Source organism: Parus major, chromosome 3, assembly GCF_001522545.3.
Source record: "Parus major isolate Abel chromosome 3, Parus_major1.1, whole genome shotgun sequence".
NCBI lineage: Eukaryota > Metazoa > Chordata > Aves > Passeriformes > Paridae > Parus > Parus major.
Genome location: NC_031770.1, coordinates 28526616 through 28598704, shown reverse-complemented (window position 1 = coordinate 28598704; position 72089 = coordinate 28526616). Strand labels below are relative to the sequence as shown.

Here is a 72089-nt window from a genome sequence, read left to right as displayed (position 1 = left end):
TGTTCAGTAATGTAGTAATTCTTATAGGCTGTATGTAAATTCTTTAGTGGGTGTATCTCGTAGTGATTGGTTACTGGGACTTAGAATATTCACTATAGAAAGACATATATTGTATTTTAACAGGATCTTCGCTTTCTTGTTTTTCCCTCTCTCCCTCTCTTACTCTTTTGCTCTTACCCTCTTAGTTTTTCCCCCTCTTACCCCTCTCTTGTCCTCCCCCTCTCTTCTAAGCCTCCCTGGTTCTCCCCACTCTCTCTCATGCTCTCTTGTTTCTTCCTCCCTTACGCTCTTGGTTTTTCCCTGCTCTTACCCTCTGTTCTCTTGTTTCTTCCCTCCCCCTCCTTAACCTCTCCTCTCCTGCTCTCCGCGTCCCACTCTCTCTCTCCCCTCCGACCACGTGGACACCGAGGCTGGCGGCAGACACAGGTCTCTCCCTCTCTTTACCCATGTAATAAACTGCTTATACCTGAACAGCTTGACACTGGAGAAGTCTCTCACCACGAGCAAGTGTTTTGTACTTCAATACATGAGGTTACTTTATACTGAGCAAGTCAGCTTGTAATCTTTCTGATGAAGCTTCTTTCCAGCTATCCATTGAGGCTCTCTACTAAAGATTCCAGGCCTCAAATCTGTTTGTGGCTTTCTGTGAAATCTTTAATCAATACCTAGGCAACTAGAATATCTGTCACAAAATAAAGGATGTTGAGGCAGAAAAAGGGGCATAAAAGGAGAAGGAGTGTGCACTTTAAACAGCAAATCTACAAATTACAAAATACAATGTAATTGTTCAGTTCTAGACTTCATCTGTATTACTCTGTTTGGTAATTTCCAACCTTATCTTTAAATCTCCTAGACATACAAAAACAAAAAATTAGGGAAATAAATCATTGTGTCATGAATAAAATCTCTCAAGAAATCCACCCGGGTTAAAACACTGTGTTTAGTTATGTACAGTTAATGTTCTTATCTGTGAAAAACGAGATTCACTTAATAAATTATAAAAAGTTTAATATAAACAAAAAGACAATTAGGAGACAAAAGAAATAAAGCAAAGGGTTAAAACAGCTGGGTGCCCTGGAGTGTTGCCAGGAACACACCTGGTATTTTGGGAACACTCTTTTTATCCCCTCCTGCTGTGAGGGTTTAATGCACATTCAAACTTTTTCAAGAAGTATTTAGCATGTCCCCTCCCTGGTTCTGCCTATTAAGAACATGCTCTGTATGGTTTTTATTTTTGCTGATTATCATTATTTTTTTTGCTGATCATCATTATTTTTGAGTTCGGTTTCCTTTCTTCTGCAAATGGTCAGTGTTGATAACAGTCTGGGCCTCTCATCCTTCTTTTGAAGGCAGCTGGGCTTCATATCTTTCCCCTGCTGTCAACGGCCTGGTCCTGGCTGCTGATAACAGCTTGGTCTCTATTTCGTGCTGCTGATAACAGCCTGGTTTCCACTGTCCTTCTGCTGAAAACAGCTTGGTCCTCCCATTGTCTTGCCTGTCGGAGTTTCCTTGCTTTGTACTAGAAATTCCTTTAAGCTTAAAACTTGTTAGCAAGAGGAAAAGTACATACATAGCCAAAAAGTATTTAACATATAATATTTATCCTAATACTTGCAAAAGCCAATATCATAATACAGATTTATAACATTATCCCATTTGTAAGCCTTGTTTGTTGTACCCCTTGCTTACTCCGAGGGTTATTAGTAATGTTAATTACTTACCAGTTTCTGAAGTGTTTTAAAGATTCTTATGAGACATTCCTATACCCTTTCCCTTACTTCCCTGCTACTATGTAACAAAGCTGCTCCCATGGGGGCTGGGCCACACTAACAAAAGCAACCCATTAGAAAGGTATGCCACAGAAGGAAGCAACTCCCATGGACTAGAACAAAGCAACTCCCAAGAAGCTGTGTGCCCAAGTAATATGCAAACTAAGGCATGCAAGACACCAAAACAATGAGCTAACAGAGGAATAAAAAGAAAAGGAAACATATTTTAGCAAGCTGTGATGAAAGATCATCTTCCTGCATCACCTAAGGCTGCTTAGAAACCATCTTCATGGATCACCATGACCTAAAGAGGACTGGAAAGGACTGACTCCCCGCTAGACAAGAAGCAAGAACAACAGGTCTCCTGGTTACTCTCATGAGCATGGAAACCCTAGCTCTGCCGGGTGTGCTGCAAAGCTGAATTGTGCCTCCTTTTTGGAGCTGCCAGGCTGTGGTGCAAGCAGCTTCTCAGGCCCTCCACCCCAAGAGCTGAATGTTAATAAAGGCAGCAAACAGAAATCTGTCTCCTGGCAAATTTTAAATTTTAGACCTTCCCTGCATTACAGATATAACTGTTTAGGCACTGTGCAGGGCAATGTTCAGCCAGGGACTGGGATTGAGGCGTGCAGAGTGTGTCCAGGACTGCTGGAGCTGCCTGGTGCTGGCTGGAGGGGTGCTCAAACTCCTGCTGCCAAGGGCCAGCCAGGACTGCTTCCATCCTGCCCTGCTGTGGGTCAGCTGCTTGGACCCAAACAGGGCACTGATATTTGGGCTGCAGGCCATGGCTATTCAAGGACTCAGTTCATATTTGCTAAGCTGTTAATTACAGTGTAGGACTTAGTTTCTGATACTAGTGACACAGCAGGAAGCTCCCAAAGTCCCTACTTCACTTCACTGTTCTCCCCCAGTACGAAGGGGACTCCATACTACTACTTCTTTTATAATTATATATTATATATACATAATTATGCTTTTAAAAATTAATAGATCACAGTTTCAAGAAAAGCCATTCTTGGAATGGCATATATTTAAGAGAAGGGCAATTTCCAATTACTACAGTCTGTAAAAGGCAGAGATCTGATTCAGTTACACTGCACTTTGCAATTTACAATCTGTTGGTGTTCATTTCAGCAGAGGCTCATAAAATGCTCTCTTGCTGCAGACCTTCAAAATGTTCTTGCCAGCTGAAAGAGCAGTGATTCTTTGTCCACAGCCTCACCATAGCTTAAAGCGTTACAATCCGGGTCAGACTCCAGCCTCTGCTCAGAAACCCCACTTAGGCAAGGATGGCACATGGGTGTGTTTCAGCCCAATGAAAGAACTGGTGGGCTACTGAACAAAGCTGGTGTGAGCCCACATTTAAAATGTGAAGTCACCAGATTACACAAATATGCAATATGTCAGATTCCAACAGGATCACTGACCTATTACGTAATTCTAAATCCAGAATTTGAATATCCTTGGATTTTCCCTTTCTGAGAGTGAGGCTCTCTGACTTCACAGTTTGGTTGCTATTGCTGTGGCACATAAGACCTCAGAGATAACAGGCATGTGGTAAAGCTGCTTGTTCTGATGTTTCCTGATGCATATTCAGCAGATCCATAACACAAAGCAGGTGGCAAAATCCAAGGGAAGAGCCACAAAGGCAGTAGATTCCCAGGCAGGTGATCTTTGCAAGCCTCTTCTCGTAAGTACAATGTAAAATAACCCTTAGGTGTGCTACTATAAAAATTAAGCAGCAGTGGTAAAGTCAATAGAACTGTATCAGTTCATACCAGATCAAAATATGGCACTCTCTATAAAACTATATATCAGCAGTATATAATCAACTAATTGCAGACACAGGTTTCCAAAGAATCCCTGTCTCAGGAAAAATGCAAAGTGTCTTTTAATGTGTTACAACTAAGTAGATTCAATATATACCATTAAAGTTGATAGCATAAATACTTGCAAAAATGCAAAATCATTACATTTCTCAACTCATCCCAGGGCTAACTCAGTCACTCCTTCCCCCATCTCTGCACATCTACTGGTATGGATCTTGTCAAATACCTGAAATCATGAAACTAAAGCAGGAGGAGAACAACAGAAACAACAGCCAGCATCCCTCTTAGTATTTAAAGATGAGATGAATTTTTCAACAAGAAAAGTGCCAGAAACATTGAACTGATCCTCTAACAAGGCAAAAGGAGATGAGAGAGACAACAAAAGTCACTTCCATTAAATCCTGCCTGTTAACAATGGCTTAGTATAAAATTAGCATACTCCTGAATGGGCCATTGACCTGAGGTTGTGGTTATTTACCTATTTACTATTGTAGTAGTGCAGTGCACCATGAAAGTTCAAAGTGGGCAGCTGCCATTGTGGATCATGGGATGAATTAACTTGTGTATTCAGTTTGCATTTGTTTTAAATATTGTGGCCTCTCTGCTCCCCTTTCTACATTTCATTTTTTAAAGTTTGCCTTAGTGGGTGTTAGCAATTTTTCATTTTTGTATTGTTTTTGGGTGTGGTGGAAGCCAAACATACTTATCTGCTATTGTTCCACTAGTACTGAACTACATTACCAGTGATATGGGCTACAGGGGTATTGCATAATCAGGATAAATCAGAGTGATTTCAGAGAAATGCATGGAGTCAAGCTCAGATTGCACAAATCATTCCAAAGTCAGGGAGGCAACCAGGTCATATAGCAGACAGCAATCTAAAACCTAGATTTGAACAGGTGTTAGTTGACCCTTCTGCCATGAAGAACGATCAGAAAAAGCACCAGGGGAGAATGAACAGGAATGAATCCTGAAGGAGCTGCAGGCATGAGAGCCCTGGTTCTCTGAGAAGTCCAAGGACTGCAAAAGCATACAGCAGCCTGCAGGGTTGCTGGCTCTTCCCATGCCAGCCCTTGGGGGAGTACAACCAGGGCTGGCCTTGGGCAGCATCCAACAAGAGGTTTAGGTGTTCCCTAAACAGTGGGGCTAAGAAGGTTCCAAGGAGGAGGTAAAGTTGACTTTGACAGCTTTGAGGAAAATATCAAGGCAGTTTTTGAGGTGAAATGAGGGGAAAGCTAGGAGACAGGGAAACTTGAAAAGCAGCAGCTGCAATATTCATCAAAATTTAAGTCACATATGGTTTAAAAATGAAGGCATAACTTCAGAGCTATGAGTATCACTAGGAAAGAAGACAGGCAATTCAGTACACAGGGAGTTTCAAAGCCCTGTGTTTTAGGCTAAACAAACTAAATATTAACAGGAGACACTGACATGAAGTTGGCTTTTATAAGGAAGAACTTTCCCTTCCTCCTCCCAGCATGGCAGCAAGCCAAGCTGAAAGCCCGTGATCAAAGGTCAGTCAGCGCTCCTGAATCTCACTAGTTATCAGGATCTCTGCTGGAAACAAATGCTTTCACACTGCAGTTGAGCACGTTTATAAGGGCTGATGAAAGCTACATTTAAATTAATGCAGAGGTAATGCATTCTTTGGGTTCTGGGCAACATCAGCATGGAGATATTTTGAGTGGCAGTGAGTCAATGCTCTATTGCTAGTAGTTCTGCAGGCAATGTGCCCACTGGGAATAGGGAAGCAGCTATGGTCTCCCCTACCAGAAGGGGTCCAGGGTGGAGAAGCATCTACTTTTGCTGTTTGCCCTGTGCTAAGTTTTTTTGATAAGCTGAGTTCTTTGGTTTCTGTGATTATCAGCTCAGCACCACTGTTAGAGCCCTACATTTACTGTAACATTTCAAAACTTACCTTGGACAAAGACCAAGCTTCTGCAGATAAAAAAGCCGATAACATGAATTTTGAGAGTCAGCTTTTGTCTGCACTACTCAAGTAGGTCTTAGAGGCTTGCCTGCCTACATTCCCCCAAAAGTTCACATTTCATCACTTCTGTTGGAAAGTAGTATGTGTGTGTGTGTGTGTATAGATATAAATATTTAACATTTACAAGGGATCACACAACTGGGGTTGCAGGGATAATTAGTCAGGGAAGGAACCACACAGCATTTCACATTTCCTGCACAAAAGACCCATTGGTTTCTCTCAGTTTTGGCCTTGGCTATAAACTTCATTCCACTTTTTGACCTTGAGCTATTGGGAAATATTTTCTGGACTAGACAATTTGGAAGAAAGTGGAACAGCATATGAAAATTGGTGTGGGATTGTGCACTTTTGAGTGGGATGGCCTTGGCCCATTGATGGCCGATAGGCCACACCTACCTGGAATTTTCTGTCCCTGTCAGAATGGATCCTGGTATGAACAAGTTACTGTAGGAGAAATTTAGAAAAAAATACTTAGGGATCTGTCTGAAAAAAACATCATACTGGTTAAGAAAAAGGCAGGAAATTGGATTTTTTTCCCCATGAGGCTGTGCCTGGCAACTCCATCCTGCTCTGTCACACACATACTATTGCTGTGTAAAAACGCTCACTCGCGGTGAGAGACTTCTCCTGGGTCAAGCTGTTCAAGTATATGCAATTTATTATAAGGGTAAAAAGAGGTGAGACCCGTGTCCACCACCAGCCTCAGCGTCCATGTGGTCCTGGGGAGAGAACAGGCAGAGCAGGGGAGGAGAGGCTGGGAAAGGGGAGGGAGGGAGTAAGAGAGCAACAGAGGGAAAGAGGGAAAAACCAGAGGGAGAGAGCAGGGAAGACGAGAGGGGTAGAAGCAGGGAGAGGGGGCTGAGAGTTAAGAGTGGGGGTAAAGGGGTAAGAGGTAAGGGAGAGGGGTTCAGAGGTAGGAGAGAAAAGTTAAGAGAGCGAAGTTCTTGTTACAATCCAATATATCCTTTTCTATCGTGAATATTCTAATTCTTAGTAACCAATCACCATGAGACACACCCACTAAAGAATTTACATCCAGCCTATGCGCTTCCCTATATTAACATACAGTGTTGCATTTTAGGCTCTACAAGTTTACAAGTTCTTTCCTTGCTTCTTTACCTTTGGACTTTTCTATCAGCAGAAGGACATTGTTCTATCAACAGGGATTCTCCTCTAGCTGGCTAGGCTATTGTTCTTTGGTTAACCAGTACTCAGTATCCTATAACTCAAAGCAGGCTTTCATTTCTACTTTGATTCTAGCCTTCATATTTCCAGAATCTAGTACCAAACAATCACATTCATAAGGTTTCCCTGTTTCACCCTCCCCAACACATACACCACAGTGCCTGGTGGAAAAACAAGAATTTAAGAAGGAAAATGGCAAAATCATCCAAATAATATGGACTGGATAAAATAGAGCTAAAGAGGAAATAAAAGATGATATATCCACAAACACTAATTAAGTTGTGAGTGTTAATGAAGAACAAAATGTTGTGAATTCATGTTGTAAATATTGGCTTTTCACAATTATTCTGATAAATATATATTATATGCTTTCACTATATTCTTTTCTCTCTTAGCAAGTTTTAGGCTTAGATAGGAATTCTGAATGGTAAGGATATGTTTCCTCTGGACAAGGCAAGATAAACAATGGGAGGATCAAGGTGTGGAAAACGGACTGTTATCAGCAGCAGAAAATGGAGAACAAACTGTTATCGACAAGCCGATACCAGGACACTGGAAGGGAGGGAAGCCACCCTCACAGGAAGGATAAGGGGGCCCAAGCCCTTGTCGGCCAATAACCATCTGCAGAAAGAAAACTAAACTCTAAAATAATGCCAAATAATGATGACCAGCAAAATTATATTGACCAGCAAAAAAATAAAAATTGATCCAAGAAGGCGTAACCAGGGAGGGGACATATATGAATATGCATTAGCCACTCGCAGCATGGATGGGATAAAAAGGGGCATCCCTGAGATACCCGGTGTGCTCTTGGCAGCGCGCCAAGGCACCCGGCCGTGATTCTTTACTTTACTTTATGTCTCTCATTGTCTTTATTAAACTGTTTTAAAATTTTACAGGAGTGAACTTCGTTTTTCACAAAAACTTTCCTAAAAGTTTTTTTTTCAAGCTAAACAATAGTTGGGACTGAACATTATATAATATGCATAAAACAGAGAAATAAACCCGTATTTTTTTTAATGAATGAAATTCTCTTGGGAGATGGTTGGCACAAACTCTAAGCACAAATGAAGATACACTTCGATCCACAGAATAGGATTTAAAGCCATAGACTTCTCTTTTTACCAGGGCTCATTTCATCCTCCAGCAGGCAGAGAAAGGAACGACAGAGGAAACCAATCCAACATCTTCAGGCAAAAAACCCCAAACAACTAACCTATAATTTGGAAAAGAGCAGCTCAGCATGCCTTGTGGGTTTTCCTCCCCCTTTTAAATTGTTGCAGCACTTACTCTGCTGCACTCTGCTGTAAGTTACTTCTATATACATCATTTCAGAATGGAATTTGACTGGAGTGGGAATGCTGAGCCAAGCAGATGATTTGGATTTACTTATGGCTTTCTCTAAAAATTCAGATTTATCTTTATATCAGCAGATTTTGGAGACGTGCCAACTAAGAAGGTAACACACAAGGAAAGCAGTAATTCAATTGTTTTCTTCTTAGCAATTACCGCTTACTTTGCAATTAAAGTTGGGGGAAATTTTTTTCAAGTCTTTGTCATATTGTTGAAACATGTTGAAACACAAAACTGCTTGTTGCTCAGCAAATATGTTATGCAGTATTTAAAACCCTATAGTGACAGATCTCTGCATAGGATACTTCCACATTAGTATAGAGCTTCCTGACTTCACTGTGGCTTAGCAAAGATGTGGAGCTCACTGCACATGGAGTCCACATCAGCAAACCACCAATAAAATTTTACACGTTACAAAAAACCTAAATCACCAAATTTCTATGTACCTGTATCTTTCTTGCTAAAACAGTGCCACTGTGGACAAACTGAGATGAAGAGGGCAAAGTTTCCTTTCTTACTCTGTATCAGGGCAAAGAGAAACTGGCTTTCATTTGCTGCTTTTCTCCTAGGTCTGCTGTTCCAGCTGACCTTTGAGCATGGCACAGAACATGGTACAGAAAGCAGCATTGTAGTTCAGTTCCTCTGAATCACCCATTTTCCATGTGGAATTTAACCTCATTATCACCTCAGTCACACTCAAAAATACTCTTGACATCCAGAGACTATGATTTAATCTATGCTCCACCTCCCACAGAGCAATTAGTACTGAAACAAAGACGACTGTTTCTTTAAAAGTTTGTCACATTTTATTTTGCAGATCAAAAAATTAAGACATCCTATGTATCAAATTCACTCACGTCAGTTGCTTTGCATGTAAGTTTGATTTCATTAGTTGTTCTGTATGCTGCATTCCTTTTTGAGCACAAAGATGAAAACCCCAGCCAGAGACAGGTCCTGCTGAAAGCTCTGACTCATTCTCATATTTGTCTTTGCTCCAGGGCCTCATTCTTCTTAACCTTTATATTCTTTCACTGTAAAAAAGACATAAAAAAAACCCCAACTCCCAAGAACCTCTTCCCCCATTTACTGGTGCTAGCAAGAGTAAATGGCTTTTGTTCACAGTCTTAAAATAGCATCATCATCATTGTCCTCCAAGTTTTCAATGGAGCTGCCTACTTCTCATCAGTAGTCACCAAAATCAGTTGAAACATTTCTATGGATTCCAATGGGCACTGAAATAGGCCATTACAAAACCTCACTTGTGCAGTTTTACTAAAACCTACTTCATTCTAGGTGATATTTTTTTCAGAAAGGATTTTAATACTTAAGTCCATTACATAAATTACAGAACAACCTATATATAGGCCCATGGTTGCCAAAGTGAAAATAAAAGGAAACACTCATTGAAATCATGCTTGCAACACACACAAGGGCTCTGCCTCTTCCAATCTTCTACAACTAGGATGGGAAAGGACTTCTTGGGTTCAACAAATTAGTGAATGTCACCAAAAACCTTCAAGCATTTCAGTTGAATTGGTGGGCAGTCATAAGGCAAAGGAGAAGACGGCCCTCTTACCAGTCTTCTCTCTGTGGCATTTGCTGTCAGAGTATAATCTTTGCTAACCTCTGACAGATGAACTAACAGTCTTCCCCCAAGGTACAAGGCGGCTCACCTTTGTTCTTCACACATTAATCTGTGTAATCTGCTAAGGACAATTGCTGCACTTGAGCTACCACAGGTGAGAAGTACTAGGCTCACATGATGAAGTTTGTGGCAGGCAAAAACTCATCAAAAAGGTGGCTTTGTTTTCCCTTTTTCCTTTGTTAACACCTATTGAATCTCAACCTGTAATCTCAGGCAACACTTCTCACTCGTGGTGTGCCCATGAATGAGAACACATTCAGTATCTGGCACAGCTCTTCTTGCAAGTGTTCTTCTGGTGCTGGTCTCCCAGTTTTGAAAATCTAATTGTGATTTGTAATACACAAAATACCTCAGCAGAGGATCAGAATTTCAACGTGGCTCAAATTTTTTAATGCTGTTTCCTCACCACATCACACAAATACTTTTGTTCCCTTATCATAACTTTGGATATGTTAGGTGGTGTGATTGCTTCACACAGCAGTGAGTGTAGAGCATGATGGCTACATCTACTGTAACTGCATTGAACAGAGAAAAGTTTTCCTCAAAGAAGGGATTATTTACTTTAGTCATAGGTTCATTTATATCAGATTCTGTCATTACAGGGTCATGACCCAGCTGAGGTGACTTTCAGAAACAAAGTCCAAGAAAAGAGAAAAAAATAGCCCATCAGTCTTCAGCCAGGCTGAAGACTTCCTCCTTCCTGGAAAGAAAACCAGCATCAGCAGCATTATGTAACTCCAACTCATTGTGGGCCCCAGGAGCCACTGTTTCGAAAGCATCATGCTCCACACGTCACATTTTCATGCTGCTCCCTGATGTCTCTTCCCAAAATTGGTCTTACAAGCCCAGCCCAAGGCTTTCAGACCCTTTTACAAGGGCCTTGCTTCCTTACAGGCCTCACTATTAGATATTCAGTTTCAATTCCTGCAGATGTCCTGTATTTCCTGGCCGGACTATCTCCCTTCTCATGAGAGGTTATGTCTGCTCCCTTCACCTGGGGTGAATATAGCAGAATTCAAGTTGAACTCTGAGGGGTCCAGCTCACCATATGACAGGATGATCTCCACAAGGGGTGTCTTGGCCCATTGGCATCCAAGTACTCATTTTCCCAAGCTTCTGGGACACTGGCTACAGCTCAGCAGGATAGATAGACATATCTAACTCTAAACATGGGAGCAGCCCCCAGGAATCAGGGTAGTGACATTGCCTACTCACCTACTTAAGTGCTTAACTGTACCAGAGCTGATGTGACCTAGCTATGGCTCTGGATTTAAATGCTGGAGGATGAGTTTTTGCTTGCTGCTTTAAAGGAACATAGCAAGCCTCCTTTTTCAGATACTGAACTCCAGCTGGTTTAGTGATAATTGAGTCCTCTGGAAATCTCTGAAATTTTGGCACATAACATGTAAAGGAAGATTGTACAAACGATGCAGCCAAATAAGTAAATCTTGGTGCTAGAACAGCCATTTACTGAGGAAACAGCATACAGAGAAGAGGAATTAGCTGGGAAATACCGTTTTGTAAAATTGTTTGTCCAATTTCCATGTAAGCTATCAGCAAATCTTGGAAATTACCTTGGAGATTTCCAGCCACTGGAACACTGCTGCCAGCTCTCTATTTCTATGCCACAGGGATAAAAAAGATCTACTGAGCAGTCCTCCCTTGCTTCTATGCTGCTCTTACACAACTTTTCGACTTTTTTCTACATGGTGATATTTTTAAACAATAAAAACTTCCACCTGGCACAGGACACTGTTGCTCTCCCTCTCTTCATTTCTGAAGCACAGTAGGATCAGTGATTCACCATGGCTAACAAAGAATGAAGGGGCTGCAGACTGACTCTAGAAAAAAAAAATCAGAGCTACAAATCCCCTGTTGTGAGAAATGAAGCCAACTCTGCCTGCCCTGCACTGCCACTGCAGCACAGAGTGCTTGGTGCAGGAAGTCATGAAAGCTTGGAAAGAGATCCTAGGAAGCTGCATTTCTACCAGTCCTCCTGAAATTTACTGGAGCAGGATCATAAAGTTAGGTTGCTATTTATTTCCACATTAACTCCACTGAATAAGAGTGGATCAGGTACAAACACTAAAACAAGAACAAACCAGGCCTTTATCTAAACTCTGAGACTTGGCACAAGCATAAAAATCTAATATAGTAAGTATATATTTTTTAAAGGTTCCATTTACTTCAAATGGACTTATATCTATGGTTGCAGCTGCCAGCCAAAATCTCTCTATCTCCAGAGATAAACAGTGAGATTATGAGATCACATCCTCTGAAATCAATTCCCTCGTATTCAGTTTCTCCAGCTTTGATCCATGAATTCTGCACAAAATGTTTCAGGGAACACAGTGCATCTCAGCTAAAGATTACTTGTTAATAAACAACATTACTTTATGAACACAGAAATTAGAGAAGGTCAATAAACAAACCCTATTTTAATAACATCTTTTGCATTGTTTCCCCAAGAGAACAAGAGCAGAAAGTGAATTGATGTTTCTATGAAAACTCCAGCTCCACATACTCTGCTGCTGTTAATCAGTCCTCTTAATTGCTCTTAATGCAAGACTGTGCATGAGCTGAGGGTGAGGACTCTCCTCGATCATGGGGTCAAAGACTACTATGCTAAAATGAGCCATAGTAATATGATAAAAACCAGAAATAAGGTGCAGGAGAACATGGGCTTCTCCAAGAAGTGCAGAATGCATCTTAGGCAGATGGGTTATGTGCTTTTAGAAGTAGGTTGCAATTGAATCATCCACCAGTAAGTGGGTGAATTGTCATTTTTAGGGAGAGCAATAAGCAGGTGAGCTTAACAGTCAGCTAAAACATTTTATCCTCTGCATGACCATTTTCAGCCTATGGCCTGCCTTTTGGGGTATCACTGTATTAAAAATGTTATTCTCTGAAGGTATTTCCACACTGCAGCAGATGTCACTGACTTGGCACTGTTTGAAGGGTCTATTAAAAGCAATGTAATTAATTACTTGGGTTGTCATCACAGCACTGCTTTTGAGGTATTTAAAATGGTTTATTATTGATAGCCTTATGCTGCAATGTGCAAAGCATCTTCACACTCACCCTTGGACACTGAGATAAGGGCCAGTACAGGGTCCCCAGACACTGAGCATCCTCTCTCCTCCTGCTGCTCTCTGGAGGCTGCTGCTCCATGTGGCACTCAGCACAGGGCCCAGTGCCACCACTCCTGGGAGATCTGACCCAGCAGCAGGCACTGTGGCCAGCCCTGGGTGTTTGGAATACTGAATCCTATGCCAGTTGATGATTTAGGGAAGTGATATTTCCTGCAGCTGGGTAAGACTCACACCAGAGTGGAGGAACATGACAAAAAGGGAGCAGCAGGGCTGACCTGCTCCACGTAAACCCAGTCCCTTTTGCCTTGCTCAAGGGACCGATTGCACATCACCTGTGGTGATAACAAGGATGAAGAGAGGAGTCAGGATGAAGGAGAAAAAAAGAGCCTTGGAAAGGGGGAAGGAAAGATGCTTTCTCTGAGTGTTTTAGTGTTAATCTTTTTGCCTTCCAATACCCAAATAATTAATTAAATACATAAATAATTGGCAATATATTAATTCAATTTTCCTCAAGTCTAGCCTGTTTTGCCCATGATGGTGTAACTGAAAGTGATTTCCCTGTCCTCATTTCAACACATAAGCTTTCTCATTCCTGATCTTCCTATTCTCTCTCCTCTTCCTGTTAAGGAGGAGAGTGAGTGAGCAACTGGTGCAAGTTTGGCTGCCAGCCATGGCCATCCCACCACACTTGGATACCAAACATCTCACATGGACAAATACTGAATCATGTACAGGGAACTGGGAACTACAGCACCTATGGAAACATCAATGAAAGGGATAGGTCCTGGTGCCCACTGATCAACAGAGTCAGAGCTATGCCACCACCTTTGCTAAACTGTCTGGCTGCATCTAATTCCTTCATGAGGAAGAGTCTCTTGGGTTCTGCTAAATTTCTGCCAATACATTTGACTTCCATCTTGGGACAGAAAATGCAGTATAGCAAAGCATCCTTGAAAATTGCTGAGCTCTTCTCTGTAGCAGTTATGACAGCATCTATTGCCAATAAAATGAAAAGGAACAAATTCTGAGAGGCGAAAAAATATCTATAGGCATACAGAGGATAAAAGAAGTAAGAGTAATCCTCTGCCTAGGTGTCTAAAGCACAAATCTGTGGTTAATTCCAGTTTCTGATATTGCTGTTGTTTAATTTTAGACATAGCACCAGGAACCAAAAAAGAAGCATCACATACAGGGTTAGGTTATAGAAGATCATTTACTCATAGCTTCCTCTCAAAATCGATTCAAAATGTGTCAGATATGAGCCAGGTCATACAAATTAAGAGATCCCTAAACACTGTAAACAGAGTACAAATAAATATGAATTTGGAATATGGAAAGAGGGGGATGACTCCAGGCATCTTTCTCAGCATCTTCCCTTGGTGACACAGAAGAGTCATCAGCATGCTAATGAACACAGTCATGTTCAATATTGAAGGGAACTTTTCTCAAGTGCTACCAAGGGCCAAGAAATATTACATAAGAAGTAATATAAGAGTGGTTAAAGTAGAAAGAAAGTAGAACACAAAGCAGATCTAGGTTCTCACCTGAAGTCTATTGAATAAAAAAACCCCTTGACTCAGCGATGCTTTATATCTTTCCTGAGAGAAAAGCATTCAAACTAGCATTTTTTCTGTAAGAAACAAAGCTACAGATACTTCTCCAAGCCCAGAGACAAATCTGAAAAGCAACAATAATGAAAATTAACTAGAAGTGAAAGCAGGAAGCTCGCTAGATATGACTGTGCTGTGCAGTTTGGCAGCTATGCAAGCTAATATATTTTGGTCTGCAAATATATATACATGATGTGGTGCTGTGCCAAGTGATTCAGGCTGGCTCTAAAAGAGACAACTGTGTAACCAAAAACTCTATGGTGGTCTTTGCTTGGCACACCATTTGATCTCAGAGGAGTAGAATGTTTTACCTCAGTAGCAGGTGGCATCAGAGCAACACCTGAACTTGCCAAAATAATTAATTTTCAGCCTAAAATGCAGGTCCTCCATCCAGGAAGGTTTTCCCATGAAAGAAAGAAAGGCTTTAGGAAAAAAACAAACCCAACACCCAGGAATCATCTATACAGACCATGATGGCTGATCATACTTACTTGACAAGATGAAGTGTTCTTTGTAGCTGCTACGAGATCTGCTAGATGCTGTCTGCTGGCCACAGTGGTGTCCCAAATAAGACAAACTATCCTTTGGAATAGGAAAAGGCTGTACTTGATCCCAAAGTAGGGAATGTGGATGAACAGGCTATTTTCCTCTGTTTGAACTCTGAATTTACATGAGAAGTTTACCATTTGAGTATCATCCTATTCTGCACTGATTTCTCTTTTTCTCCCCTGCTTTCTGCAAACTGAAATAAATGGATTAACTAGAATTCAGTTGACCTGTTTTTTAAAACTGAGTCTTACTTGTTATGCTCATACAAGGTGGCACAGAATTAAGCAGACATCCAACCTAGACAGGAAGGCTTTTATGTTATGTAAAGCATAAGCAGATTTCAAAACAAAGCTACTATTAACCTCTGCCTAATTTTTTCTAAAAGGGTTTTTTAAAAAAAAATTGAAAGCAGGGCAAAGCAAAAACTGTAGTTCAGAAAAAGGCTTGTTAAGCAAATGCCAGTGAGATAATACATGACTCAAGCATACTGCAATGCTTCCCTTCATCTATCTTCCTATTCACAGAATCAAAATCACAGAAAGGGTAAGCTTGGAAGGGACCACAGTGGTTCAAGCTCCCTGCTCAAGCATGGTCATCCTAGAGCACATTGCAAGAACTCTTGAATATCTCCAACAAGTGAGACTCCAAAACCTCTCTCCAGGCAATCTGTTCCTGTGCTCAGTACAGGACAGTATTACTACACAGTAAAGAAGTTCTTCCTCATGTTCAGGTGAAAGGCTGTGTTCCAGTTTCTTCCCATTGCCTGCAGTAGCTCAGATGGAGCAGAGCCTGGTTCCAACCTCTTGGCACCCCCTCTTCACATACTGGTAGACATTGATGAGATTACCTCTCAGTTGCCTCTTTTTGAGACTGACCAGGCCCAGTTCCCTCAGCCTTTTTTGGTAAGAGATGTTCCAGTCCCTTAATCATCTTTGTAACCCTCCACTGGACCCACTCAGGAGCTCCATGTCTCTCTTGTACTGAGGAGCCCAGAACTGGACACAGCGCTCCAAGTGTACCTTACCAGGGCTGAGTAGAGGGGCAGGATCACCTCCTTCAACCTGCTGGCAAAATGCTCTTCCTAATGCACCCCAGGATACCATTGGCCTCCTTGGCCACAGGGCACACTGCTGGCTCATGGATGGCTTGTTGTCCACCAGGAACCCCAGGTCCTTCTCCACATAGCTTCTTTCCAGCACCTGAGCCTGTGCTGGTCCATGGGGTTATTCTTTCCCAGGTGCAGGACCCTGCACTTCCCTTTGAATCTCAGATGGTTCTTCTGTGCCCATTTCTCTACCCTGTCGAGGTCCCTCTGAAGAACTGCACAGCACTCTGGGGAACCAGCCACTCTGCTCCAGGTTGACTCTCTTACCATCAGGTGGCCTCTCTGAGGCTGCGTGTCCTGCACACGTTGATCCTTAGCACATCTATATATTCATGTAATAGTAATGATCATAACTATTCTGAGGTAGCAGAGGGTGCTAATCCAGGGAATATTAGCTCATGGTCTTATGAATATACACTTAATTTGGGAAACATCAGTTGAATATAAAGAAGCAATTGTATTGATACTTTCTTCTCTCTTAATCATGTGCTAGAAGCTCCTTACTAAAGGATATTTAAGTGACCTGTGTGACAAATTACTGCCTCAATTTTTCCTTATGGGCACTGCCACAATTGTGCTGTCACAAATCCAGCCAGTAACAGTTCAGCATTCTGCCAGGAGCAGACCAGAAAATTAAAAAGGACACACAGTTTACTTCTTAGCAGTTTAGTCCCTGAAGAGTGAATTCATGCACCCAAGATTCCTCAATTCATGCACACCAAGAAGAACCAGGCAATCATTCCTGCTTTTACTTTTTCATCACTTAACACTTTGAAGAAGGCTAACTATGGATCTCAGACACTAAAAAACAGACCTATGAGGTAATGTAGCACTTCTGTCTTTTTACAGCAACAGGATTATTTCCTCTTGGCTAATATTCTAAGCATATAGAATGAAACAAATTAAGCAACCAATTGAGCAACCTCAATAGTTGGGTGCTCTAATCTGCTTTTCCCTGTGTTTGGATCAATCCAATTTCAATTTCTTGAAACCTCTTTGAATCTTTCCTCAAATGTCTGTATCAGTAATAGCTGATCAAAACTCAAAACCTCTACCATGTGGGGAAGTGCAATGATTTACAATGATGTAACACCGGGCACTACAAATTTTAACATTTCTAACACTCCTCTGGTTCAGACGCAGCTAGAGGTAGGCACACTAAAAAAGCTATCCATTAAAGCCTAATCATAGCCTAAAGTAGACAGGCAGCTTCAATGTGAACATTTATTTCTCTATTTTGTCTTAACTCCTGCAATCTAACTCCTCCACCCAGCTATGTAGGGTGCTGATCTCACATCTGCATAAGATACTGACCAATCTCAGACAACGCAAACTTCAAAACAGATTATCCATCCTCTCTGGAAGATGTAAAAAATTTCAAGTTTGCTTTATAATTAAAAATACAAAAAATGGCAAAATAAAATACTGAAATTGCTTTTCCAAGTGCTTTGTACCAACTTAGATCATATGCAAATATGTAAAATTGTAATTGGAACAAGATGCTTTTGGCTTGTCAAATTTAAAAAAGTTCAAAAACTTTCCTTGGAATTTTAAACAAAATGTGTGTATGTATGTGATATACAATTTCCAGCACCAAACCTATTTGCTTGAAAATTTTCAGCTGTTTTGCTTTAGTAATTTTGCACCTGTTCCCTGAACAGCTGACTCTTTTCACTGTTTTCTATTAATAAACAGCACATAATTAAACATAAACAAGGTACCACTGCAGTATGACTTGATGGAAAAGGAGTTACCTCAGTGGTAGCACATAACATATGCAGGGCTCTGAATTAGGTAAGAATAATGTGGTTTAGCTTTTCCCTGCAGAGTTTCAGTGATTCTGGTCTCTCTTAAAAAAACATGAACAGAACTAGACCAAGTATTCCCGCTAAAACTCACACTGACAAAGCAGAAAGGACTCAGTAAAACTGCACAGGTCTGTTTTACACCCTTTGCTGTACTTCAGGTGTAAGTATTGACATTTGGATTTAAATATGTTTTCAATACAAGTTTATCTATCCACCTGATTATATTTTAGGGGAGCAATCATTAACTAAGTATCCATGTTACAATCATCTCAGTCATTGTGTGGTCAATTCTGAGTGCCTTTTCTTTTAATACAGTTTTAAAAAAGCAGTCTTTATAACTAGGCATAGTGAAAACAGTTTCTAAAAGGAGATTTGCAGGAATATTTAGCTGTGAAGCCCAGATATCTTTAGCATAGATAGCCCAGAGAGATGTATATTCTCCTCTCAATACCTAGTGGATATTTCCTGTATCAGAGCATCCTGGGCACAACTCCCAGAGAAACAGGCAAACATTCACAAATTCCATGCTCCTCTAGAGCACTACTGCATGGCACAGAGGAATCTTTTGGACATGGAGTTGCAGTAATGCAGTGTTAGAGTTAATGTGACAAGCTGCAGACATCACCAAAGCAATATACTTTACTAACTCATTACCCTATCTCCCCCTCCTGCTGCTTGTCCTACAAGACAGTTCTGTGCCCAAAATGGGATTTCACCAGGCATGGACTTAATCTGAGTAATATGGAAATAAAAGCACCAGAACAAGATATAAGGCATCTTTGGAAGTTGCAGCTCACCTCTATGATTCCTTGCATTTTCCATCCTTGAATAGCTCTGAACAACCATGCAGTGTGCAGCCTTTGTCCTTTACAGATAGGACTGGTATGGCCTCAGAAGCAACCTACTTTGTGAATACCTCTGCTACGTGAATCCTGCTTTCAACCTATCCTTTACAAGCATATAGTAAAACAAAGGAACAAAAAAATCCCCCAAAACCAAAAAAGAAACCAGACTCTCTAGTATTGTCCCAATTTAAAAAGCATGAGCAACTGCAAGAGGTAGGTTCTTCTACAGCCAGCCACATTCCTAGTATCCCTGCGCAGTCTGTGTAATTAGTAGTATGTTTTATCTATCCTTCAGTAAGTCTATCTGTATGTATGCTATAGTTACCATAGGAGAGTTAAAATACATCCTAGGTGTAGCAACACATAAGGCAGATCCTCACCAGTAAACTAGGAAATGAGTAATTCCCCACTCTCCTGAACAATTCTTCGTAATGACAACTCCCTCCTTCCCACACACCTACACTCTCACATGCCTAGAGAAGCTGGGGGTGGGGGAAAGCTGAGCTTTGCAATGCTGTCTGGAAGCTCATCAGATCCAGGCTACCTCCAATTAAAGGAGGGAGCAAGTTCAAAGCTTCTACTGATCTTTGCTCTGAACTGGCATTATGCTCAGAGACATTTGGCCTGCTGCTGAGACACAAGTCTGCTGAGCCAGGGAAGAACGTGTACAAGCATTTTCCCCTTCAAGAAATAAAAACAGGATAGCAAGGAAACCCCAAACCTACTTAGGTGGCTTACTGTACTGGGACACTAACTTGAATGAACAGGAGAAAATTACAACCAAATCCAGGTGAACTAAGTGGCTTCCAAGCACGGGCAGAAGATGCTGAGGGGGAGCAAAGACCAAAGTGAGGAGATGTGCAGAAGGAAGGTAATCCTGGCACTGTTGACATCATCATGCTCTGTGGGTCTGAAAGGTTCCAAGTTGAAGGCTACTTTGCAGCATTGGCTTTTTCCCCCCTCCCTAAATACATGCACATTTAAAGCCTCTGGTTTTCAAATTCTAGATATTGTACTGGGAAATTAAAAAACAGCCTTCCAGAACAGTAAGGTACTTCAGCAACTATCAGAAAGACATGCTTGATGATAAGTTGTATAATTTGTCACATCATTTCCCTTCTACCAACTGTTAGAGGATTCTGAATTGAGATAAAAATCGTCCAATTGGTGCCATTAGCTTAGGCCTGGATTTTTTGCAGCATCCATTAAATCTTGAGTCAGTTCACTGACTAGAAATGGAGCTACAAACACAGACTTTGTATTTGCCTTAACAAATACAGTGACAACAGTTAAGGCAGGTCCCATCTCTAAGCTTTATCTGGTCCTTGAATACCATTAAAGAAGGGAAGATAAGTGAGGAGAAAACAGATATACTTGCATGTTTGTGATCCAAAACAACTTTAAGCAGAAGTAGGTTCCTACTGCCCTCTGCTGTAACAATCTTTTAGAACACCCAAGAAGGAAGCACGAAGCATGACCACCTGACGTGCAATACTGGGTATTACATCCAGATTGTATTAAAACTGTGAACAGTGGAACTAGAGAGTTAATAAGCTTTGGTTTCTTGCTGCTGCTTTTAATCTTGAAGTGTATATATACTTCCCAGACGTTGACCCAGGCTCTACCAAATTACTGGTAAGTCTCCCTAGCAAAATATTCCATTGAAGCTCCCTGAAGCTTCTTTTGAACTGCACAATCACTGCAACACCAGAAACACACCAAATTTTCCTAGCAGCAAAATGGGATACTTTGACTGGGCAACCCGAGTGGTTTATATATATTTTAAAAACTGGGAAAAAAGTCTAATTAATCATCTTAATAAGACAGCAATATCACTTAGATAATGAATAATGAAGAAATCTGGTCACTATGCAATACTGACATGTATTTGCAAGTTGATCCATATTTACAGAATTGCTTTCAGCTGTTTTTCCAGTAGTTCTTGATGTTCCTTGAAAACTTTGTAACTTATGGAGGCTTCTACAGAGCTACAGGCTTATACAACAAAACTTGAACAATTCATTTTTGTCTGTGTTCTTTCCCTTTACTACTCAAACACCGACAACATTAATTTACTGAAGCTGGCTGAGATATATTATGTTTCTTCCCTTGCCTCTACTGTTCATGCAAACAAAATAACTTTCTATAGAAAACACTATATATTTAAGGTCAGTAAACAAGATGCATCTATTTAATTTGACATCACAGCCCTTCCCCCTCCCAAAATAAAACAGGTATCACAATGATGGGAGGAAGCACTACTGTAACATCACAAGTGTAGTTTGGCAACATGCCCATGTGAAAGATTGCATATGTAACACATATTGTCACATATAGACAGGCTATATCTAAATACAAGCAGAGGCTGAGCTTCTCAATGCCATTTGGGTATACATATACTTCCTGTTAGAAGGAATAGGAACTGGACATTCAAATCACTCTAGTGGACTTGAAAGCGTCTTCTGTGAACAGTTTGTGACACTAACATTTACACTTCTTGCAATTTAATTCCCAAAGTCTTTTCAGCAACTCTGCAAGCAGCTGTAGTTAATGGAGTACAGAATTCTAAGTCAAGGCTGCAACACATGGACACTTCACGGGCAAGGTACTGATCCATAGATAAAGCCACATCTGCACATATCTATACCCTCATACAAGGTTAACAAGATTAAATGCCTTTCTAATACCCTCTCTGAACTTTGGATCAAGTTTCCTGTATGAGCTGCTAGCCCTTCAAAGAAAGGAGGGTTAATTACAGAACTCAAATGTCCTGAGGCATTAAATTTATTTTTTTAACATCTGCATTCAATTTACATGAAAAGGACAAATAGTAACCTAATGAGGCATTTGACTTATGGGAAATTCTGTGAAAAAAACCTGCAGAACAGAACCTGCAGGCAACTGCACAAATGCTAGTGAGATTTGTGATTCTGCGAGGTTTTCAAAATAATACCAAATGACTGGAATAAACATGTTCAAGGAATAGGCTGGATCTTTTTTAAGATCTGATTCTGATCTTAAACTGTGTTTCTAGTATAGAGATATGCAGGTGGATGCCTGTTACATAACCCACTGTTAACCCTTTAGATTTCAGTAGAGCATTCTTCAGGGCTCTTTTTTGCCTTCTTAGCAAACAGTGCCACTTCAACGATTTCTCTGGGTGAGATTAAAAAAGCATTCTTCCCACATAAAAAAAATCCTGCAAATAAGAACAGGCTCTTAAAATTGAACTAGAGATTTGGAAGAGTTTTTCTGGAATCTAGGATGTGGCTTTGGGGAAAGCCACATGAAGTTCAATAAACAAATAGTCCTAATGACTGAAAGGGAATTACCTCTCTGTTTAAGTACGTACACACACAGGTTCTCCACTAAATCAATGTTTAAAAGGACTAAGGACTACTAATACATATAAAATAATACATATACATACTACTTTCTAGGTTATATATACTTGAAGAATGTGATCAAATAAATTGATCTGAAAGGCTAGAGTACAACTACTGTTCCATGCCACTTTTCAATAGTGCAAAACTACCAAAAGATAAAGCAAAAACCAGTGGAACCCTAACATAAGTAAGCCCTACTGGCTTTAAAAGCGGTACTGAAATCACAGGGTGGTAGTATGACAAGATATGTCAGAGTGTTTCTGGTTTCACTTTCATCTCAAATTAATTCTTATGTTTTCACAAAGCGTTCTCTTTCTGAACATTTTTTTGCCCATTAGAAAAGAATACAGACTGAGCAAATCTTAAATTATATACCATTTCAAATCTTATATAATGTACTACTCATCTTGGCACACAAATTATTTCACAGAGGTTAATTACCCAAGTGGAAGGCAAGACCTGTCCTCTTGCTCTCACAAGTTAATTTGATTGATTAATGTCATGGGGTGACTTTACCTTTAAGATAGTTTTGAGAGCTAAGGAAGTTGAAGCTGCTGGTGGCTGATGGGAGTCTTTTCTCCTGACCAATTATCAGTCATTTCTAAGAATTGACAGCAGTTTTGACCATTAAAAAGTGAAGTCAACTTGTGAACACCCCGTTAAGATGTACAGCCAAAGCTCTCTTGTCCTCTTTGGTTTCTGGTTTCTGGAAAGGTAACAAGGCTCTGTCTTGGCCTCCTCCCCCCCTCCAGGCCGGACAAGACCGAAGAGGATGGGGGTGGGGAGGGGAGGAGGAAGGGAAATGGAACCGGCCAGCCTGGCTTAGTTTTCAGTTTCTGCTGCTGGACTGAAACCTGACACCATGAACTCTTGTAGCTTTTCTAAGACTTTAATTCTTTTACTACCTGGATAAAACGTACAGATTACTCCTTTTTCCCAGAGAGACAGAGAGAGACAATCAACACGAAGAAGACATCATAAAACCACCAAAAACAGTGAGGAAAAGAGTTAAGTTTTAGATGGGGAGAGAATAAGGAGATGCTTTATAAGCTGAAATATCTTTCTGCTAAAGCTATGGAGATGGACAATAGTAGTTTGAAAAGACTCCTTCAATTCATGACAGAGTATATTGGGAGGAATGAAGTGTGGATTTTGAGCAAAAGAGAGAGTAATTGTGATACAGTGAGGTGCTGGAACAGAGTGAAGATTTGAGGCCTTGAGGGCAATGAGAAAACTGTTTCCAGGGAAGCTCACAGAGACAGATGAAGAAGACTTTTGCCTTTGAATAACTCATCCTTAAAATGACATCCCTAGACTCATGGCCCATACACACCTTAGAGTGATGTGAAAATGGGAGGAGTGAACTCTGATGACAGGATTTCCGGGCAGCTGGCATCAGAAAAATAGAAAACTATAACAGAAATCGTTTTCTCGTGAGAAACTCCATAAATTAGCAGAAGATGACTTCTGTTTCTCTACAAAGGCTGATGAAAAGACTCTAGCAAGAATTTGGACTGTTTTAACCACCAAAGTTCTAGAGTTTTTCTGTCTCTATGTTGTCATGTGTACAAAGGAATGGTCAGGTAGTGGGGGATAAAAGAGTATTCTGGAAGTTTATTCTGGTGTTTTTATTCTTGTAGTTTTGTTAATAAACTTTCTTTATTCCTTTTAAGTTTTATGCCTGTTTTGCTCTTGTTCTAATCCATATCTCACAGCAAGAAATAAGTAATTTTTTTAGTTACTGCTTTAAAACCACGACAATTAAACAAATCCATCTAACAACTGATAGGTACTACTGCCTGCAGACTGCAAAATCAAAGTCCACATGGCTACAATACTTCTTCACCAACAAAGTCTGAACACCCTTTCTGAGAAAATGGCAGATGAAGCAGACCTGCTCTCTGCTGAAATCAGGGGAGAGGAAGCAGCATCACCTTATTTTATCATTAGCATATTTAGTGTCTCCCTGGGACAGGTCAGGAACATGAATGTAGTCAGGTTTATTCTGAGTTTTCTTCTCCTTATACAGTCTCACAAGGAAGTAGACAGTTGACTGCTTGAGTGAGAATTCAATTTCTCCAGACTGTATTGGGGTGAGCTTCCCATGGCATCATCTTCCTTTTCCTCATATACCCTTACACAGGTTCCAGCATCTTACACAGTCCCTGGAGATGTGAGAGTTTATCTCACTTTCCAGAGCAGTAAAGAGGTGAGACTGCTCTTCCACTGTCAGCAGAGAGTTACAGAATACAATATACGCAACCTCCGAGTGCAATTCTTACTTCTGCTAGCTCAGTTCTATTGCATATCACCTGTCCAAAGCCATTTTTCCTTCAAAGAACACCCCTCCCTTTCTTAGTAATAGCCTTGAGATAAACCTAGATGAAACTTCAGGTTGCTGAGGCTTCCAGATCACCTTTTTTTTCCCCGTAAATATAGGATTAGGCTTTGGAGCAACTTTCCTGGAATTCAAATTGTACAGTACAATGAACAGGATGACTGCAATGAGATGAGTTATTGGAAAGGGCTTCACTGAGGTTTCAACAGTCATATTATGCAGCTTCCTTCAGGAAGCATTTTTATGGTCTTGCAGGACTCATAGACATGTTCGTAGGAGAAAATTGGAGAGGGCCTGAGATTAGGGCTAAACACTATCACACAGCTGCTGTATTAATATTTAGCATAAACCTTGACACACTTTCACCCACACCAAAATGCCTTTTACAAACAATATCCACATGCACCATTTCCACAATGCAGAAGAAAGATCTGGCAGTATATGAACTTATTAACTTACAACAAGAACTTATTGTAAGAGTTAGATGACAGATGATTTCTGTTATCTGGACTTGCTACATCTCACTACAGACATTCTTTGGTGAATACTTGATAAAATACCTAGGACAACAGGAATGGACTGCAGTGAGCGCTTGATCTGGAGACTCATTATGTACAGGTATGTATTACAGGAACCAACTAGTAAGGTTAGTTTTTCATTTCATGGTTATGGAGAATCATTTACATTGGAAAAGACTCCTAAGATCATCAAACCCAACCCCTAAGTAATGGTAGTTCTTCTCTGGGTATACCTTCTCACCAAAATCAGTGGGAAGTGAATATGTGTGCAAGAGGACACTGATGTTTTCACCAGGAAGGTTATACCTATCTGAACTGCATCACTGTGAACACAGAAAGGAGTTCATAGCAAGAGGTAGCTGCAGCCCTAGGGTATGCAACAGTACCTGTGACATAGAAGCAGCTCAGAAAAGAAGATGCTGTTCCTAGGGCAACAAAAGAGTGCAGAGGTTCTGGGCATCCTCTCCTGGACTCCCAGAGAGAGGTTTTGCTTTGGCAGAGGCAGGAGGACAGAAGGCAGTACCACCATGTGCTCTCCCCCACAGGGCAGAACTCTTGCTCTGGGACACAGGACTCAGTTGGTACAGGCAGTGTAACATCTCATCAGCTGAAGCCAGACAGAGCCTGTTTCTGTTTAGCAGAAGTTCCAGCTGCTTTCAGAAATCACAGTGATTAAGTACAAGCCAAAAGAAATTCAGATCCTATCTTTCAGTTTAGTTCCAAATTAGCAACTGTAGCTCTTTAAATTGTTGTATTTTTGCCATCATCCAGAGAAAATCAGTTGCTTGTCATGCCTGAATTAATACGTGACCCGATGAGTTTTTTGTTGGGATCCAACAAAAGACAAGCAATAGCTATTAATCGTTAGACAAGCTTCAAATGAGGTTTTTATGTTCAATTAAAGGCTGATTCCGTGCAGTAGTAGATAAACCTTGATCCCCAACAGATGGCTTTTGTACAGTGTGAGATGAAACCATTGCCTTCCAGGAAGCTTACTCACTAGGGATGGCCTGCCTCACAGTACAGCCATCACAGCACCAAAAGCTTCACACTGGGAATGGCTGACATTGAAAAAGAGCATTTTTCAGTGCCCAGGGCACTTTGTACAGTATTCATTTCTATTTAGCTATTTTTCCAAGGCTTTCCATGCCTTTTCAACAATATACTTGCTGTCCAGTAAGAATCAAGGACAGTTAAATTCTATTTAGTGCATTTCCTTTTCATGGAAGTGAGACTAAATCCTCATAACTGCAGAACTGCTGCATCTGGGGCTTCTGAAATGAGCTGGACATGTATGTTCCATCTGTTTAAAGAGTAATTACAGGGATCAACATAAGCACCTTGCTTTTTGTGGAACAACATTTGTTTTTATTAATGAAATAGCATTTCATAATAGAAAGGCAATAACTGCAGTAATACATTGGTTGTGGATACAGCTATATTCTGTGAGTTTCATTAATTTGATCTCAATGAACATTTAATGTGCCTGGCAAATTACAAGTTTTTTCTCCAAAATACCAGGTATAACAATGGTTTGAATAAAAGTAGCATGTAATACAGGGCAATCTCCTTCTAATGCAAGACAGTCACTTGCTTTAAGAAGTAATACACTGGTACATCATCATCAGTTAAACCTCTCCACCTATCACACATGGGATATTGACATAGGGGACATTCAGGAACATGCCCGTATTGGCCAAGAGACAACAACAGATGGTACATGACTGCAGTTACTGTTCCAATCTGTGGCAGTTTGGAGTTCTTAAAAAAGAGACAGTCTCACATTACCTCACATCATAAATAGAGTGTGAATTGTTGCAATAGAAGCATGAAGGGGCAGCATCTTCAAGAGTTCAACTCTTTGGAAGAGCAAGCCAAGGAGGTTTAGAAATATGCTAGGTCCAGGGTACATAGACTGAACTCCAGGTGTTCAGGCTTGTGGTTCAACCCTTCAGTCTCCCCGCAGCATCTCCACAGTCCTTATGAACATCATGCCAGGAAGAAGAAAAGTATTTGATATACAGATGATCTGCTATTGAAACCAGTTATATGATTATTGCTGAAGGACACTGAATTCTTGGGACATATTAATTTTAAGAGGTCATTTTGCCAGATAAAGTCCTGCTTTGTGGAAAAAGGTGAAAGAAGCATGATATAAATTATATCACTACCTTTGTTATAGATTACACAACTCAACTGAAAAGTTCTTTCAGCTAGTAAAAGAAACATCTAGATGTTATTTTCCTTAACAACTGCAGCTCACATTTAAGTGAGTACAGGCCTAGCTCTGACTTTGGATGAAAGGCCACTTTCAGGTCTACTCTTTTGGCCAGAAGCACAACATATTGCAAAGATGTATTTGTTTCTTGGGGTTGTTCACACTGAGTTATACTTTTTATAAACAGTTTTATCAACTATCACCACCTCCAGCTGAATAGCCATAAAATAGGTAGCCTGGAAACCAGGAAAACACTTGCTAAAGCAGCACAGAACATGTTAACCTACTCTCCAGAGTATATTGACCTTTACTGCAAATCAACTGCTTCTTTTAGCTTTGCTTTTAATGAGCTTGGGTGTCTAGGGGGGGGCACCTAACCAAGAAAGTTGAGGGATACTTGAAAATGTATATATACACACATAAACAGCTACCTGTAAGAAAGGGTAGCAGCAGAAGCCACAAAATAATAAACATGAAGCAGAAGCAACTAAAATAAAGGCAGATTGTCAGACTGAAAAAAGTGGTTATGTAAAGATCATCATAAGTGGGTATGAAACTACACAACTAGCCGATTTCCCATGCTGCCTACAATGCTTAGTACTCCCAGAATGGAAATACTAAAGGTAGATGAAACATGGGGACCGTTTTCTTGGGAAAGAAAAAAGGCAGTCATGCTGAAACAAGATAAACACCAACTGCAGCACACCACTTCTGCATTTCCTATAGCAAAAAGGATAAAACCAGTTGATTTTCAAATATTACTTCAGAGAGGAATTTTGAAGGGTTTCCAGTAGAAGTTAGCAGTAGGCTCAGATGCCTATTTCAAAGCAGCACGTTTCAGTGCTCTCCCCTTGTTTCACTTGCTCATGTTTCTCTTTTAAGTTATACACAGCACTGTGTACTATCTCCTACATGGACAGATGTACAATGACTTCTAATATCACTAATGTTTCGTATTTACACACATACATGCTGGGTTTTTAAGAAATGGGACATGCGCAAAACAAATGCACAACTGAGTATTAAAGAATTAGAGAACTTGAAATTTATGGACAGGAATAGCAAGAAGCACTTGTGAAGCTGCAGAAGTCCAGCTCCTACCTCATGGACAACATGTTGACATGGGATCTTTCACAGGTACAAACAAATGGTTCCAATGGGAAGAATGCAGAGAGATGCCTTCATCCCCATTTTTCATAGAAATTATTTCTCAAAGCCCCATTCAAGACCACTGCAGCACAACCAACCATCAGCCCAGCATCGACTAGGTCAGCTTCTGGGAAGTGCTAGTAATAAAACTGAGCAAGGATCATGATTTTTTTTTTCTTGTCTCACAATGATTCTTCCTCTGTTAAACCAGTTCTAAGAATTGCAGACATCAGTTCCAAGTACAAGAAAAACAAGGCTGGTATCTAGCAGCAATCAGTATAGGGAGATGAACAGTCAACAATATAAGGCAATTTAAACATTGCACATTAACACTACAGCAGGTCAGTGCTACTGCCAATATGACAACACTGTTGTGGAGGAACTGCAGTGTTTGCTTCAGCTACTGCTTAGAAGTGTTAGTTGTGAGACAGCAAAATCACAACAAAGCAGTGTCTGATATGAGTGAAGCTTACTTTTCTTTTTTTGAATAAGTTAAAATGAAGAAATAAAAAAAGAAATCAGATAAAGCAAAGACTAAGGCAGAACCAAAGTTTCAAGTTTGTTCCAAGAAAAAAGGCAGAACCCTTTATTAGGAAATAGTGCCCAGCATTGGCAGTACCGTACACAAGACTCTAAATCTGGCTGCAGGCCTGAGTCAAGAACTCTCATCTTCACTCTAATCCTCACAATCACTACTGTCAGAAACTGCTTTGATATTTTTTTTCTGCCATCATACTCATCTACCTTAAAAGGTTGTGAGGCAGATTTATTGCTCAGATACTTGTGGATTATAAACTACACTACCATAAAAGCAGGATAGGAATGAATGAAGTTTGCAGCATAGAGAAACATTTCTTCTCTTAAAGCAAAACGATCTTCAGTCCCCCTCCTCCCGAAGAAATCTTCTGCAGTTTGAATACTAGAACACCAAAACCAGTGACTGAAGAGATTACCATAAAAAACCTGTAACAAACCTACATGCACAAACTGGCACACAAATACAGTTTGAGTAATTGGGTACAAAAATTACCACATCCAAACCCCTTTAAAATAGCTGACCATAAATGCCTGCAAATAATTAGTTACTGATTGGTCACGTTAAAAAGCTGCATTTCACCTATCTGAGCCTACTTGTACAGACCCGGGTGACTAAACAAGCCCTGGTCTTCCTTAAGAGAGGTTCAAATGCATATTTGCTATGCACTGATGCCACCACCTGGCTGTTTTCATAATGCAAATTCCTACATCTACTTAACTTTACTTCAGTTTTTCTTTTTTAAGATAGCAAAACAGTTCATCTGAGCAAAAAATATTTAGCCCATTAAAATTTCTCTGTTCTCACCTACAAATAGAATGCACAACATCGGATGGGAATAAACTGATGCCTGACAAGTATGTGACAGTCAAGCTCTTGCATGATTACCAGATACCCAAGATGGTATGCTCAATGACACCTTCACTTACTGGCCTCAAGCTTCAGAGCTTAATTTCCTCGGTTCAGCACTACAGAGCCCTGAGGGCAAAAGCTACTTGTTCTCAACTACCACCTACTACCAGAAGAACTGAATATATTTTTGTCGCTCTATTGGGAACGGCGAGAAGAACGACACAGACTCTCTTGGGAGTCGAACAGAATTTCTCTTCAGCTTATTACCTCAGATCTTTTTATAGACCAATATGTGAAAGTACAGAAAAGAAAAACTCTTATTGGTTAGTAAACTAACACATCACAATCATTGGTCAGTGGGGTACACCATCTCTCCACCTTCTCTTTCAAGAAAACAAGGAACAGACAAACCACCTGCAAGGCTGTTTTCTGTCTCTGAGGATTACTTCAATTCCTCCTCATGATTTCCCAGGCCACTTTCTCAGGCGAGACTGAGGAAGTTATGCAGCCTGCTATTCCACAGGCACTTTGCTCCCTGCTTCATAATTAGCATCCATTTTATAGTAGAACAAGTACATGCTATACTCTCATTCCACACAGATGCTTTAGCCAATAGTTCAGCAGAAGGCTGAAGGCATCTAATTACTCTGAACCCAGCCTTTACTGAAGCCTCCTTTTTGGAGTTATCACACCCTTCTAGTTTCACACATTGCTCAGTCTGTACCCTAGAAAACCACAAGTAAGCAAGTTGGATAGTTTGAGGCGGAAACAAAATTGTGAGTGGTCACACCTGGGCTGAACTGAAACAGCTCAGCAAAGTCTAAATTGTATTTCATGAGAAGTGACACATAATCCTCATGTGGGTAGACACAAGGCTCTTAGGGAGCCAGTGGGGCCTAGAACTTCAGGGATAGATAAACAGGTATGAGTGCATTAATACAAACTTCTCTTAGGGACTGAACGTGGTCCTCTGGGAACTAACAGCCCAATCTTAATAGTGTAGCTTAACATAAGGGGCAAATATACACCCCAGTGTTCAGGAAGGCTGAAAGACCTGTAAGCCTGTATAGGCTGTGCTTCCACACCACATGAGCTCATGTTCAACCACCTGAGTGGACAGAATATCTGATGGCCAGAAACATGTGAAAGCTTCTCGAAGGATCAGGCTGATGTCGTCTTTCTTCCTGCAGCTGGCTCATGATTCACTATCAAAAACTAGGATGAACGAACTGTGGCAGGAAACTGAATGCCTCCTGAAGATATTGGTGTTCCCACCACCTTCCCAGAGTCTCCTGCTTCTGAGCTTTAGTGAGTCTGTCCAAGAACCATTGCCAGGCCTGCTCTAAGTTGTAGGCAGCTTTTACCAGGGTTGTCTACAAGCTCTTCCTTCCCTATTCTCTTCTCACCTGTACCTTAGACTGTACTTAGAATGACACACCTTCCAGCACGGCCTCCCCTCAGCAACCAATGCTTGAAATCTTGTCATGTTAGCTTGTCTACCTCCCACTGGACTGCTACATGTTTGGAAAATCATTTCAGCAAGAAGGACAACACATCCTTTTTCTCCTGCCACCCCAGGGGCACTTAGCACACAAGCAATCCATGGCTGCAGCTGCCTACCGAAATAGCACCTCTGTACCTGACATCCAAATCTCTAATCCTGAAGTGACCACACAGTGGTACAATGCATCTCCTCTAGAACAAACTTCATGTTGTTAGTGCCAGGGCCTGATTAAGGAACAGCTGCCATGAAACCTTTCAAGCTTCTTGGAATGTGGAAGAGAAAAAACATTACTACAGTGTCAGCAGGTAACTGGCTTTCATTCTAAGTAAACTGACACCTCAACCAGTATTTGTCACTGCTACTGTTCATAGGATTGTGTGCAATGTCATCAGCTCATCCCCTACAGCACTCAGAGAGGGGAAGACACTATTGTCTCGAAGTTGAGGAAGGTTACACAGGCCCCTTATCCTTATGTGCAGTTCGCATAACTCCTTGGATAGACCTCACATGGCAGGAAAAAAGCACTTCAGGGCAGAATTGTTTCACGGCAGATTTCTCCTTCACCTCACAGCCTTATGAAATTGCTTTTAAAGACCTAATGCAGCTTTCCTGTTTACATTAGCAACTCACTGTCTCTCCACACACTCAGGCCCCATGCACTAGTTCCATCTGAAGTATCACATAACTGTCCCCCCTCCTCCACCCTAACAAGCTGGATAGGAAAGCTGTAGATTCACCTGGGCTGAATCTCAGTTGCACAGGAAGCTGAATGCTCCTGAAGAGATCTCTTCAGAGATCTCAAAAAAACCTCAAAATGTTTGTTGCCCTGGTCTTCAAGAAGTTCTTCATCCTTTTTCAACTGTACCCCATATCCTAACAACAGATCTTCTGGTAGTCAGGGACTATGAAAGTGCACAGCCTCTTCCTACTGCTGCTGGGTTATCCAGCCACCAAAGATTTCATCCCTCTCATGACAGACTGAAAAACAAATATTTCACTGCAGCCTAAGGTACCACCATACTGCAACACCTGGGAAACCAGAGACTTTGCCACCATTGTTCCTTTCTTCTTTTCTGCCCAATCAGAGCAACAGAAAGCATGACAAAAAGAATGAAAAGAATATTGTGTAGACTGTGGGACACTAGAGTAAGACTTGAGTGGGACTCAGTAGTTTGGATCATTAACACCATGGGCATCACTAGGAACAAACTCCTCTTGCATAAAATTAACCCAAAACACCTAATTTCCATACAACACCAGAAGCTCTGCAATCCAAAGCAGTACATGAGGACAATCAGGATGATTCATCTCAATGCCACAAAACTGCCTTAAACTGGTGTAGATAAGAGCTTTTCAAGAGCAACTCATTGTAGACAACCAGTGGCTAAACATCAAGTGATTCCATCAAATCAGGTGTAAACTGTGCAGATCTCTTTTCAGCAGTACATGCCTATAATACCAAGCCCGTAAGTAGAATGAAGAAGAATCATGTAACTAAAAGAAACACAAATACAGTATTTGGTTAGGTAAGGTGTCAAAATTTAGTATCAGCTCTATTCTGATAGCATCTCCCAATTAAAATTCCACATAAAATCCAAAACCAGACCTCATCCTTTTTCTTACATATTTTCCACCAGTTCTCCAATCACTGGAAAACAATGCATATAATCTAAAATCTCCCCATATTTGGTTAGACTTGAAAACAGAAGATTCCAGAGGTGGAGGATCTAAGACATAGACTAATTTTTCTATACTTTTCATGGGAGCTAGTCCACTAGCCCCTTCAGAATCCTCAGATAAATTAAGTGATTTCAGAAAGTCTGCAAAATTTCTGGGAAATAAATTTGTATATCTAACTGAGGTAAGTCTAGTTTCAATACATCAAAGTCTGAGTTGTTACAAAGCCATGAAACATGCACATATTTCAGTACTGATCAAGGAATAAGGTTTTCACATGAGACAAGAGCAGGATAAACATGGAATAAATGTCAGTTCTGCAGTTGCAGTAACAGCTTTCCATGTACTATCCTTCAACCACTAGATGGTATCTGCATGCCAGACCAATTTGAGCAAAAAACATAATTATGTCAACTGGATTGGGTCTTTTTTTTTATTAAGTAACCATATAAATAATTTTAATAGTATTAGTATAAACAACTCAGACCAAGTTAAAAAGTATATCCTTTTCCTCTGGGTGGTAAAGGCAAGGCAAGAGCCTCTAAGCCTACCATGTCAGTCATTTACTGTACGTTTAGGTAAGAGCCTTCAGTAGGAATGAATCAAGTATGGTATTTGTTCTTCAGTACTGCTTTGAGAAAAGGGCATTAAGTCTTTCAGCTCATTCTCTTACCTCAATTGCATCTGGTTTCCAGGAGATAAATGTACAGCTAAGATGCCTATTAGTATGCAATTCTCCTAAAATGCTCCCTCTCACAGCATTCCACAAAAGTATTACACATTCCATCTTTATGGAAGCTGCAAATGGCCACCCAGGAATAGGAACCTGAAATATAAACATGAAATATTCTGGGGTAGCAATGGAAAATTATGATTTATACATGCCCAGAAATTTGACAAGACAGTGAGCAACTTACATGGGCAACTGTAGAAATGCTGCTTGGATGTCAGAAGGAATAACATGAAATATTTCCAACTATTTTCAGAATACATTAATTGGGACTTCAAAATAATGGAGAAAAACCTACAATGGAATATATTCACTTGCCACCATTGTCCGCTGCATTCATCAGTGCTGTGTTTTCCTCTGCTTCATATCATGAGCTTCACCAGTTTTATCGTCAAGATACCATCTTTTTCTGAATAAGTCTTTTCAGTAATTAATTGGATCCACCCACAGCATTCTCTTTTGCACCCTGAAGACTTAAACCTTTAAATCAATAGGAGGGAAAACTACAAAGGAAAAAAACCAGTAGCTAAATTATTTTGCTTTCTGCAAATACAATTTACTATTTTTGAATATGAACCATCTGTAAGAATAGACAAACTATAATCCTTCATATTTGTTTTACCTCCTCCCTTTAACAGTAACTCAGGTGAAGTTAAGCCACTAAAATTTAACATCTGGACCATGTCTAACTACTTAAAGAGGATTTTTTTCAAGTAGTGCTCATTTCTACAGTTCAGCCTGTGAGATTTTTATCTTTCACATGATACTTACATCTTCACCTGAAGATACAAAATAGTTTTTGTTGTTTATCGGCAGCTGGATGTAGTTATCATCTGCTTTCTAATATGGCTGCTTCCAAGACTTGGTCTGTGGCAGACTAAAAGGAAGCTTCGGCTGCAGATTCTGCCAACAAAGGCAGTGGAACCCAAGAAAGGGGCTGTGCTAGGCCATGGACACTGCATATATTCTGCTTAAACTCCACCTGTTCTGACTGTTTCAGGCAGCAATGAGTTTTTCTTGGAAAAGATTACTTTAGTCATGTACTGGCAAAGGCTTGTTGCAAGTACCTATTTTGAATTGTTTTTAAAGTCTCATTTCCTGGGACACAGACGTAGAGATTAATGAGTGGAAACAGGACACTGGGAAAAAAATAGTGTCATTATTACCCATTAACATTATTATTTATCTTAACAAGGCACAATGAGATACAAAAAAAGAACCAGGCAGCTTAGCTGTTTTCCCAACACCTCGAGTGCTCTGCAGGGAAGATGCTCAGGCACTACCACTTCCAGAAAATGATAGACGAGAATTTGACAAACACAAAACAAGTACCTAAACCTGTGTCTTATCTGCATAACTTCTTTACTGACCCAACAGTGAGTTTCAACCACAGTGTTTTTCAGTGTTCAGCCCAACATAGCCCGAGGTTCATTCAGGTTTCATCATCTGGCACACTCAATGAGAATGCCTGGTAATAACCTGATGAGTTGCACACAGCCACCTGTTAAAATGCTGTCCCCAAAACCTTGATGAACCGTTGGAACAAGACAAGCAAAATCCACTTATGATCCAGGTAAAAAAAGTATACAGCTGCACTGAGAGTGAACTTGAAAGCTTCTACTGCTAATTAGCAGAAGCAAAGAAAGTGACAAAACAAAAAGATCAAAGTCTTTGCCTAAATGTCCAAACCCTGGTATTAATTCATTGAGTTCCTTTTTATTGACAAGAATGGCTATGTGCATGAACTTTATTGCAAACTCTGAGTTGTATCAAAAAACCCTGCCTGCCCTTTAAAGGATATTAACTCACGTGAACTCAGACATTTAACTGAGCTGTTGTCATGTCTCCCCCAGCATAAGGAGACATTCTCTTGTCTTTGCTTTTTCTTAAGTTCATTTTGAGTCAAATATTCACATTTATCCTTATGTACATTCCAAAGCAGATGGCTAGCAATCATGAACCAAGGTGCATTCAAATGAGTTCAAAAGCTATACAACATTGACAGTACCACTGCCTCTGCTCTTTGCTAAACTGCGATATTAACTGGCAAGTTTGTGTAAGAGGTCTTCATCTCTAACCAAGCTGGCAGCAAAGGCCATCCCAGAAACAGCAGCCACAGACACAAAAAGTAATAGTCTGCCAGGAAGAAGTTCAATACCTAGTTAAAGACTAGGCTTATGCAATTGTTACCTACATAAACCTCTACAAAGCAGAATCCCTTTTCTGTTAACCTCTGAACTTCACATTAAAGGACAAACATAGACTATTTGTGCCTGTCACCTAGAAATTCTGAAGATGCCAGCTATCCCGAACAGTTACTCTCAGATCACCTTCAGTTCAACCATATTCAACAGCAATAGTGTATTTGATATTTCTATTACTAGAGAGCAAAAAAATGTGTCTCCCAGCCCCAAACTAATCATAGAGCTCCAGAAATTGAATCTGACCATTTCCACTTAGACTTATTGAAAGATAAGCCACAGATAGGAACACTTCTTCATATAAAAACCACCTTTCTGCTCATCAATTCTGAATTTGGCAGAAACACAGCAAGGTAGATTTCTATGATCAAACAAGCTTACAACAGGGATGCAGGTTACTGACAATATAAGCAACTTCCTCCTGCAGATCTGAAGAATTTCCATCAGTTTCCTAGGCAAGTAAGTACACAGCAACATGCAGCACTGGGATGCTATAAAGCTGTGTCACCTACCTACTGGGTTCCCTCTCAATAGAGTACAGTACAAAGAGAGACTGCCTTCATAACAGGATCCTGAAACTTGGTGATACCTGGCAGCAGGACACTTGCAATTAATCACATTAAACTTGGATGCAAAATGACCAACTGAGTCTTCAATGGCCACAAGTTTGCTAGATGCAGCAAACCAAACAATTCACTAGTTTAAGACCCTCACAGCATTTTCAGTGAGTCTACTTCTACAGCAGTTTTTGGAAATACATCAGATCAGCACAAACAATGTACTAAACAGAAACAGTGTTCAAGGTACTAGAGCAGCACAACCACAACTACAAGAAACTTTTTCCTCCTTTAAACCAGTAAGCGTTTATCTATGCACAGAAAACACTGAGAACTATAAAGCATACAAAAAAAAAAGTGATGCAAAACAGGAATCTTGTGTCAATCAACACAAAAGAGACCAAAACAGCATGCCTTGAAGTATACTTTAAATCAGTATTTGGAAAATTCAAAATGTCCATCAACCAGAAAGGAACAAGACAAGAGGTTGTGTGCCATATGTACAATACTATAAACATGAATATTACTGTCAGATAAAGGTGTGGGGGGTGAGCACGCAAAAATGCATCTCAAATGATGTAATGTTTTATATGCCTCTCAACAACCCATCTGAGAATCCTCCTGTTTATTCCCAGCATACTACACATGCTATTTAACAGTATTTAAGGCTTGTACAGACAAGATGTTTATGTGAAAAAGAATAATTAGCCATTAGTCCACTAGCAATTTGTGGAAGAAAGTTAATTTTATCTGAGTAGAATTAGACTGAGGTCATCTTTTCTACTTCTCTCAGAATGGACGACACTAAAAATAGAAATCTATACTAACTGTGTAAATGTAAGCTTAAGTGGCAAATTCTATTATGTATCAGACTTGTTTTTAGTATGGAATATCAGACATACCTGTAGAGGTAAGATTACTACATCATGTGTGTTTTCCACCACAAAGATGACAAAGGATGTCAGCAGACATCCCAACTCTCCAGAAATCAAAAGAGCATTCAAATAATTTCCAAAAGACTGCTGCTATATAAAAACAGCAATTCTTCAGAATACCAGCACCCAATCTAGCTTACTAGTGCCATTAAATAAACTAAAAATTTCCTATTTCTTTAGGACACAGAAGGCCCAAAGACTTTATTTTCTTTTGACATAGCTTCTGTAACACAAGCAAGCATGCTAGGTACTCACATAACATACAGCTTTACACCTGGACATTTTATGATACAGAAGACATTGTTCCAGAAACTAAAGAGAAAATGTAAAAGTGTTAATCCAGATGTTTGGTAACACAGAGGCTGGCACTTGGTAAAACTCAGCATTTTCAAAACTTGCAAAGTAAACCTCAAGTAAGCAATGAATTAGAGCAGGAAGTTACCATGTCAATACTTACAGATTAGATTTCATTAATTACCTTGTCACAAACTGCAGTTACTCTCGCAAGAGCTCTCATCACTGACTTTCAAAAACAAGTGTCTTTGAACAACATCAAAAGAAATCAACATTTTATTCTAAGCATTGAAACTGGTGTTTCCTTCGAAGAGGGTTAAAATAAATCATTGTTCAAAACCACAGACCAACCCAGTATTAATCAGTAACAGATATATTGTAAGATTTCCTTTTTTTTGAAAACAACCAACACCATGTGTTTTGAGTAACAGTCAGGTATGTTAAAATAACCAGTCAGACTTCATTCAAATGAATTTGACAACTTTTACTAAATGAAAAAAACTACATTTAAAATATGCATTTAAAACAAAATGGAATTAGAAAAGAGACTTAAATCCATTTTAAAGAACTTGCTCACTGTGTCAGAAATCAATATATCTCTTACATTATATATTGTGCCAGTTCATAAAACATAAGTTACTAGAATCATCAATTTAATATTTTCAAAGACAATACTGAAGTCAAGAGTTTCACATCTACTGATGCGCATTTAGAATGGGATAAATCTGCAGCCTTCCCCCAAAGAATCTTACTAATTTGCAGTATTCAGTAAAAGCTTTTGTAGTTGTGTCCAGTAAGTATTGCATCCTAAAGCATCACAAATATGTGCCTTTCCTTTATCCTACTATATATTTTGTATCTTCTCTATATCTTGCCATTTGCCAATGTTAACTCTTTTAATAAAGGAGAGACCTGAAAAAAATACTGCGTAACTCTTGATCACATATAGAAATTATTGCTACTATAGTACACTACAAAGCAGAAGTCTATACAATAGTATATGAAATTTGATCATGAAAATCCAAATGATAGACTCTTTAGTGATGTAAGCCTTACTATAAGGTTGGACATTCCTGTAGCATTTTCAGCTCACCATGTACTGTATATTGAAGAACATCCATTTAAACATACCCTCTTCTGAAACAGAATGTCAGCTTTCAAAGGCTTAGCAAATAAAGATCTTCATGTTCTGTGGAACTATGCAAGATGAATTTTGATGCAAGTAGGAAGTTAACTGGAAGCTAAGCATGCCAAAGGTGTTTCATGCTAATAAAACTAAAGCCAAGGTACCACTTAATCAAGTTACCAACTAATAGGCAATACCATTTTTGTCCTATCTAAGTTAAATGAAGTGCCATCGCACAGTGTAATGTCAATAATTTAAAATAGTGTAGTGCACAAATTCATTGTGTGGCAGTTTAAGTTAAAAGGTCAGGACAGGTTTTTCTGTCTTGATGTATGTTGGCTGCCAAGCTGTCCAGTCTGGGCATTTGGGACTCAGTTTGCCATTTAATCATTACTATAAACTTTGCATTATAATGGGGCACAGTGCGTTATGATGAAGAAACGGGATTAAGGGGAGGGTAAGAGATCAGTGGCTGTTCTAGAACGACCCTTCCTCATATCAATTTCAAAGAGCCAGGAAATAAGACTAGATACCATATTCGCATCATTCTAGCTACAAAATAACCAAAGTAAAAGCAATCAAGCAACAATAAGACCACATTACACTAATGGAACATCATGCTCTCATCTGGTTTAACTATTACACCAAGTTTTAACTGGGATGTTGGTCAACTTTAAAAACCGTGGTAAATGTGAGTATGTAGTTGAAATAGTTTTTTCCTAATTTTTCTTCCTCTCTATGCTGGCTATTAGAATTTGGAGCTATACTTGTTACAATACAGTGTCGCACATCTTTCTACTAGAAAAAAATTAATAAAGATCCTTTACCCGTCTCTTTAATTTAAACATGTGACATCATAAAGGGTGTCAAATGGCTGGATGGTTTTACAGTGCACACTTATATACTGTAATATGGAGTTTTGTCCTTGACAAATCTGATGGTGTTTTCTACATTATTTCCTTTCTTCACCTCTTCTTCGGTGGATTAGCTGTGCGAGGTGGAGTGACTGGACGCCCAGAATTCAGTCCACCATACTGGTACTTGGCTTTCTTTTCAGATGGTTTCAATATCTTAGAGAAAATAAAGAAGTTCCTTTGAGTCAGCAACAACTAAGAACATTTCTAATACTGTTAAGCCTACATGAAACCTTGTTCAGCGGGAACAAGAGGGATGAGGGTGGTGGTGGGGCAGAAATCACATTGCAACTCTACAAATTTCTTAGTTCTACATGCAACAATAACAGTAACTAATTACTCCACTATGTTGAAGTGGGAAGGAGAAAGAAAAGGAGCTAAAAACACATCCAGGAAGGAACAGGGAGTAATATTTGATCAAAGGGTCCCTTATAACCATATTAAAAGGGTTCCTATAATCATTAGTTTGCATAATTGTGTACTCCAATCACTAGATATGAAAAAAAAAATAAAAAAATCACCCAATTAAACTTTAAATTCTGAAATGAGCATTTGAATAGAATGAATAACTTAATATGCAATAGTTTGGAAAACATCAAATCCCAGTTTTCCAGAGAACAGTCGGTTTGCAGTTCCAGCTGCCCATAAATGCCAGCCTACTGTGCAGTCCTCTCTGTAGCCCAAGAACACTGCTTTACATTAACCACCAGCACGTCAACAGAAACACTAATGTGGTCCATACAGCCCAACAACTATAGCCATCTTAATGCACAAATATACCATACCTGGAAAGAACACATCAGAGTTTCGTCCACACTCATCATGCCCCCTGCATTGTCAAACTCTCCACAATAATTTGGAGCTGAGAACAGGGTGACCAACTGCCGTTTAGCAAAGAACTCATATCCATCCTCAACCACCTGTCAATACCAGAGAAATCAAAACAGCTTATATAAGAAATCTTGAAGGAAAAAAAAATCTTGAGGCAAACTGGACTTTAATATTAGAAAGATACTTAATCAAAAAGGTATTTTGTGTCTTGACTTTCAGACACGACAAGCTCACTCATTTTGTCTTATGTGACACTGAATACCAGGCCAGGTAGCATACCCCATGTCTGACACTTCAAATGTTAAACACACATCATCTTGACTGTTTAATATTTTCATAGCTGAAGTCCAATTATACACTGCCAGTGTAAGGCATTCCCAGCATTTTATGCTTTATATATAGAATATAGATGTTTGACCTAATTAGTTGGGAGCACACAAGGTCTGAATACCACCTTCACAGCAACTTGAAACAATTATGTTTTGCTTAAATTGGTATTGATTGCACACACAAGTGCAGATGATTTTAGAGCATCAAAATTATAAAAAAAAAAGAGTGATTCTACCAGATCTTGCCTAAGAGCATAATCATAATGCACCTTTAAAATCATGCAAGTACACTACTGATGATACATCAGCTAAGAATGTTCCCTCTTTCCCAAAATAAAAGCTTCATGTTACTATATAGTACAACTAGTACACCCAACTGCTTACTTTGGTGCAATTATCATGATCTTTTATAAGATTTCATCTGTCTTTTATAATGAACTGAATCAACTATATGAATATAGGAAATCAGCATCAATTGAAGAATTGAAAGAAAATTGGCATCAATCTTGATCAGCAGTTAGAAAATCCAGTTAGCATGTCAATGCTCCATGTCAAAAATCAATACTTCTCTAATGTTTTAGCAGTAAAATTACAAAGAAAAAATTTTAAGTGTTCTAATAATCTACCCAAGCCTAACAGTGACACAGAATAAAGAGCCTATTTTTGTTTCACAAGAGGAGGGAATTTCTAAAATTGACAAAATAGTCAAACTGAAACATTATACAGGAAATTGAAACCTGAGGTCCACCTAACTAGCACTCTTGCTTTAAGTAACCTAATAAAAAAGCATGCTAAAACTTGACAGTGCAAAAACAGCCTGAGTTAAATGTGCTGAAAGAAAAACAATCCATGTCCAAGTACTCTAGATAGCTGAACCAAAATACTGGCTACAGTGAAAGTTTTTATGTACAGACTTGTGTTAGAGATAGTCAAAATGCATTTAATATTTCCATGAAGCAAAGCAGAGCTAGTTTAAGCCAGAACTACCAGGGAATTATCTACTACTGAAACTGAGTAACTCAAACATAAGTGTAAGTCTCAAATTTAAGTCACCCTGCCCCTTTAAGCCTGAAGACTTTACCTCTGATGTTCACATACTTCAGTCTAACATTTAACAGACAGTACAAAAGGAAGAGATCAATGGATAAATCCAGTGTTAGTATTCTACTCCACTGACATTAGACACACAGTTCAACATGAGCCAACAGAAGGATACAACCTTTATAGGCCCTTTATTAGAAAGATTTTTTTTCTCTGGAAATAACACAGTGAAAATTAAGTTCCAGATACACACTACTGATAAGGAACAAGAGAGGTTTTAAGAAGTGAAAGCAGTAAAATTCATACCTGATGAGCTCGACAGATCAAATCCAGATCATGACGATTCAGAAATTTACTGACCACATCAGCACCAAAAGTGAAAGAGACCCCACGATCATTTTCACCCCAACCTTGCACATCTTTGTCTGGGTCAGACCACAGCAGGTCACAGAGCAAACCTTCAAAAGATAATACAAGTGAAAATGCCAGTCGTATGAGGTATTTTATGATGTAAAATAGTGCTATTGTAATTACCAGAGCAACTCTCCTAAAGAAATTAAGCCTTAACAACAAATCTAACAATACTTTAACTGCAACTCAGATAAAGCGTAGTGTCTGTAAATCTGGAGATTGTTCCCCCCACCACTGAAAATGCTTTGAGATTAAAAAAGTCAGAGCCAAATAGTTCTCTGAAATAGTATTTTATTGTAATATTCAGTGTGTTTACATTGAACATTTGAGGAGTTTAAAAATATTAAAGTGCAAGTGTACTAAAAGGCAACCATCAATTTCACAGCTCACCAAGAAAGCTTTGAAAACTGCAGTAAATTTAAGTCCCATGCAAGGCCAGTCATAAATGCAGCAAGTAAATCTGTACTTCAGTTTCTGAACACAAACAGGTTTGATTCTTTGCTACCATTCATGAGGAACCTTAGATGACTAAATCAAAATGTAACACATCAAAACACTGGTATATCATTTCACTTGGCACTGTCAATTTGCTTGGACTCCTGTTGACTATTTCAAAAAGCCTCATGACAGCCAGTCTGGAACCTAAGCTAGAACAATAAGCCACTCTGGCATTTTAGCACTGGTCAAGATTTGTTTTTTGCTGCCAACAAAAGGTCAGCTAACTCTAGAGTTAACACTGGGTGTTAAAAAAGACTTCTCTAGATAACTGCAATGCCTTTTCACTTACAGAACTTTCCATAAATATTAACATGAGAAAGAAACAGGCCAATCCAAATACAACAGAAACAAACCCCCAAATGTTTGAAAGACATTTCATAGCTTTCCACTAAATTGTACTTTCTTTACCTGTGATGACCCATAGGCATATAAATACTTAAGAGCATTGTTTCACAATCTGAAAGATATGCCAGCAGGCTCCTTCATCTGCCATTCAGAAGTTTGATTTACATTTACACTTGGGTACTTGCTAAACAAAATATTGAAGATGTTATTTCATCAACAACAGATCCTTCAAGCTGTAATCAAGCAAACCAATGTCTGAAACCTATTGTGCAACTACACCATTTTATATGTATATACATTTATCAAATTGTCCTCGGTGCCTGAACGGTGCTCCTCTCTAACAACAGGCTAAAATTTTATTTGTTTTTAGAAGAGAAAGAACAGAACAAGTACAACTGTATTTTGGATAATATTTCTATCTAGAAATAAACTACCGAATACAAAAAGTGAATGACAAAAAATTAACTATACTAAAACTTAGTTCTATATTGAGTAACTTTGTTTTTCAAAACAAAAATTACCCTGCAATCTCTAATGGCTTCTTACCATGAATTTCCAGCAAGTGACAGAACCTGCTTGTCTCTGCTGTCTAGCAAGTGCTTCCTCTTCTATTCTCTCTCCAAAACCAAAAAATCTTTAGGGTCATATAGAACAATAGGCAAATCTGTCTTAAGAGGTCTTCAAATTGCAGCTGAAGTTGCAAAGGCTTTTTTCATCAGGCTAGAAGAAGCCATCATAATTATCTAATCCTAGCACAGCCACATGATCATCTACCAAAACTTCTGCATCAACACAAACATTCCCCAAGTGACACTTCTCCACAAAGGCACAGCTTTGAAGAACTTGAAACTTTCATTGAAATGAGACTACTTCAGTTTATTTTTAATTTTCTACAAGATTTACTTCCATTACATAGAACCGATTTCCTTAAATATGTTCAAAAGATGAAGACCTTTGTGACTGTACCAAAGCACCCATGCCTCTGATGAGACATTTCATTTTAGGTCTGAGAGTACATACACAGCTATTGCTTCTAAAAGCAAAATTAACAGTACAAAACACTAAACAAAACAAAAACCTTTTACAAAAAAATCTCCATACTTATTTTTAAAAGGTACTAAGAAGAGAGATTATTTTAATGGAGTGTTCATGGAAACAAAAACTACATTCTTTAATGGCATTCCTGAAGTGGGGGTAGCTCAAGCAATATTATTTGCCTGCTGAATAAAACCATCATTTATGGGGACGCTGATATATGCAAAAATGTTTGTGCTGACATTTATTTGGTTATGCATTAAATGAATAAACAGCATAAAAGGACAAACAGTGTAGTAATTTATACTACAGAAACACTCACCAGTCTATAATGCATCTTAGTGTCAGGAGTGTATATACTGGCCTGCACAGAAGTGGTGTTGATAAAGGGACAGTAGATATATTAACATTAGTCCCTGAATTACTCCCATCCATCAGTATTAAGGAACATTACTGGAAACAGAATACTTCTACTTCAAAGTTTAATTGTAACTTATGTTCAAAAAAAGGGCTTAGATCTTCTATCTCCTCTGAAAGTTAATTTCACACCACTGTTGAAATCAACACTTTAAAAACTATCCCACTGTATTGCTCAAGTCTTTTCAATCCACTACCATAAAATGTAATAAATGACACACTGAGCAAGACTGATTAAACCATTCAAAAGAACATCATAAAGAAAGCACTAGCAATTTGCATCCAACATTTATAAACAGAACAATAACCTATTAGGAGAAAGTTTCACAACTAGTACATTGATAGATGCAGTTGAAATTCCAACTGAACTAAGAGTTATATTTTTCAAATTTAATGAGGAAGGAGACAAATAGAGAGAGAAGCTCAAATAATTAAACACACAGGAAAATTAACTTTGTTGTACTGTTTAACTTTGAACAGTTATGTTCCTTGATAGAATAAAAGGCTTATGTGTGACTAACCAAGACAAGGGGAACTAGTTCTTCAGTTTCCTTTATCTTTCATTAGATTTCTAAGATATTTTAAGGGAAACTTGTGAATAATGTATCCCAAAACACGTGTTAAAAAACCAACAACACATACAACAGTCTTTAACATATCAGATAACACAGCCATCATGAGGAATAAGGCTCATATCCTCTACAGGGAGCAAGGAATATTGTACTGTGAACAGTGATTGCATTAAATCAACTACACTGCTTGCACAGAAATTAATCAAACCTGTTGAATCATTAAGATTAAATGCTAAGATTAAGAGTAAATTCCATGTCACTCACCTGTGTCAGGAACATCTGTAGGTCTCATAATTCTCCGGATCTGCTCCATTGACTGGAGATCTGGAGACAGTCCTGTAAAAGTACAAGAAAACAAGTGACTCATATACGCATTTTACCTGTGGAAAGGGCTCCAGAGAACACAAGATTTGAGGTTCAAAGGCACACAGCATCCATTGTTTCCACTGCAACATAAACAAAAGGCATTTTGCTATGAGACAATTAAGTTGCTGAATAGAGGGACAGAGAATGATGCAAGTGAAATTACCAAGGGATTTCTCATTACCACTCTTTCAGCCATGGAGGTTGTCATCTACTGTAGCTCAGCTGCTTAAGTCAATTATAAAATCACAGTACTTTGGTTACTCAAAAAAAAATAAAAAAATCACTTAGTACAGACACAGCTATCTTTCAATAGTCTAGCCATTAACATTCAACTACAATTGAAGACTGGAATTCCAAAGCCACCCTTTAAGGAGTTTACATCCTAAGCTCATCTGCTTGAGGCATACAAGCATGAAAGAGAGCCTGCTAGATGCTCTAGTATGTTACCATGTCCTTAAATAAGGGTCCTAAGTGTCTTAAATGATTTAGGCCAAATATCTAATTAGGATAGCTGCAAATTTGAAAACAGAACACAAAGACCTAATTCGTGATGAAATACATTTCATATTAACAAACCATATGAATTTGACTCGGTCCAGAACTCTGAACAGGTCAGAAGAAAGCTGTCACTGGAAAGGTCATTTTGCATTTCATTTCTCTGTGTAAAATAATTTCAGCTAACATCAGAGTTTGCACAGTGGCAGTGTGTATGTTAGCAGAACAATGATATTTGACAGGAACCAAAACATTTGATACAGACTTGAGGAACTTTTCTTCAAGTATGAAGATTTCAGATTATTTTTATTGAAGCAGTCTTACGGTAAAAGCCTTCCGTCATCATCAGCTTGCTAAAGATGTTTTCACACTGTTGCATTGAAGTTGTAAAGGATGGCAGAAATCTGACAGTACACTACTTAAAGGGGTATAAATCAAATATATAAACACAACAATATAGCAACAATAATACAAATTCAATTAGACATCAGCTTTTAAACTTTGACATATCTACCACTTCCCCAGATCTGATCTATTTGCACACCTATTACATTAGCACTCAGCACCACATCCAGAGATTGTAATGGGCAATTTCATCTCAGTGAAATAAGCACAACCAGTTGGTGACTTTCTATGAAGTTACAGCTTTCAGCATTTTAGGTTGCACCCAAAATTTATCTTTAATCCCTGGAAGTGTTCAAGGCCAGGCTGGACAGGACTGAGCATCCTGGCCTAGTGGAAGGTTCCTTGCCCACAGCAGGGTCATTGGAACTAGTTGAGTTTTAAGGTTCCTTCCAACTCAAAGCACTACACAATTTTTTAAAGGGAAATGTAACTACAAACCATGTCTCAACCCTGTGGCTGTCCATTTTCATGCTATTTTACATTACTGTAAAATAGCAAAGCCTTACAGAATTGCCTGTAGAAGTTTTGCAGACTTCTTTGTAACCATTTCTTTTCCCAAACATTTTCGTAACTCACCTTGCACAAAAAGAAATGTCTTGAGGATAATGTCTCGAATTCATACTTACAGAGAAAAATCCTACATGATCAGTGTTAAATGAAGGATATAAGAATGCTAAAGCTCACTGTAAAGCTGCTGCCACTGAAGTGATTGCTTAAATCTACAATGTACTAACTACACAAGTAAGTTGTCTTGTCACAACAGCTAAACACAGAAAAAATATCTCTCAGTATACTATTTTTTGAAGCATAAGACCACCTTTCCCCTAAGGGAAACAAAGAATTGTCATTACTCCTGGCAGACTCATCAAATTTGATGAGTCTACTCTCTGACTGGGTGGAATTGGTAAAGTAAGTGTGATAGGTACTAATTTTTATAATGTAATCTTTAAACATTATGTAAATCAAGTAGAATTAAACATCAACATCCAGCTCATTGTCATCAATGTCACAAGAAAAACAGAACTGCAGAGCATGAAAATATTACATAAATGCTGTATTTTACTGTATAAAAACAAATCCCATCTCAGAGCTTAAATCCAGTGTGGTAAGACCAATGTATTCCATCAAATATGACACTACAGTATGGAATTCCATTTATAGAAACTTGAAACTAATTATATAAATTCTCTAAAGAATAGAGCTAGACAGTGGTGTCACAGATAAGAGGACCAATGCTGTACAGAATACAATGCAGAGAGAAAGGGAGAGGTCAGGAATGGTTATGGAATAAGCTTTAATGAAGTGAAATAAAGAGCAAAGTCAGTAGCTAGTTGAGAGGACAGTCTTAAAAATAAAAGGACGAATTATGACATGTATGAAGAACGTGGGAAGAGAGGGAGGTGATGGAAAATATACAATATGAAAGACCCTTTCAGTAGCATATGGACATTTAAGGGACAGGGATAGCAAGAGAAGTTTGAGTTATATTGTAAGATGGATTACTCAAAACAGATGCCCAGAAAAGTTTAGGTAAAAGAGATGACTCAAGATTTTAAGCTATTCTAGATGGCCTATTGGGGTTGAAGTTAGGTGCCTTTTGTTTTACTATGTTATGCGGTTTTGCAAAGTTTTATTATATCCCAGAGGACAATCTTTTTAAAATAAACTATGCAAAAATGCGCAATATAGTAAAAAAGGCACCTACCTTATATCTACATGCTAGCTTCAACCTCCAGCAGAGTTGAATGTTTTGTGTTGCTGCCTCAGTATTTATTAGAGTAACATCATGAAAAAGCGTTGAAAGTCCATTACTTCATTATATCTTGAATGCAGTTTGGATAGGACTGGAGAAAAATGGAAAAAGGGCAAAACTTATTTCTGTGCTGAACGTCCACTTCCATTTATTAGGAGCACACAGCACAACAGTAATCTTTTCACTTTGTTTCACAGCTGCAGATCAGTTCAGAGCAGCAGTAATTTCAGTTACAGAATAAGCCCATAGAATTTAGGGGTAATTAGGAATGAATAACAAAGTAAATACTGCTTTTCATAAGAAGATCCTTAAAGCATACTATGCACAAAATAAGCTCTTGTTTTAATAAAGTAGAAAAACATTTAATTCACACATGCCATCCCCCCCCTTAACAATGAAACTTGAAATTTATTTTTCTTGAAAAATAGGTCTTGAGACTTATTTTTCATAGTTCAGGTCTCAAATGCATCCACACAAAGCTAACAGTCTGGTCAGAGCATTCTGCTCTACCTGCTAAGCTGCTTTGATTATCTTCCACCTGATCTTAAATGTTTGCCTGAAACACTGCAGTATTTTGTTACTATTCATTTTCTGTTTAAAAAAAAATTAAAAAAAAAATTTCAAAAACATATGTTGATAGTAAAACAGCAATTCTTTCATGAGCTGTTTTGGAGACAAGTTTATTACATGGGTTTTTAGCCACTGATATTTGGCTACTTAGGTGCAGAAGTGACTTTGTATCTCACATTCTTAAAACTGTGAGATCAAGCTTGTAAGATAGATACCAGTTCTTAAAAAGAAGAGAACACCACCACAGGGCTTGAGAGCAAGATTAAAAGATGAGCTGTAAGCCAACAGGTCTTTTGGCATGTCAGTGTTACCCAGAGACTGGCAGACCCAAGTGTATTACTGCATTAACTATGTTTTTACAGGGACTTAATATCTCCGAGCATGTTATGTGTAAGACCCTGATAGCTTATTCTACTAGGCACTGAAGGCAGAATCTTTCAATACAAGATGCAAGAATACTCCAGACCATTTTTAAAGCACATTCCATATAAGCATAGCTCTTGAATGGATATAATATTTATTAAGACAGGATGGCAGCCATCAATATAACCTCATGAAGTCTGGAAGAGTCTGCTCAGGAACTCTGGGCCAGACACAGTTTCTAATTCCAAATGGAGGTGTTCAAATTAGATGTTTCTGCGGCGTTTTCATTTCCACTAATTTCCACCTCACTGGCAAGAGAGGTGTAACATCTACCAAACCGTTTCTGGATCACTCGGTGACAGACATTTTAGTTGGTTATTAATGGAGGCAGTTGCAAATACAGCTGCAAAAGGCAGGATGTCTCTTACTACAAGTAATATAAATTCTTGTCAACTGTTTGACACTGCAAGCTTCTGAAAACCTGTTAAGCATTATTGCCTGTAAAATCATGGTGAGGCTTGTTCTACAAAGAGAGCCCAAGTAAGTTCCAATATTCAGACAAGTCACAGCCCTCAGTCAGATCAATACCAAACACTTTTTTCAGTACACCAACAGGGCAGCACTGGGATAGGTACCCACAGAATGGTGTTAACAAATGCCTTGCTTCAAGCTGCAGGCTTGACTGAGTGACCTCAGAGGTCCCTCCCACCGAAGTGCAGTGAAACAGCTAGAGACGGAGAGTATAAAGCCATATACTTGTGAAAGCCTTTATTCACTACTAGAGATGCCAATGCATGGATCTATAGTAACAGCAACAAGTCATGTGGCATAGTAGGCAAATAATTCTAGCATTAAGTAACCTTCAGAGAGGGATACACTGATGGGAATTCTCAGAGATGCACTTCCCCCTCAGGCACAAGAGGGCCACGTATATTAGGTAAGAATGATGTCTACTGACTAGTGCACAGAAAAGTATGACCTTTACAGACAACACAAGGTTAAATATCTCCAGGTAAATATCAGATATACAAAGCCACACTACATTTGGTATAGCATTAACCCAAAACCGGTTTAGATACATGCTCCAAAAGTGGCCATCAGCTCACCTCCATGACAACAGAAGATCTTCTCATCCACAATGGCTGCAATGGGCAGACAGTTAAAACAGTCTGTGAAGGTCTTCCACAGCTTAATGTTAAATCTCCGCTTGCCTACAAAAACAGTGTGTAACATTAGGAAGAGAAAGCTAGTTTTTTAAAACCAACCTGTAATGCTTATCAGCACTTAAGCAAAAATGTTACCAAACTGTCTTCATAAGGTTTTACTTCTGTTAGCACACTTAAGTCTCAATCTCTTACAATAGCATTTCAAGGACAGCAGAAGAAAAAAATAGTAATGCTCCAGAGCAACTTTAACCTTGGCTTGGAAAGTATTTTTAGAAAGTTTCAAAGCAGGTTCACAGAATATTGAAACCCTTGCAATACAAGAGTCACTATGACAAGTGCTTCCAAAACACAGTATTAGTCTGTTGTAGTCTTTCAGAAGTAATAGATTTTGCTTACATTCATCATAAAATCCATAGATTCGATTGATACTAGCACACTCGTGATTTCCTCTCAGGAGAAAGAAGTTTTCTGGGTACTTGATTTTATATGCCAGTAATAAGCAAATTGTTTCCAGAGACTGTTTGCCCCTGTCTACGTAATCTCCAAGGAAAAGATAATTAGCTTCTGGTGGGAATCCTCCATATTCAAATAATCGAAGCAAGTCTGTATATTGACCATGGATATCACCTGAATGAAAAAAAAAAAATTACTGAGATTAGCAACAACATAAAGATTTACACAAATCAAGAACTTAAGTCAGCTAATTAGTTTTTATTCAGTGATACTAGAAAAAGCATTAATATTACCTTTAAAAATTGGCAATATGCATCACAAAGGTAAGAACCATTAAAGCCGAAGTACTCACAGGATATAAATAACTCACATATCTGCAGAACTGCTATGTCAGGTATGAAGCCAATCTGAAACCCAAAAACTATTAAAGCCTTCACAAAAAAGCATAAGCTTTCTAGCCAAGCTTTAATTAATTTAAATTAAAACAAGGTCAGAAAGAACCTCTAATTGAACAGGTATATGACCAGGAAGCAAATGTATCACAAAAAATTCACATTATTTACTGCAAAAACAGATCAGTAAAGAATTCAAACAGACTGGAGAGAAACTGAACTGTACTTTGTGCTGGCTAAGCACACTTACTTCAAAGGTCAATTTCCATAATATTGCTGTATTAAGAATCCCATCCTCCAGCATTTAGACTAACTCCTCCTTGGACACATGTAACAAGCAATACAGAGACTCAAAGACTAACATCCCTTAAAAGATACTCAACCCTGCAGCTTGTTCTTAGATAAAATACCTTTCATGTCACTCTTCACACTGCCAACTTTAAAACTATCTAGGCTTTCCACAGAACAGATCTGTGTGGCATTTACATCACAACAGTGTATCATGTCAGCAAAGCCAAAGCTAAACTGTCTGTAAGGTGTCCACATGATTGAAGATGCCAAAGCTATTCTACAGTAATTTGCACCATACATGCAATGTATTCCAGCTGACTGGAAAACTCATTACCAGAGTGACTGGATGCAAAACAGATTAAGCCAAAATCCCTCAACACAAGCTGTATGCTATTTAGATTCAGTACCTCCTGGTCCTGTACACTAAGCACTACATTACAAAAATGTATTTTCACTGTTGCTGCTTGCTCAGTGACAAAATCCTGACTTTGCTCAGCAGTTATTCTCCAGCAGAGCATGAGCTACTGCTACGGCCTGAAAAGAGAAAAAGGAACAACTCACACAACATTGTTCATCTTAAAAAAGAAAAAATTTCCCAAACCTGTATGCTCTCTGGTTCAACTCTTAAAACATACAGTGGTAAGAACAATACATGCTATATTTTATTCCTTTAAAATTTCCATATAAACTGCAATACTTCCTCCTTGAGGCAGCATTCTCCCATAACTATTTCCCACCCAGGGAGAAGAACCCCTTTCTAATTTTCTGCTAATAAGGTGATCAGAGTCTACTACCCACCCAATTTCAGTCACAATCTGAAGCTCCACTGGCTAAAATATCTTTTACATATGTTGCAACTAGAATGACTTGTTTTCTAATTGATATTTGGAAGCCTCCACATCACAACCTGAAGAAAGCAGAAGACTCCTCAATAAATCATTTCTGCGCTGAGTCTAGTACTCCAGAATTATGTTATCAAAACCCCAGAGTCCAGCACCAATAGAATTAACTACCAAGTAAACACACTACAGAAAATAATATTGTGTTGTCCACAACTACTTTCAGCTACACATGTGCACCACAGGGACAAATGCACTTAATGGGTAAAAACATTTTATATAAACAACTTTAAAAAGGGACTAAGGCATTCACCATTCCATTCAGGGCACTTAGCGTTTTAAAATACAGCTTCATGTGAGAACAAGTTGAAGTCTACCAGATATAAAGATTTACATTAAAAACCACATCTATTTTAAAATGGACATTTACATAAGAGCATCTTTCATCTTACATTAAAAAACAGTCATTCAAGATGTAGATCTTATTTTGAACTTATTTAAGACAAGACAATCCTATTACGGTTCCTCAGGCATTGCCTGAACACACAAAAGTATAGTTCAAAGTAGTACCAGCTGCACATTTTGCTTTTGGTGAAAGCAATCATCTTTATTTCACTTTTATCTAAATGCAGCTTTGACAATTGCTCTAATATTAAATTTAGATACACCTGACACTTCCTGGGACTTTCACTGTGTTTGGAGTAACACAGTGATTTAAGATAACAAATGCTTTATTTAACTGTGCATTAGCTACACCTATTACTGCACACCTAACAGTCCTTTGAACTGCCTTGATGTAAGCAGAGGAGGAACTAGCTTTGAAGTAGGCCAATTATTCTTTGCAGACCTTGACTTCTGTACGAACTACCTGAGTTTCCATGTTTTCTTCATCTAGGAATACAATAAGACTACACTACAGTGAAAAGTCTAAAGAAAACACAACACGATGTTGCATTTTACCTTCAACTTTATGTCATTAGGCAAGTTGGGCTGGTTTTTCCTCCCTACCCTACCAAGCAATTAGTAATTTTTAAATCAGTTTGCCATTAGTGGTTTGTTTGTGGGTATGCCTGTTTTATCTTGGGGTTTGGGTTTTTTTTAATTGGTAATATCCTCTCAATGTAAGAAACACTGCAGACATTGCATCTGCCAGGAAGAAGCTAATTCATGTTTGACAATCTAAGTAGTAACGAATACAGAGATTGTTTCCCCTTTAATATTATTACATATTAATCTATTTCAAGGAATTTTATGCTTTCAAAGACATTTCCTGTTGTTAATAAGCAAGTTGAAGGATGATTACAATCTGGTATTTACAATAGGTTTTAAGCATTTTTTTATAAGTTTGTACTTACAGTACACTTTATCTAAAGTCTAGCATTTTATAAAGGCTTAGTGAGGTAAAAACACACATTTTATTTGTGTTTCACAGTAACACTGATGTCTGTTAAAACATGCTGCAAAGCTCAAGGAATTTGCTACATGGCAGCTAAGCCTAATTTAAATCTGCATTTCATTTTACTTTCTCAACTGAAAGATGTTCAATTTTTCAAGTGTTTCATTTCACAAGGTGTTTGTTTTGTTTATGCTTTGAAGTGAGCAACTGCAACATGTGGGTCTTTTAAAAGCACTGCTTTCTGAAATAGCGATCAGAAGAACACTAGCTCTGTGCAAGCAAGAACAGGCTGCAAAATTTGCACTAGATGAGGGCACAAGCAACCCTTATTGCCAAAGAAACTTGCTCCAAAAGAATGTGAGGAGCATCAGTAATGTACCAAGTGCTTTTTCATCACTTAATCCAATCAAATCTGAAAATTACATTCAAGATTTTGAAAACTTCCCTCTAATCCCAACTCAACCTCATTTGCCTGACTTGGTATTCTTCTAGTCCCCCAGCACAGAACTAGATTAAAACACCCACATATCAAATTTACATACCACAAATTTTCAGAGGTGCCTCTAGTTCCAGAAGAATAGGCTGGCTAAGAAATATTTCCCGTGATTTTATGCACAAGCCCCGAACTTCTGCTTCAGTCATCTGAACAATCTTCCCAGGACGACATCCTCGTACTGAAATGGGATATTTAACAGGTAAGGTTACAACCTCAGAGATATACAGCAATAGCTAAATGCAGATGATCTATATTAAAAATCTTTATTTGACAAAAAGACAGCATCACATTCTACATATGTACCTAATACCTTAGAATTCTGCTGTCCAATGAACTGTAAAATTAATCTCTGATACTGTGGTAATCTATGCTTAAAGATCTGTATACATTCCTGTTGAATCAAGTCTCAGAAGAGAACAATTCAACCTGTGTTTTTGTCCATATATGAATAAATGGCAATTTTAATAAATGTTTAATTTAACAATTCCTTTATGCTACAGTATTCATAAGAGCCAAGAAAAATCTCGAGGACACAAAACCTGAAAACATTTCCACATTACCACAAGGTAAACTTCTTTAGGACAATCGAGTTCAACAGCACTAGTTAAATGCAAAGAAAAAAATCATAGACATGATTATGTTTAGATAGACTGAAACTGCCACATTAGGAACATCACACTAAAACTACTAAAGTTTGACAAAACTTTGATATATAATGGCTCTTAAGTTACTGAAACCTTTACAGCCAAGAGCATTCTAATTAGAATGAAACTGAATTCACAAAACCTGGAAGTCAGGCACTCAGACCTATATTTAGCATAAAATCAAAAGCATTTGCATTCCACTGCACTCCAACCAATATCCTCTGCCAAGTTTACCTGCAGCTGCTTCTTTCTACAAGTATCTGTATGATTCCTCTGTCAGAGGCTTTAGTGTGTCTTTACTGAGGCAGCAAAATAGAATAAATGCACTTTGGTCGATCCAGTTTAGTCTTGCATCTCAGCATAAACCAAACTTTAGAGTTCAAATTAATAAGCCAGAATCTCTCAGTGTCTACAGCAGGCAAACATCCTGTCCTGCCATCTGTTTTAGATGAAAGCAACATTCAACATTAAACCATGGTTGTACCTACAAGGGAAGGTAACATGAAACTTCTGCAGCTCAAATCCAAGTGCTTTCATGCATAGTAAGACATTACTCCATAAAAATTTTAGCTGCAACTTCAGCTAGTCTAATAAATTTGTGACCAGAAGAGCAAAAACTAGTTCTTCATACATAGCAAATTCCTATGTCACTTGCTTTCCATCTCCAAAAAAAAAAAGAGTAAGCTTGTAAAAATATTTTTTTTTAAATTAAGATAACCTCCCTTTTCCTTTTATTTCTGCTTAGTTCCTAGAAAACTGACTATATAGAGGAGGTCAATATAATTACATCTAGAATTCTCTCCACTGTGCAACGGGGAAGAAAGGATGTGAAGGAAAACAGTACGTCTTTGGACTATAGTACTAGGAAAGCCTAGTACTACAGTCTGAAGTGTTAAAGTCAAAATGCACTGCTCTGATTATCACTGCATACTTTTCCTAGTGTAATTGTACATATGACCATGCCAACACTGTCTTATAAATACTTCTTTTTAATAAACACCAGAGACTTGGTAAGTGGAGGTTACTAAGCAGTCACAGGAACATGGGAAAAGGCAGAACTGACGAGCAGTTTTCAAAAGCAGGGAAGAGATATGAAATTAGATCCTGCAACAGCTAGTTTGAGTGCCAAAAGAGCAAGAGGAATAGTCTATCTGAAGCTGAGGATACACTGGAAATACTTAGCTCATTAGAACCTCACAAGAAGAAGGCTGTGTCATACAGGACTTCTTTCAGTGATGCTCTGAATCACTACCAGGTGATATTTACAAAGTCACACTCCTCTTGCTACTTAAGCTAACTTGTTTGAAAAAGCAAACAGTATTTTGGCAACATTCATGTTATTATTCTTCATGAATTAAGATGTTCACTTACATATCAGAAGAATAGAAAGGCAAACATCACAAACAATCAATGTGACTTTCAAACAATATATGCCTACAGGTTTCCATTTCATCACACCCCAAACAAAAGAGCGATGTTCTTACAGATACATTTTCAGCCCCATTATTAGCAAAAAACCCAACCAAACAACTATAACAAAAAAACCCAACAAAAACCCCAACCAAACAAAAACTCAGGCCTGACAGCTTTGCACAGGATTTGACTATCCAATTTGCAAGGTACCAACATTTTCCAATAATCTTAATTTCAAATCCTTGTGTTCCAATAGCTATTAAAGATCCCCCTTCAGAGACCTGGAACGCCTTCTTGAGAGGCACAATAAACTGCCATTATACACAAGCAGAGTCTTCATAGTAAAATGTCTGTACTTTTAATTAAATGATTGCTCTATTTTAGACCCATAGCTTGCAACAAAGTCACACCAAAGCACCATGCAGCACAATAAGCTTTCCAGTCATGTCTTCCCACTACAGATAGTGCATTATTTTAACCATAAGCAATGATACTGTCTTTTGTATTTAACTTTCATGATGTTTTGCAATACCAGAATGATGCCATTTCATATAGATCAAAACAAAGAAGTGGAACTGCACACTTATTATATCCAACCTAGTTTTGGAACTCAAACCCAGGAAAGCCCACTATATACAACATTCATGTTACCAGAAGCAGCACCAGACCAAGCACTGAGACCAAACCCGAGATAACGGTTCAAGTAGAGCACCCATAATACTTAAAACAACTTGGATCCAATCAGTTTTTCTAACAACACCAGCCTTTAGCTCCCTTTGAAACACAGATGGAGGTTTAAACCTGGAACATTTGCTTTATAGGATTGATGCTTTGAGTGGCTCTGGATTTTTTCATGAGAAGGAAGACACAGAGAACATGCAGCTCCCGACTTCATAATTAACTGCCAGTCAGTGCCTTGAAGGCAGTTCTTTACTTCTAACAGTAGTAGACCCCTAAATGCTGCAAGCCCTCAACAGACAAATCAACTAAGCAACTCATTACCTCACTTCAGATTTTCCAGATCTTAATAGACACTTCCACAACTCTGACAGGTCTATCACTCTCAGAAGAGGGGACAGCACGCACCTAATGATCAGTCACTTCCATCCTTTGGGAGGGGTGCTGATCTGAGCCATCACACCTTTGCAAAGCACCCTCCACCCAAACAGACTGCAGCCCCAGAGTAAACACGTAGGTTCAGTTACATTTGAAAAAATACAAAACCTGAGGTTTCCGTAAGGGATAATCATCAATACTAGTTAAGATAAAAACAGTTTTCTCACAGAGTTCCCTGATCAGTAACAAGGGTACTACGTATTGATAAATGAGAGGCTCCTGTGACCCTGGACAGGCTTAGCAATTCACTGGATTCACAAAGACACTGCCAAGTAGTCATCCAGAACAGATGTCCCACAGCTGTGGTACAAGTACAAAAGTAAGACTAAGCACCTATTTCAGCAGCTTACATTACTAGAATTTTGTTCAAGTTCCCTCAATCAGCTGAGCTTTGTATGGATTGTAAACAATACGGCATTTAGTTTTTCAAAAGTCAAATCCCCAAGAACAGATTGAAGGGGAGGTTCTAAGAATCAGATTGAGAGTGTAAGAGATGTTTTTCAGACTAATTTACAAATTATTATAGCTAACCACTCAAGCCATAATTTCAGACATAGCAAAATCTGTAGCTGACAGCCTTTAATAACATTGGGAAAACCATCATTTTTAACAGCTCTCAGTTACTTAGGACAGAAATACCATATGAACATTAAAGATAAATTAATTCCCTTTAATTTAAAATGCAGATGCTGTAAACAAGCTTTGATTTACATAAATTAGCCTTTCAATAGGGACAGCACTTCCTGTTGTAATACACAAACTCACATGCATAGTGCTTTGACAGAACAAGAATTGCCTCCAGCTGAGCTTCAAGCAGAGTGACATAGCACAGGATAAAAAGAAATAAAAGCAAATACATACATTGAACACAAAGACATATTTTAGCACAACAGATCCTACAGTCACCCAAAAGCTACTCTAATTCATATTAGAATAATCTCTGCATCTACACAATAATTAAGCAACCTTAAGAAGTTCAGTAACAGTAATTAGCAATCCAAGACATAAGCTGCCCAGTGGCAGGTAAGGAAAACTGCAGCAAAAAATAATATTTTTTTTTTAAATCTCTCCAAAGTCAAGCCAGAGAGTAGTAGATTATGTAAGACAGTACTGGGAAGGAAAAGGAAAGTGGATCAATAATTGGCTGTTCCAAGTTCCACTGCATCGCTTTTTTCCATAGCCTTTCATGAAATGGAAAAAATGTATTTAACCTGTTCAGTCACACTGCTTCTGGTGTGCCGCTCTCTCTAAGCAATTACGTTGCTCATTTTGTACCATCACTAATAGTTTCCTCAATTACTAAGTAAGCTGTGGTATGCACAGTGACCCTAAGCATTTACCCGGTGCTGGTTTCCAAGATCACATTGTCCCATTTACTGGACATAACACTCACAGTTTTATAATAAAATCAAAACCCAGAGACTTCTCCCTAGTATCATGAAAAATTGGGTCAGCACTATTGCTAATAAGCACGCTTCTTTCCATTCCCTCTGCTTTTTTTTGCAGACAGGCATTTATGTGGACTCACAGTAGCCACACAGTAAACTGCATTAGTGAACTGGTATTTTCTTCCTAGAACAAAGATACAACAAATCAAAAATGTAATCTAAATAGTTCCCCAAGCTGAAGAATACATCCTTTGTGAACTTGATACAAGGCTAGTAAAGAATAAGGAGCTGGTTCTGCTTCTTTCCACAGCAGTTCCAAACAAGCTTATGTCTGAAATTATGGCTTTAGAAATGAACTTTGCCAGAGTAGATCTAAAAAACACTCCCAAACTACAACACAAGATTGCAAACATGCAATTTTACAAATTGCAAACAAGCAATTCCCTTGAGCTTACATTCCCCTCAACATTCTATGGGATATTTAATCATTGGTGATGAACAACTCCAACATTTAACTCAGTTATTTTTGCTTAAAAGTACTTTGGAGTACTTGGCAAATGTTGAACAGCCTGTCAATAGTAGGAGCAGAACAAATTTGAAAGCTAACGGTGGCATTACCTATGACTTGGGAAAAAAAACAAGCAGTCCTCACATTTTTGGAAATATTCTGAAGTGATCCACTCTCAGTGTTTTTTAAATCCAAATTACATGCTTTCATGAGTTTAAGTCAAGAATCCTATACTGGATTATAAATGTCACTCTCAATTTTAAAAGCAGAATTTCTACTCTCTCAAAATATTTTCTTTTATTTAACTTGTTCAGCCACCACCCAGAAGCAGCCACTCCCTACCTTGCAGCAAAGCAGAGTTAAGCCAGCAACACAAGTTTTAAGTTTTCAGAACTGCTGTGACAGAGCTAAGCTTAAAATAGGTCTCTTTCACAAGTTAGACTGGTGGACAACAATAATATAAATGAACCCGTTAGAGCTTTGCTCAATTCAGCAAGAATATATCGCTGAACATACTCTTCTGCAGTGTACCCAGCAAACCCCTGTACCTTTCCTAGGGTACATCACGCAAATTTTTCACTAAAAATAGAATAACTGGTCTTCCAGGGAGCTTTTTCTCTGAAAAACTGTGCTTTTATATCAAAGTAACCTTAAAATCTTTCTAAAATTGCCTTCACTAGATGGCCTTGATATAAAGTATTTTGATGAAGAACAGTGATTGCTTGTGAACTCATTTTAGCAGGTTTATTTAACATCAAGCACAAAGTCACTGCAGTGTAAAAGACTGCCCAAGCCTTTAAGTGGAAAAAAACCCCTGACAATGAAGTGGTGTTGTTCTACCAAAACTTGTATTCTGCATTCTTTAAATACATACTATCCAGCAAAATTAATACTCGCGGAGAAGAGGCTTTATTAGAAACAACTATGTAAAATTGCTTCAGAGGACACTCCAGTAAGCCCACGAAAACAGGCAACCTTTACCCATTCCTTCAGCTTTTCATGGACCACCTGCTTTCTTACACAGAAGTTCCATGAACTAATTGATGTCTCAGTAACTCAGTATTATACGTGGTTCCATGAATGGTTGAAGTCAATGCTGAAGGACAAGATCACATGTTATGTATTTACTGTTTGCTTAAGTATGCTCGAATCAAAAACTGAACCAACCATCAAAACCAAAGGTAGAAGCCTCTCACAGTGCTGTATTATACAGCAATAGTCCTAGTCTAGTTGGAAAGTGAATCTAGTATAAAAATTTCATGAAACAAAGGATTTCAGTTTCTTTCTCAAAGGATGACTTTCTTTTCCCATAAAGCTGTGCTAATAAAATTCCCAAAATTCAAGGAAGGCAAAGGTGAATTGCTAAGTTATGAAGTAACTTCTGAGAAGTACTAAGGAGAAAACTTACTGAAGTTATGATACAAAAAAGCTGGGTGTAACTTCTGCACACCATTGTCTGTGGCACTTAACCAATACAGTTACGTGGGATATATACAGAAAAAGCTTTGTATCAAGCTTGGTATTAAAAAAAAAATAAAAATACCTGCCCAAAACCCAGAAAAGATGGTACTGTGAAACTAAGATCTCCTAGTCAGTATACTAAGACAAATGTCACAAGAAAAGGTTCAGTTCTTTGTTTAGATTATAAACCAGATACCCACTACCTTTAGAGATCCAGTTAAGAGTGGATTCCCCTATACACCCCCCCTTCACTTACTAGCACATCTGACCTCAGTGAGTTACAGCCAAATACAGCATGCTGCCTTCACCAGTCTACGGCTTAGCAGTGAGGTTCCTTTTTTAAAAAAGCTGCATACCTACCTTTGGTAGTAAGTAATGAGCATTTAAGAGAAATTTTAATACTTTATGGTTGCAGTTATCTTAAATAAAAATAGTGTTTCTCTTCTTTTATACTATGATTTGGCTGTACAGTGAGCAAGACATTGAATGACTCAAGTAAAACCTGTGCTGCAGAGTATCTAAATGAAACAGTTACTGAATCATGGAGCCTTCAAGCAGCCAAACGACGAGACAGAAGGAAGAACCCCAGCACACTGCCTGATGCTGGGCTCTTGGCCTTCAGTGCAGTTTTTCAAGCCAACCATTCCATTCGTCATGAACTTAAAAAGCTAAAAATATAGTGGCTGACATCTGCACTGCTGTACAAACCCAGAAACTAACTTCATTTGTCTATCCCTTCTCTCTGGTTAATACAATACCAACCCTCATAGAAACATACCAAAATGGCCTATTTTCTTCCTCTTTTTAAAGATCTATTTAAAAAAAAACAAAACCACAACAAACATTTGCAAGCAACTAATTTTAAAGTTACTTTTGTTTATTTTTCTAGTAGGAAATTAACTAGTAATTTTACACCAAGCCAGGTAATAACTTTTGTTTATTCAGGATCTATCTCCATGGTTTGTTTATATTGTTTTGTAACAGATCACTGAGGTCTACTTTATTTCTCTACAACTGCCTCTCTTTTTCAGCATCAGTTACAGATGTTTGCAGCTTGGAACTGCATGAACCACTATCATATCATACCACACCATCAGGCAGATTTATTAATTAGTTAAAACAGTAACAAGATAAGAAATATTACTGATCATAGCACATTTGACCAGTATGCTCTATACCATTTAAAACTAATTAGGAAAAATCTCAATTATTTCACAAGAATGTCCAATCCAACTTTCATTTAAAAAGTTGAGTAATATTCAAATTTCTATGTTTATCACAACCTGTAAGACCTCTGAAATCATGAAAGACTGCAGCTTTCTTAGAAGACATCACATGACACAGTAGGAACACCATGCAATCAGCTTTATTAAGGCAATCATAAAAATATCCCTTTTAGCTGAACATTGAAGCAATAGCCATTTCCTACATCTACTGGTAGTTCAACAATCCAATCCTGGGTATTTTTCAGCTTCCTTGGTGCATTGGTACTACCAGAACTAGTAGCCCTCAGTCTCACCAAAAATAAATTTGTTGAGAAAAGATCCACATTAAGTTCAGTCAGATTAATTCAAATTGTTAATTTTAACTAGGGCAATTAGATTTAAACAAGCAAGGTGTCTTGCCTACAAATCCCTGTATTTACTTGTACAGCAATATAAATGAAGCCCCTTTACAGAAAGCCACCGTGTACCTAAGGTTACTATGCCTGGGTTTCCCTAAGCACATCCTCTCTTCCATACGGTAAACTCCCTACTGTTTACTAAGACAGACACCTATAAATTTAAAAGTGCAGAGATCAATTCCAGCTGGGCTGCCTTATATCCAGAAATTTTAAGAGACAGCACAGAAACAGAAAGCCCAACACCCTGACAGAAATACAGAAATCTTACTTAACACCATTCACAGCACTCTTTACAAGTCAAGGTTACACCTCTTCCAGTATCTCTGCTTTGATATAGAGGCAACCTTTTCCATACATCACTAAATTTAAATTAGCTTAGAATCTGGCTTAAATGTAGACCTGGTGCACCCACTTAGCTCAGCATTGTTGCAGATTTCAGAGCATTTCTCAGATAGGCATACGTGGTAGTCCCAGAGAAGGAAAACACAAATAGCAATTTCAGCTGCAAAGCCTAAGAGAAAAAAAAACACTACATTGAGAAAAAGCTTCATTCAGATTGGAGTGTAGGATTCAAGGAAACACTTGAATCACAGCCTTCCAATACTTAAAGAGGGCTTATAAGAAAGATGGAGACAGACTGTTTGATAGGGCTTGCTGCAATCGGACAAGAGGAACAGACTTGTACTAAAAAAATAAGAAAAGGGTTAAGAGTAAAGATATGGATGAAATTCTTTTACAGTGACAGTAATGGAACACTGAACAGGTTGCCCAGAGAGGTGGTAGATGCTCCATTCCTGGAAACATTCAAGATCACAATGGACAGAGCTCTGAACAATCTGATGTAGCTGAAGCTGTCCCTCTCACTGGAGAGGGGTTATACCAGGTGACTGTTACAAGCTCCTTCCAAGCCAAACCATGTTATGATTCTGTATTCCTCATCTGATGTGCTTATGTGGCTGTATTCCTGTGCTGTCCACAGCTAGAACAGACTGGGAAAAAAAATCTATCCACCAGATGACATAGCTGGGATGGTAGGAAGGAAAAAAATAAAAACATGAAATAAGTACACACACTGAAGCAAAAATAAGACCATCATCGTCGTGTACTGTAACATAGCTAGGCCTGACCTGCAATTCTTCATACCAGCACAAGGAAGAAACACTCTTTCAATGGTCACGTATCACCCTAAGTCTTTTAGCAAAACTATGGAATTCTGTATTTAAATGACCTGCAAATCTTTGAAGATTCACTTATGACAGACAGTAAAACTCAATGTGTCTCCAAGATACTGAGGCACACATGTCAGAGCACCAGCATCTCCCTCATTCTTCTAGTAAAGGAAAAGGAATGAAAATTTAAATCTGGCAGCCGGTACCTGGTAGAGATGAACTAGAAGAAAGCATTGCTATGTTCAGACTTTATGCGTACACCTGGGTTTTTACCTTCCTACCATTTCTGAACAGTAGTTATTTTTAAGGTATCACTAACTAGTGGCTAAGTACTAGAGATGTTGCAAGAGAAAATCAATTCAAAATGGGATCTTACCACTCCTAAATTCACCACTTAAGCAATGAGCAGAGGATAAAGAACTTGGTATATGCAAAAGAACACTGAAATTAAAAGCTAATGTCCTAGAAGACTATTAACATCCATTACAGATTGGTTGAGGTGAGTCTATGAAAACTACCTCTAAATTTAACTCAAGAGTTAATAGATCTAGCGTTCAGCACTCAGAAGACCTCCGAAGAAAGAACGTATACATTCAAGCTAAGCATGTGGGCACACTCCTTGAGGACTGGGAAGATGTTCTTGAATTCTCCCAAGCAGCCCTGCTATAGGCCACTTCATACTGATATCTCAAAAAGAAATCAAAATCACAATTAAACACAAAGAAAGTAAGTCAACTTAAGTAGGTAATACCAATCAAAAGGAAATTTAATGTGTCATATAACCCAGAAGCAACAAGGATAAAAACAGAGCAACCTAATTAAAGTTGGAGTAAGAACTCCTGACAGTCAATATCAAAGACTAGAAACAGGTGTCACCACCCAGCTACCCTGTGGCAGCACTGAAGTTTCCTATTGCTGTGGTTTTCGATATTTATTTCCTGCCCTTGAAAAATTACATGTACCAGCCACTGAGAGACAACTGTAGACTGTTATACAAACTTAAAGCCATACATTTCGCTTAAAGCAACCAAAAAGACTAAATATATAATGCATGACAACTACGTCTTTTTATTATTTCACTGTGCTTACACTTACACCACAAAAACCATGTCTCCTTATCTTTCTAAGTCAAAGTGTAAGTAATGGAGCCAAACAACTTGCTTTGAACAAGGTAACTGGAGATACCAGTTAATAGAAATTTTTCTGCGCAACCAGCATGGGAAGGGATTCATACTCACTTTACCAGAACGGGTCAGCTAAGCAATAGCATGAGCTTCAGAATGTGAGCTGACAATTGTACCAAAAAAATTAAAAAAAAAAAAAAAAACCACAAAACCCTAAAAAAAAAAAAAAAGCTTCATTGTGGAACACTGCTGTTTGAACCACAGCTTAGAATGCTGTATGCTAGCAGTGCAACAAAAAAGACACTAAAAAGAAAGCAATGCATTCCTTTAATTGCTGACATTTTTTTCAAAAAAAATCAGTAAGAATTACCTATTATGTTTCAGAAACAAGATGTTGTACAAGATATTCCTTTACCGTTAGCAGATGACAAGGGGAAAGAAAGCACCCCACTCCCCTTAAAAATCTTTGTAATCTCTGCTCAGAGTTAAAAACTGACTTAGAAACAGAAAAGAAAAATGACAAGCAAGGCTTGGTTCAGAAGTTGTACATACATATATCCCTAAAGGTGAAAGTACTATGGAAGACAAAAAAGCACAGATTAGGCTGCTGAAGCACAAGATAAGAACCATAATCCAAAAAGCTACAAAGTTGTAACACAAGTATTATTGTAAACTGTATGGAATACATATTTTAAAATCCTTCAGAAGAAAAAAAAATAAGAGTAATACTTAAGAGGGCACAGAACAATCCAACATGTTGCATGCGAAAACACTGCAGAATCCCCTCCTCTTAAAGTAATTATATTTAAATTACTACGCTATTGTGGAATAATTATCTTTCAAACTTATTACTTAAAGTGTCTCAAAACCCCCAGAACTATAAATATACATGTATCTTAATGTCCCACTCAAAAAAAAAATCTGCCCTAAAACGTCAACATTTACTAGGTTATTATCTAGTTTGTCTTAAAAAACCTACCTATTAATCTGTTTGTCAACATCCAGAAAAGGGAGTTTTATCTGCATTACTGATCTAAGAGAAACTTCAACTGATACTTGTTTCTTCATAACGTACTACACTGCATACCTTAAATCACACCCATAAGCACAACTGTTCAAAGATATTATGTATTTTTAAATACTGATTTTGCCGCTCTTAATTTTCACATAGAAAAAGATGAGATAGCAGCTACTAAGAAGTCCTTAAAGCCCTAAACTCCCTGCTTTGTAGTAACTCGGCTGTACAAAACTCAGCCTTACAAAACTTATTTCACTTCCCAAACTATACATGCCCCATAAATTCCTTCCTATAAGCCTTCTGCAATGTGATTCAGCTATCTAAGGAGTACAGCAACCAAATAAATGAACAGCACATACCCATGCAAATACACTCATCTCATCTCCAGCATACCAGATATTTGCTGAATGTGGAATCAAATATTAATGGAAGAAGAGGCCCAAGAAGACTAAACATTCACGACATAAATGAAAATGCTAGCAGTAATTCCTCAGCTTCTCCAAAAGCAGGCAATAAGTGCTCTTCTTCGTTACTTTAAAGGGCAGAATCACTATTTAATACACAGGAAACCCTTCACAACCTTTACCAGCCACTCATGAGAGCCACTTCTGGAGACTGCTCCGTAGGCAGGCTGAAGAATGTCAGCGCATTAAATCCCTCTGCTTCCACTACTCACGTACACACAACCCCATACCTAACGCAGCTCGCAGACATAATTTCACACACGGAGAACTGCGGCCACAACCCCACCGGAGGGGCGAGAAGGCCGCTCAAGACCTCAACTAGCGAGGCGTCCCAGTTCGCCCCTCAGCCAGTCAGCTGTAGCGGGGTGAAGAAGGGAATACGGAAAAGGAGGCTGTTGGTTTTTTTAAAATCATATTATATAGGAAGGCAGCCAGACAGGGCGAGCATCCCGCGCACACACCAGCCCCTCCTCCCTCCGCGGGGCTGCAGGGCCAGGGCTCGGGGCACCGGCGGGACGCGTCGAGCCCGCGCCCGGTCGCCACCCTGGGCCCGGCGGCGCAGGGAAGGCGATGCCCCTACCTTCCCCGTACCGCGCCGGCAGCCCCAGTTCTTGTCGCGGGGAGCGGCGGCGGTGCCCTACGGCTCTCCGCGGCGCCCCGCTCACCTTCCAGCAGCCGGGTGATCAGGCTGTCCACGTTCAGCTCCCCGTCCGCCATTTTGTAGCCACCAGACTCGGTCCCGGGCGGGGAAAGGGCGGGGTGGAGAGCGCTCCACGGAGGAGGAGGAGGGGCAGGGAGCGGCGGCTGCAGCAACAGTAGCTCCCCCCACCCCCCTCCGGCGGTCCCCGGCGGCCGCCCGGCTTCTCCCGCTCCCTCGCAGCTAAATGGGAGAACGCGGCCACCGCTCCTCCCCGCGCCTCCTCCCCTCCTCAGGAGCCGCCAGGGCGCATGTGCCGTCTCGCCCGCCGCAGCCTCTCCGAGCCTCGGCAGCGCGCAGGCGCGGCGGGTTCGGTGGCGCAGGCGCGGAGCGGGCGGAGCTGTGCCCCGCCGGGTCCTGGCGGCCTCGTGCGGCGGCGGCGGGCATGGATAAAGGGAAGGAAAACGAGCGCCAGTAGCTTGCGTGTCACCCGAGGGTCACTCCTCCGCCTGCTGGCGCCGTACCTGTGCGATCTCGCAGTTCGTTAAAAATAATTCAAAGAAAAAAAAACCCTCATAACTGGAATAACGAGTTGTGCTTGTTATAGTGCTCCTCTAACGCAGTTGTCAGAGAAAACTATGGTTCGTGTTTCACTAAGGCTGGACCTGCTAAGAGTACTTTTTTGGTGATTTCTGGAACTCTTCTTTTTGAGATGAGCTCTCTAAGGATATGTTTACATACTTCTGTCAACAAATGCTTGCCTTGGATGGACAGAGAAGTGCTTTAAATTGTAGGCGGTGAAAACCCACTGTGAACTGGGAGAGCAGATAAATATACATGTGTGTTGACAAAGTAACAAAGTGCAGATGTTCTAGAAAAAACAGATCTCTCCTTTATATGCCTAAATATAGATATTGATGTAGAAACTTAGCTCTGTGAGCTTGAATTTTTCCATCAGTCCCTATGAGCCAGCAAAATCCTTACATAATGTCAAAACCCATTTTTTTATCTCTTAGAAGAAAATGAGTATGAGCAAAACAAAAGCAATTAGGAAAGGTGGGGCCATGATTAGGTATCAGATGATACGAGGTGTCCAGACAATCGGGTGAAAAAACACTCCTGAAATGCCTGCACAGGTGGGCAGGATATATGGAAATAAAATTTCAGCTCATCTGCTCATGATAGCACATACAGCTATCCTTTGTTGTTTTTCAAATTCTGCTAGTATTGGAAATCTAAATTAAAAAAAAATCCTAAAATGTTTTTCTTTCATTTTTTGTTAAGCTACAAAAAATAATTATTCCCCTTTTAAAAAGTTTATCCTTATCCCAACTACTTTATTGCTGCCAAAACTAATAGATCTGCAGTCCCTCTTGAGCTTTCAGGAATTGTTCCACTTTCGTCGCACACAACTGAACTACCCTGGAGGCTATTTTAAGCCATCACAATATCAGGTTCAGACATAATAATATGTTATCAATGCAGAACATTCTGCGTTGATAATTAAATGGGGATATGAAATCATCTTTCACTGTGGCATAAAAATATAATTAATCTTCCCAAACTCCATAGGATGATAAACTTCCAGGTACACTGAGTAAAACAATCCCCTAACAACTTTTACTAGGCATGTCAGCATGTTCCAGAAACAATTCAGCAGCATATCATAGCAAAAAAATAATTTAATATAAGCAGAGATGCTATGAAAAAGAACAAGCTGTATAAAATAGCTAATTTTTTTCCTTGTAGATTCTGTGCCAGTGTCTTGTTTTATTGGGAACATGGCTGGGTGAAAGCTACTGCCCAACTGTACCTGGATTGTCAGTTGTGTGGAAAGTCCCCGCACTGTGCTGCATAACCCTGTGAAGTTCACACCCCCCCTTTCTTTGTAGCTTGATCAGAGACACAAATATGTGGGTTTCTCCTTCAGTGAGTTGAAACTTAGCATGTCCCTTTGGCATAATCCAAGTGCACGAAACAGAATTAAAACATCAGATAATGAGGTTCATTGGCTTCTGCAATACACACAGAAATACTTAATGAAAGTATTTTCTTTGATCAAGGGTAGGTGTTCAGTAACTTTTGGTGTTATATCATGCACAGATACAGCCCAAAGACAGCTAACTGGTGAGTCAAGTACAACGGGGAAGCGGAATGATGTCTTGTCAAAATCTCATTAAAAATGTTCACCTTTCTAAATTCTTTATCAGTTGTTTTGAAATTCCTCTCATGTCCACTTAAGATAGCTTTGCTCCTAGCTTTCCTCTACTTGGTCTCAGTGTCATTTACCCTAAATACCCCATGTGTCAACTTTCCTTATCTGCATGCTGTGTCAAGGTGTCCTTTAATTTGCACTGCTCTTCTCCTCAGTATGTCAGATCTGAAAGACAGATATCCAAAGAAAATGGCAAAATAACTATGTGTTAGTAAACGTCATTCCCTAAACTGTGACTGTGTAAACATGAGTTCTCACGTAGGCTGCTGTTGCTGGGAATTTGAGAGTTGCTTCCCCAGCTACAGAGAACTGACTCAGCATCTCTGCTGTTACTTACTTTTTCCTGGTAACCATATGTTGGTTCAGACAGAACTTCTGCTACTCACTGCACATTAAAGTTAGTGCATAACATACCCTTTCATATTGTTTACTATGGCATTGTAACTTTCAAAGACCATTGCCCTCCTAGATGTGTCATCAGTTACCTGGTAAAAAGTATATGGCAGTATTTCACAGCATTATCCCATCACTATAGCTAATTTCTAATGTACTTTATCACCTTGGAAAACTGTGACTCAGGGCTGGCTGCAGCTCTTATGTGGATGGGAGGGTGAGGCCAGTAGGAGCCATGTGGTTAGTTTTCCAGTGTGTAATTAGGAGCATATCCTCCCTGAGTGGTAATAACTAAACCACTGCTGGCTCCTCAGTGACCTTTTCCAGTTTCTTGAAACAGAAATTAGCTGACCCAATTGACTGTGCATTTCCTTAAGAGAGTTTGTTTATAAAAATATTTACAGATCCTATCTCTTTAGTCAGAAATTATAAGAAACTGTATTAAGGTGATCTCAAATCTGCAGATAATCCCTGTTTTCTCCATGAAACTTAGATTAAGAAACAGAATAAGAAAAAACAACAGATTTTGCTCTGTAGTACTTTATGACCCTTTTTTGTTTCTCAGTATTTGCACTAAAATTGGGTAGATGGTTGGTTTTGGTTATAACCTTTTAATACGTAAAAATAAAATAATTTTTCTTCTACACTGAGCTAACACCACGATTTTCTCAACCTTCCTCACAAATTGAGGAGGAGAGTCCCAAACTAGCCAGTGGTTTGTGTTTGAAGGCATGTAGCAAGGACATGAAAAACTCTTCTCTGAAGTCCTGCATCTATACTGGTTCACTTGGTATCCCTGCTTGGAACTGCAACACTTTGTATAAACAATTAAACACCCATTGGCCCAGGCGTCAAGTCTTGGTCTGTGTCCAATGAATGCCCCAATCATTCAGTGGTGGTGCTGTTCTATCTCTCTTAAGATAGTTTTTGTTTGAAATATATCAGATCTTTGATTGAGACACAAATACTATACTCATCGTTGCTTTTGCAATAGTATTTTTTGAAGAACAAGATTGTTTTGTAGATTAATACTGACCCTTGATTCCTGTGAATGTAGTTATGCCATCATTGCCTTTTATGCATATTTAAAAGGCAGAGCACAGCAGGTGTAGGTGTTCCCAGAAAACATATTTATATCAAACACCAATGCTGAAACAGTTAAAAAAATTAGAATAGATATAGTAAGGAAGAACTATATTGAAAATCTTATTTTAAAAAAATGAGCAGCTGCCTTTGTCCTATCCTGACAGCTCCAGGTGGGCTAGAGAATCTGGAAGGCAGGAGAGAACCTCCCAGGAGCTTCAGACAAAATTAGGACAAGGTGAAGCATAACCAGGGTTTTGTATCACAGGTTACTTCATCTCTCTGTGTCAGAACTATTTAAAAGTGTTGTTTCTTAAAAGTGTGTTTGTTTAAAAACATTGTTTTGTTTTATTTTTGTAAAATTATGTTTATTAGCATGTGATATAATGCCAGTTCCCCTGACAGCCTGTCCTACTGCCCACAATCTATGAGAAATACATAACACTTGCTGAGGCGTTACTCCCCAAGTGAGGAAGGGGGAAGGACTGCTGAAGCAAAAGAAGGAAAATAATTTTGGCCTACAAGATATGCAGTTTACAGGATGTCAATCAAGCTTACTATTCCTCTGCTTCGGAGAGAAAAAATCTTCTCCTGTTTCCCAGGAAGGAACAGCTGCAAGAACTGAAAGTGTCTGCATCTATTTTCCTCAGTAAACATGGGAATATTGAGTTTCAGCAAAACCAGATGGTTTACGCCCTGTGAATATGCTGGCATTTGACACCAGCAGCCAGTTTCACAAAGTGCATGCAGAGAGTTAGAAAGAACTTTTAACTCTGGGATCTGACACAAGAAATGAAAGCTCTGAAGGCAGAAATAACAGATTGACTAAAAACCCAACCTTTATCCAGGGATCTCCAAGTGCTCTTTAAATACCATTAATCAGACTGCATAACAGTCCATGAAGTGATTAAATTTTGACACATTTCTTACACTGAAGGTTACACTTAAAATGAAAAGGTAAATAAGTTCCTCCAGGTTATGTGGTGAGTCATGGTCTGGGTCTCCTGCATGCTTTGTCTATGTCTCTTGCTAATGCGTCTCCAGTGTGCTGTGTCCTCAGCCATATTCCCAGGACACAATTTTTAAATGTGAAACCATTACAGTTAATAGCACAGGGACAGGATTGAAGTGTATGCGGCATAAATCACCATAGCTGGGGCATCTGAGTGCTCTAGAGGGAATTTATAATATGCTAAAGAGATTTATGAACAACCCTCAAACCTCTTGCTAATGGCAGTTGCAGTGGGTGTTAAGTGAATGAAGATTCTTAACGATTCGATTATTTTTATTATTTTGATTTGTGTTGTTATTGCTTAACATGACTCTAGTAACAAGGCATCTATCAATCTGAAAGCATTTTTCAGCCAGTGAATTATTAAAGTATGTGATTCTTATAGTTTCTTACTGTTCTGTTGCACTGCTGGGAGGCTGATGTGGTTTGCTCAAGAGTACTCTTGCAGGGTAAGGCTACAGAGGGGGACTTAGGCCATTGCAGTCACTGATGTGTCACACTACATTAGGAATGGCTAAGAAGCATGACACAACTCTCTTGTGAGTTGAACAGGAGAGCGAGGTTTATTACCTCAGATCTTCTTTAATAGACCGATATGTGGAAGTACAGAAAGGTAAAACTCTTATTTTAGTGAACTAATGGTTA

The 72089-nt window shown here is 39.0% G+C and overlaps 1 protein-coding gene across 2 annotated transcripts; it reads right to left on the bottom strand.

The window, feature by feature from the left end:
- Positions 1 to 37929: 37929 nt before the first annotated feature.
- PPP1CB (protein phosphatase 1 catalytic subunit beta) lies at positions 37930 to 67066 on the bottom strand. 2 transcript variants are annotated; one of them, XM_015620498.2, is made up of 8 exons: positions 66770 to 67066; positions 54222 to 54353; positions 50705 to 50935; positions 50249 to 50353; positions 45455 to 45526; positions 42219 to 42370; positions 40497 to 40631; positions 37930 to 39867 (listed from the first exon to the last, which is right to left on the bottom strand). In XM_015620498.2, exons 1-8 carry the CDS (start codon positions 66819 to 66821, stop codon positions 39763 to 39765), a joined length of 984 nt encoding a protein of 327 aa, XP_015475984.1. In that variant the 5' UTR covers positions 66822 to 67066; the 3' UTR covers positions 37930 to 39762. The 2 variants fall into 2 exon arrangements, with proteins under 2 accessions (XP_015475984.1, XP_033368450.1); XM_033512559.1 differs by lacking the exon at positions 66770 to 67066 and adding an exon at positions 66685 to 66764.
- Positions 67067 to 72089: the final 5023 nt, after the last annotated feature.

Excerpts from the sequence above, each read along its gene's own strand:
- PPP1CB (XM_015620498.2), bottom strand. The coding sequence starts at position 66,821 with ATGGCGGACGGGGAGCTGAACGTGGACAGCCTGATCACCCGGCTGCTG. Across the intron at positions 50,936-54,221 it reads GGCACCTCTGAAAATTTGTG|GTGATATCCATGGTCAATAT; the intron begins GTATGTAAATTT and ends TTTTTCATTCAG. Across the intron at positions 40,632-42,218 it reads TGATCTGTCGAGCTCATCAG|GTGGTTGAGGATGGATATGA; the intron begins GTATGAATTTTA and ends TGGTATTGACAG.